Here is a 72,089-nt window from a genome sequence, read left to right as displayed (position 1 = left end):
GGCCCTAACCCGAATTTGATTAGGGCCCCCTCTCTAATGTTATCGTGGCCAAATTATTGACTATTGTTAAATGTCATTCACACACCCAGTTCATTGCTAGTGCCTCCAATGTCCAGTTTAGTGAAAATAGTAGCCAGCCGAGATCCTGACTCTCCTAGGGGGGTCCGGGGGTATGCCCCCCCGGGAGATTTTTTTTACCTTTTTAAAGTGAAATGCATGAATCTGGTGCACTTTGAGAGGAAAATTAAGAGGCTAAATCTGAGAATTTTTTTGGGAACAAATAATTTGGAGATACTGGCTCGAATGAAGTAGAATTAAAAGCTATTGAAGAAAGACATGGATTTTCCATAAAAATATTAATATAGAAAAAATATAATTCAGTGTCCTCTGGGATGGGCTCGGAGCTCTTTTTCTTTTACGTGACATATTTCTCTGTATTATAATGAATGCATTTAAATGCAGTGAGAGGAACGAAGCAGAAGAACTCCGTTGTCCAGCTATCTTTTTTTCCACAGATGAGGCTGAAATAGGCTATAGACTGTACACAGTGCATGGGAAACTGAGGGCAGCCCCATTTCCAATGTTTTAAAATAAACTCAATACCGAGTGATAAGTTAACCTCGGATGAACTGATTCAATTATTAGGCTATTAACTATCCAGACCAAAACATTGTATTCCTTTTTTTGTATGATAACTTACATTTGCATAATATGATGTTAATATAAAAAAAACAAAAAAAAAAAAACATTTTTTTTTTTAAATCCTTCTCACTGGGCCCCCTAGTGGAAATGGGCCCTAGGCACGTGCCTAGAATGCCTATGCCTAGATCCGGCCCTGTACATGATAACAACAAACATTGCTTCCCTTTATCATTAAAACTAAATAATCCTAGTTAAACTATCATTGTACCGCACGTGAAGACGTGAAGGCTTTTAAATGCAGCAAACCTTTCATCCAGCCGTGCGATCGGCCCCTCCCTCACCTGATAGTTTAGCTTTCAGTTTAACAGTGCAGAGTAGGATGGAGACGGTGCGTGTTGCCAGGGCTGCTGTACATGCTTCAGTGAGCCTCTCGCGGTGCACAGCGTTTAGTATATCGTCCCTCTCCAACATAAGAGGGTTGTGTCTTTAACATGGTTCTGCTTGTGTGTTAGTTAACTCCATGCTTTGGCTGATTACTCTGTGTTTTCTCCACCTCAGAGACAATAGTTAGTTTAAGTTTGAATTTCGCTGCGCTAGCATTAGCATTAGCAATATCAGTAAACGTCATTATACTAGTCTGTGATTGGCTGATTCCTCTGCCGCTAAGGCTTTGATTGGCTGGTTGTTCTGACTCAAAGACTTCTGATTGGCTGTCTGCGGAGCCTTCTCTTTTCTAAGAATGACAGTCAGCAGACCGCAGAACATTGGAGAGAATAGTTAAAAAGAGGTCGAGGGGTTAGAAACATGAAAAGTTAAAATAGGCTGTTTATTTCAGGTAACCTATTTTTGCAGTCAAAAGATTTATAAGATTTTTAAGAAAAAAAAAAAAAAAAAGCTCTCGTGTCCCAGCCTGGTCCCAGCGCCCCCCTAGGTTGTACGAACGCCCCCGTTGAGAAACCCTGCTCTACATGATACCCACTGTGGATCAGCGTTGGGTCACTCTGGGTTGAGCGTGTGCGTAAAAGCCATCGTCAATGGATCGCTAATAACATGATTCACCATCGAAACAGGAGAAACAAGTGCTTGATCCTCCCAAAAAAAAAAAAAAAAAAAAAAAAAAACTTCTCCGTTCCTCCCACTAGAGTTAGGAATATTAACAAATGAGTTTATGGTATGATGAAGAATTAACAGGGATAGTATCTCATAACTCTAATCTAATCACCTGTGCAATTCAGAAAAAAACAGGGCAAACATTTTTTTCAAGAGAATCATTACGCTTCTGTATGAGAAGCAATAGTCTATTTAAAAAAGTTACGCATATCAGCAGCAGCAAAAGTCTTTGGAGAACCGCCTATCCAACTCTGCAATGATGGTGCCCATGGTGGGGTAGAAGAGTCTCCTCCTAAACTCATTGTAGATGACTGTTAACAAATGATTCACTTCTGTACTCCTTGAAGTGCATTAACTAAATCTACTGCCATAGCTAGGTCTTGGGAAAGAGATTGGAGGGTGTCGGATAGCAGTTTTGCATCCCCAAGCCCTTTCTGAAGGTTGCAAGAAGACTTACAAAGCTCAGGTCTAACCAACCTAGCAAACCTCGAGCATCCACAGATCTTTCGCCACGATTCTCAGTGTCAATGTCATGTAGAACACGGAGTGCAGCAGGTAATCTGTCCACCAAATTCCTGCATGCCAGGTATCTGCATGCCCAATGCCCATCTTGTGTCACTGAGCTTCTGTAACTCCCTTGGCTGACCTCCGTACATTTCCTTTTGGACATCCAGCCACTTTTGGTGAACATAGGACCCAGACATAAGCACATAGAGCTTCTGCAGAATGGACAAGAAGCAATCAGCCTCTGTGACTGTCTTCACTGTATCCACCAGCACTAAGTTGAGGCAATGTGCATTACAGTGCACATAAAAAGCTTGTTTGGCCTCAGCCTTGATTCTGGCTGCCACTCCAGAGTGTTTCCCACTCATCACAGCTGCTCAATCGTAACCTTGTCCGACAAGATTGGATTTGTACACAAGTCTATACTTTTCCAAACAGTGGATGATTTGTCCTGAAAATCCAGAAAGCCTTTGTGCACTGCCGCATTGTAGTAATACCTTAAGGTGCGAACACACTAGGCACTTTACACGCGTACAGACGCGTATGAAATCGTCCGTTTTTCCATAGGGGACCATTGGTTTACGCGCGTACATGGCGCGTAAATGCGTCACTCGCGCTAAAGCAACATTTTTACGCGCGTATATATTACGCAGCTACGCGAGGAGTTAAAAAAATTGAACTTTTGTTGCTCCTACGCGAGACGATTAGCCGCGTTGGCCAATCAGCGTTGAGCTTGACCCGACGTCACATACATTGGCAGGGTCGGAGAACAGTGTACTGTACACAGAGGCTGATGAGAGACACCGAGGAGAAAAATGTATTGCGGGCGGCCGGTGCTGTATGAAGCCGCTCGGGGTTAGAAGACGTGGGGAAAGTAAACCAGGAGAATGGACTTCCTGGTTAATTCAGTGAATATGTGCGGCTGTGCTTTAGCCGATAAACAAAGTTAGCGCCGTATAGCATTAGTTAACTCACCCTGTTGTGTGCGGGCGGCTAGCGCCTCATATTATGAACCCAAACATGACGACTGTCCGCAGGACTTTCACGACAAGTAGAGCGAAGCACCGGTGTTGATCTACGCCAGCGACGGTCCAGCTGTCACAGCCAGGTAGGGTAATTTTGGCTACTTGCCTTTATGTTGTGCCGCCGTGCACCGATGCTGCTGTAACTGTGTTTGTTATGTAGCTGCCGTGAATATGCAATGCTGTTTTAATGGTAGGCTATTTGTGCTGTTCAGTTTGTCTTTTGGCACAGTTGTTGGCCGTGTTGTTGTTGTTTTTGTGCGGACATGCACGCTGTTGTGTCGGGTCTGATCAGCCATGGTTGATAAGGGAAATACAATATGGGAGACTAGGCACGTTACGCGCGTATAACCATTTTTGACACAAAATGCAACATTTTACCTGCGTTATGCACGTAAATCTTACGCATGTAAAATGCCTAGTGTGTTCACACCTTTAGTACCAGTGATAGCTGTTGCTTCTTTTTTTAGGTCTTTTGTTTCGTCAGCAAGGACAGAGCAACTGCAAAACATTGGCCATAGCTTTGAAAACAATGAATTGCCAAAGTGAGGGCAATACATATTGTTTGAGCTCCTTCATTAAGATAAGTTTATCTTGTAGTAAATTTCCAATTCACTGCCAATGGAAAAACTGTGAAGGTTAACTTGAGCATTGTAAATAACAGACAGTGCATCCAATCAAGACGAGGGTCAGTGACTAATACATACCTCCCTTTCAGTTTCAGTGTCACCAATGCTGTTGTGTAGTGACAAATACCGTAGCTGTCCTGTTGCGGCAAATTGCTGTTGTGTTTTGCATTTCAGGGCCACTTTACGTATAGCTGTTTTGCAGCAGAGGGGATGGATAGGTGCAGCCATGTTACTGATGACTTTGTCTCTGCTCTGATAAATTCTTCTTTGACTTGAACATTTGAAAAACTAAAGACATAGCAATAGAATGTCAAACATTAGTGCCCACTGTCATCAAAGGCAATACAATCAAGATGGTGGAAAGCTATAAATATATGCTGTTATTGGCAAACTAAGCCTCAAGAAACATACAGACGCAATCTATACTGTTTTTACACCTGGACTCGTATTTCTTGATGGGAAATGATCTCTGTTAATGTGTGTGATAAAAGATGACCTCGCTTCGCCAGATTTATGTTCAATATGTTTTGACAGTTTGTATCGTAAGTTGAATTGACATGCTGCGTCTATATCACCCTAAGGATAAACACACACGGCCAGGAAAGGTTAACTGTGAGAGATGGATGAGGTAATGACATGTTGTCATGTTCACTTTAAAGAATTTCTGTCTTCAGTTGAAACAGCATTTTGTATACTAGTAGACAAACAATATTAGTATTATGCTCTACAAAATGTTTTGCCATTGGACTGCTTCATGCTCATAGTTTGTCTGGTACATAATGTATGCACTGTAAACCCAAACTTGTAGTTTCAACTTCAAAATGTGATTTCCCATGCTGCTTGGAAATTGTATGGCAAGACAACTAAGACAATAAGTTAACTTGTATAAAGGTTGTTGTGGCAAGTGATACAGTGGTCAGATGACAGATTTTCAAGGGAACTGTATGTTGCTCTTTCTACTTCCAATGCTGGCTTGAGCAGGCACCGCATGTCAAAAAAGTATGCCAACATAAGTTGGTGTCGGTTGGCCAAGGAGAAAACAATGTTCTTAAAGTTATTTAGATCACAAACAGCTTCTTGAAGAAGCTATGTTTAGCTTCAAAGCGAAATGTCCAGAAGTCCACCACAGGTCCAAAGCAGCAAATAAGACAGGGTTAATGTTCAAGGAAATTATGTTTTGAGTTTCGCATCAGGAAACACTTTACGTTCAAAAATATTTGCTTCCCAGTAAGAGAGGCTTTCTTCTGTAAAAGTTGACGATACCAATATTTCAACAATGTTATTCAGTTTGAGAATCACATACCAAGTGTTATAAATTTTAAGGAACAACATCACCAATAATTAATGGCAACAACCTTAACAGAGTCCAAGGCTGTGTCTGAAATCGCGCACTTACGTAAGTGCACTTACATTGAGTGCACTTTATTATCCCTACAGTACACTTACTTATAGACGCAGTGCTCTCATTTCTACAGAGCACTGTCCAAACTGCCGTCGCGCACCTACCGGAAATGACTTTGCATTTTGACGGTTCTTCTTCGGTGGTATTTTTTTCTGCTTGCGTTACCGATAGCCAAAACAGGCACATTAGTCGCGGAAAAACTAAAACAATATATAATTTAACTTTTGTGGAGCGCGTCCGTCTCCACAGTTGCTTCAAGCTCCTCTATTTTGATTAGAATGTCCCGTCCTCTCCGTTACGTAGGCAAGATGGCGACCGTTGAGTGTGGAAAGTGTCCATCGCTCCACACTCAACTTTTAGACCGTTTTGAGTGCACGACAGAGGAACTTACAGTGCACTTCATTTTGGCACACTCTCCGGTTTTGCGCAAAGTGCACTCAAAAAAGTAAGTGTAAGTACAGAAGAGCGCGATTTCAGACACAGCCCAATTCTCATTGCCATTCCCTAAAATGTACTGGAATTTTCTAAAGACAATTGGTTTTGTCTGAGAACTTATAAGGGAAGTGTTGTATGGCAGTATTTAATTGATCAGACCGAACATGTGACTGTATCAGTCACAGTAATTGGTTCATTGTTTACTGTATGTATGACGACAACACGTTAGGGCGAGCACCCCCGGAACCCATAGAGATTGCATTGCGAAGCCTGCAGTTAAAAAAAAAAAGTTTGACATTGAAGTCTATGAGAGCGCTCAGGGCGATTTTCAACCAGCCCGAAATCGCCCCAGAGTGACGGTACAGAGCACAGACGCTAATTGTACAATGATATTCAGACTTAGATGCAGGTAAAAACTGTATTGAAATAATAAATTATGATTATAAATACAAAGAAATATAGATTTTTCATCATTATTATTATCATTATTATATTTTAGTTTTTTGCTGGTATGGCTCAAGGAGGGCGTCGCCCTATCGCCCTCTATGGGCGAGCCGCCGCTGCTCTGTTTACTTTTCCCTTTATCCGTTTAAATTGATGGCAAAACTCTGCCAGCAGTGATAAGGGCTGAACTAAACTATATTAGGGGCAGACTCCTGTGTGTAGCAACACCATCTATCTGTCTCTATCGCTCTCACACACATTTCTTGCTCTCCTCCTCTCCAATGCACAGAGGAGCATGCTATCTCCTTCTCTTTTCACCAACTTCCCCTTCGCTGAAAGGCAGACGCCCCAAAATCAATTGCACTCACTCAATTTATATCAGCTATCAAGTCAACATGGCTGATGGAAAATAGGACGCGCAAGGCTCTCGCGGCCGCTCTAAACAGATGCAATGCTCTACTCGTCAATAACACGGATGATAGACATCAAGTACAATGAAAGGGCACACAGAAAATAAACATGACTGTTGAATCAGAGATAGCAGAAGCATTCTTCATTCTCCTGAACAACACCAAATTATACCATTATGTACACTATCACCTCTGCTATAACGGCATTTACCATCCTATAAGTGAAAAAGCCGCCTTAAAGGACATAATCATGTCAACCCATTGGCAAGGAACTCGAATTGCATGCGACACATTATAGTCACTGTATTACTATATTAATAAACTAAACTATTTTTTCGTCTTTTTGTGGTGAGTTGAAATTGCTATTCTTGGAGTAAGAAAAACGATAATGAAAGAGAGGGATAGATGTATGAAAACTTAGCTGCTCATGCTATATAATCTGACTATTGAGTAAAATATCCTCATCACCCCATCGTATAGTTATTATGCCATGTGTGTAGGTGGGTTTCAGATATGTCATAATGATGACGCAGGATGACGCGCAAATTTCAAGTGGAGGGCAGGAAGTAAAAATTATACACACATAACGATTGGAGATGGAGGACACGGAGTACATCAAACACCTTGACGAACCTGCCCGCAGCAGGTATCGTGAAAAAAATCGCTGTACATATTGGGTATGATCCCTATGAACTGAGGAGGGGTGAATTTTCTCTGAATTTATCTCACTTGCACGCTGTCGAAGCGATGGACATTACCAACTTCCTCTTCCTACAGACATTATACTACACGGCGAGCCAAATGAAGGCTTACAAGTGTCTGGAGGCTTTCAATTACTTTGTTTGTGGATGGGTCCATGACCTCGGCACCAAAGAGGCATATAATAAATGCTGACTTGTTTTTGCCCAGGTGAGTAAATGTGTTTTTTTTACACATATATGTATATTTTAGGGGTGTGAATGGTTACAAAAATGTCTAAACGGTTACACGGCTGTGGGGGCCGTTGGGCTCGCGAGCCGAACAGCTGATCGGACCAGCTGTTTGAGACGGAGATGAAAACAAAAGTGAAACTGAAGGCGGAGCAGTTAAATAGTTAAATTAATAAATATTGTAACCAAACACAATAATGTGTTGTGTTATCTTCTTTAGTAGACTACAGTAGCACATGTCGATCCCACTCCTGGAAATAAATTAAGTAATTTTCCAAACTTACCACTGTGATCTAGCCAGGTAAAAAGAGAGCCACCTTTTGTGTTACTGAAAACTCTGGCTTTAAACTCAACAGACCTCACTCAGCCCTTAATCTCGCTTCGTAGTACACCCCTCTGATGAGTCTGCATGCCTGATGTAGGCCTATGCCTCGATGTTGTTAAATGTATGTTGCTAGCAAGTTGTTAACTAGTTACTATTTTGTAGGTCAACCATTCCCAGAGTTCTGGAGAAACCTCCCTGAAAACTTGCGGGTTTTAGCTAAAGAAGAGGGAGAGGTGGTTACTAGGGCTGGGTATCGTCAAGGACTTCGCGATACGATACGTATCACGATACACTGGTCACGATACGATATATCACGATATATCGCGGATCGTGATATATCACGATATTCAACACACAAATTGAGTCAAAAACTATGTTATTCAAAACTTCCTTTCAAATTTATTTTGGTTTTGGCAAATTATCAAACACTGCTGCAGCTGCCATAACATCAAGATAACAAATGCAATTCAATATTGCACTAACTGGACACAACACACTGACAATGAAAACATTAAAAAATGTATGTGCTATTTTGTGTAAATGAACCAATGTAAATAAAGTGCAGCACAACAAGTATGCCTTGTCTTGTCACTCAACACATAATGAAAAAACATGTATGAGGACACAGTGCATATTAAAACCAATGAATACATCAAAGTCAATATGATGTTGTTAATAACATCTGTAAACTGAACATGGATACCCTTTAAGCATCACTTAAACTTAGATGTGTGTACGAGGACACAGTGCATATTATAAAAACAATGAATACAACAAAGTCAGTACGGTAACATCTGTAAACAAACGTGTTTTTTTTAAAGTGTCAACTATTCTTACACACACACACACACACTTACTTAGCGCAGCAGGGTTGCTTTATCTTATTTCCATGGCGTGCGCAGCATAGAAAGCACTGTCATTGGGTTGAATGGCCTACTTGAACTTTATATTTTTGTTGAGGAAGAGGATCTGATCAACGTGTTCTGGGGCAAGTGCACTCCTCTGCGCTGTGATAATATCCCCTGCAGTTGAAAAAAACTCTCTCCGAGGAGACGCTTGTCCCCGGAATAGCCAGGTACCTTTTTGCTACCCGTGACAAGAGAGTATACTCGCTCTCATGCTCTTTCCACCAGTCAAGTGGATTCACACCTAGGGGCAGGGGAGCTTCCTCCTTGAATCTGGTCATCTCCTACTCTGCAGTTTTAATTTTCTTTGCAGCACCTGCAGTGGGGATGGTAAACAATACATCAATATTAATATCACAATTAAGTATCATCATTTTTAAAAATATAAAAAATATATTTTAATACACTATTTATTTACAGTCAGTAACTGAGTGACTTGGTGCAGCACCCTTTCATTACAGGTTGCAGGTTGAGACTGGAATTTGTTCAAGCAGAATACAATAGAGTTGGCACATTTGTTTCTTTAATATGTTTGTAGGACAAGATATTGTGGGTATTGTTTTTTTATTTTATTTTGTTTAGATCACATATTTAATTCCCAATATTGCATATGTTAAAAACACCAAAGAAATTTTAAACAATTTAAACTTAATTAATGTGCATTGACATTGTTTAAAGAACTGACCGAAAAGGTGTAGGTTGAAGCGCTCTGCTTATTGCAACTACCACAAAAAATAGGTCCCTCAGGATTTTATCATAATTTTCGTATTATTTTATTTACAATGATAGATAGATAGATAGATCATTTTTATTACAGACTCTAAGTCCAGATACAAAAGAACATAAAACAATACAAACAGCGAAGACGACGACAACAACAACATACAAGGTTGTCTAGCAACCCCCTATTAAAAGACACTTATACCAGTGTTTCCAGAGCAGTGATGTGTAACGTGTGGCACTAAATGCAATGTTCGTCAGTTCCAAAACAATCAGATTTTCTGAGTTATTCAAACGGCAGATGAACTTAAACATGATTTTTCTTAAGACAGATTGGAGAGTGTTAACTCGAGCAGTCACAAACATTTCGGTGGCGCTGGTCCATCTGGGCCGTTTTAACAAAATTCTCAGAGAGTCATTGTATGCCACTTGCAACCTCCGAAAGCTCGCTTTTTTATAATTTGACCACAGATGTGCAGTGTATAACGGCGTGCAATAAGCTTTAAATAGAGTCAGCTTCACATCATCAGAGCAGCAGCCAAACTTACGTATCAGTACATTTGCTTGCACATATAACATGCGAGACTGACGCAGAATGTCCTCATCGTCACTCAGTGTGTCAGTGATCACATGACCAAGATATTTCACCTGACTGCAGGTTTTTAAAACATGACCCGACAGCTTAAAGTCAGGGAAAACCATATGTTTATCCTCATTTGTTCTGGAGATCATAATAACACTCTTTACATCATTATATTTGATGTCATGTTGCTCTCCATACAAGGAACATACATCAAGGAGCTGCTGCAGACCAGCTGAACTTGGACTAAGTAGCACACAGTCATCCGCGTACATGAGATGGTTCACCACTGTACTGCCAAACATACAGCCGGTTTTACACATGTTTAACTCTTTTGACAGACTATTCATATAAAAATTAAATAAAATAGGAGATAAAATGCTCCCCTGTCTGACTCCATTACCGACCTGAAAGGGAGCAGATACACAATTATCCCATTTCACCTGCATAGTTTGGTGAGCATACCAATAAGACAGGATTCTCACTATGTATTTTGGGACGCTCGCTTCGCTCAATTTTTTAAATAACTTCCCATGGTTCATGCGGTCAAATGCCTTGGAAGCGTCTAAAAAACACATGAACATGGAAGAGTTTTTTCTTTTGTAGTCACTCAACAATTCTTTTAAAACATAGATACACATATCCGTACTATGCTTAGGTTTAAAGCCAAATTGATTTTCTGCAGAAATAATTAATGCTTGGACTCTTTCAAGAAGAATTTGTTCAACAACTTTAGATAATACACTAGCCAGTGCAATGGGTCTATAATTGTCTGAGCTGCATACCTTTCCTGATTTATCCTTGACAACAGGGACCAGCAGTACCGTCATCATAGAGTGTGGAAGATAGCCATGGACCATGAAGGCAGTGAAGCATAGGGCAAGCAGAGGAGCTAACCTTGAGCTGGCAAATTTGAGATGTTCAGCAGAGATGGAATCCATACCTGTCGATTTATTGACTGATAGGTTTCTGACCACTTCATACACCTCATGGGTCTTGATTGTACTCACACTGTTTCGTCAAAACCTGCTTCACTGTGGTAAGAGCCACAACACTGACACTCCAAACCTGCAGGGGGCAAACAACCCCAGGCAAGAGGAAGGAAGTGCCTGAGGGAGCACAATCACCGGTGCACCCATGCAGGAAGCATGGTGATAAATGTTTGGCGCTGGCTCAGTCAGCCCCAGGGCCCCAGGACACTGCCTTTTCCGAGCTGCGAGCATGGACTAGTGGCCAACCCATTAGTACTGCATGCTGTGAATGGGAGCTTATTTTCCCATGAGCCTATAGGCAGATTTCCGCCGTCCACACCAATACAAGCGGCGAACAAGATTGTGTCTCCGCAAATTTTTTCTGGATATCAATCATAGGCTCAAACTTATCTTTAGACCATTTACTAATAAAACTGAAGTTTTTTCATTTCAAAACGCCACCTCAAGCGTTTTATTAGCCCAACGGCTTTTAACGGCTTTCAGTTGGTTTTCGAGGGAGGAGGAGGGAGTGGGCAGCCGTGGGCAGCTGAACAGAGTCGTAGTGAAACAAATGTTTCGGTTTTCGGCCCGGTCTCCGAAAACCACTATATTACTTTCCAAAAACGGAGTGTAATATAAATATCACATATAGCGAATCATCGGGGGGGCGGGGGGAGGTTAGTGACTTATAGAAACTGCCCGCTAAAGGCTAAATCCTTTAGCTTACAATGCTACAGAACGAGAATGATTCTACATCCGCTACATCCGCTACCAGTCCGCCCGGTTGCCGCACCCTCTTCCATGATAGGTCCATGGTGCCGCTACGTCATACGAAAAGGCGTGCCTGGCTCACATGAGAGCAGTATGGCCGCTTCCTTGTTGCTTCTTTGCGCCAATGAGCAGCTTTCATACGCTTTCACAGGAATGAATGGGCGCCATGTTTCAATACGGTGTCAATTTCTTTATATGTCCATGGTCAGCCCTCTTGCCTGCTCCTGTAGACACCTCACAGCCACAGCTCATGAACAATGACTGAAGACACCACTGGTAAAGTACAAGTTTCCACCTTCTCATGGACTTGCCAGTAAAAAGAAGCCATGCTTCTCAAATGTTTGATTATGTATATTTGGGGATGCAATGTTTTAATTCAGTATATTTGTACTTTGGTACTCATGTTTTGTTAATGTTACTCTTATCATGATGATGATGAGAGTGATGATAATGATTGTAACCTTTTGGTGTAACTTTGTTACTTAAATTATTAACCCTTTTGGGTTGATTTGAGTTACATTAATCTGAATAAGTTTATTTATGAAGTAAAATTAACAGTATTATTATAATTTATTCTTTACAATAAGACATGTGTGCTGGAATGATTTACAATTAACTATCAAGTAAAATTAACAGTATTATTATCATTTATTCTTTGCATTAAGACATGTGTACTGGACTTATGTGCAATTAATACCTTTGTTTTCTGTGTACCCTAGGTTAATAACCTATTCGGTCACTATTGGGTCACCTATTCGGTCAGACCCCATTCATCTCCATTTGCCTAAAATAAAATAAACTGAAGATGAAGAGAATTGAGTTGTCCATCGTGTCCTTCAAGAGTTGTTCAGCCCGTTTCAAGTTTGGGCACAGCTGTGGTCTACACTAAAACAGCGCATAACTTGACACACACCTTCAACATTATCTACTTGATAGCATTCAGTCGGGACACAATTAAATAGTTTAGCATAATGCTGTTGCCAGAGTGCAGCAATCGCATTTGCACCAGAGACTCCATCTACTGTCGATGGTAAGGATGGTTTACAATTATTAACACGCTTTACCTCTTTCCAGAAAGCTTTGCTGTTTTTATCTAAAAGTTTCTTGGCTATGGAGTCAGCTCTCAGAGTTTGCTCGTTTTTACTGATGAAACGTATAGCATATTTATATTTAGCGTTTGTATGCTTCTTGTATTCAAAGATAGGTCCCTGTCTTGGTTTACCAGCCATTGCCCATGATTTAGTAGCTTCACAAGCTTCTGTATAGAATTCAGCCACATACGTGTTCCAGCCAGGTCTAGCTACCCCCTTCTTTTTTGTTTTAAGAAGAGGCACACTGGCTTTAAGTAGAGCTGTTACAATCTCAATGTACATTGCAGAGATATCTGTTTTATGATTAATGTTAGAACAGTTAGTATCTTTACAGATGAGTGCCGCTCTTGGCAGATATATGTTGCTCAACAGTTGATCAGTGTGAGTAAAATAGGAAGCAATGTCTTCCTCTGAAAGAGAGGGCCAGTCCACATGATCTGGAATAAAACTGTTTGCACATTTTACAGTGTCAGGTATATTATCCCATCTAATAACCATCTTCACAGGAATGTGATCTGAGGTAGATGTGTTATATAAAACTTCCATATCTGCCAAAGAAGTGTGAGCATCAGCTGTTGAGAGACAATGATCTAACCAGGATGTGGTGTGCCATGCCTCACTTATATATGTGTAGCTATTAGATGGCAACAGCTCCCTGCTGGACAGTATTAGATTATTATCTCTACAGAGATGATTCAGGTGGTTAGCGAATACTGATCTACTGTCTGAAATATCTGCATTCATATCCCCGATAATAAAGACACTAGTAAATTGCTCATTTAGTAAGAAAGAACTAATAAACGCCATCTTATTCATATAGTCTTCTTCATTATTCTGGCATTCATATGGGGTATAAACATTTAAAATTACAAATTCCTTATCAAGCTGTTTCAAGTGTATAGCAATACACCAGTCCACACCAAGCCTAATGACATTCACCACCGAGTCCAGTTTCTTATGCCACAGAATTGCCACACCTCCTGGTATTCTGCCCCTTTTTATACCCACACTGAGGTCAGTGGTGGACTCACCAGCACCATGGACATTGGCATTAATAGAGTTTAGCCCTTTAAGATCCTGCTTAGCTAGAAAAGTTTCCTGTAAGCACAGAATGTCACAGTGCTCTAACAACTGATCCACAACAATGCGGCGCGCTTTATCCTCTGCGCTCTGAGCCAAGCGCAGACCACGGCAGTTGTAAGACAGGACGTTTATCTCCATAGCAACATCAGACTTGGGCGGGCACGTTTAAAACCCCAGCTGATAAACCGTCAGCGTTAGCTCCGATGAATCCGGTTTTACGAGGTTCATAAAAGCGACGCACATATGCTCCCTCCGGCCAGAGCTCCGGGTTATACATGTCACCTACATCCTTGCATTCAGCGGATATTTTGAATGAAGCGTATCTGCTATTCATGGTGACAATTCTTTGACATGACACCTCATGACAGAGTTTCTCCTCAAGATGAGCACGGAGAGTTTCAGCGTCTATTTCTGGAGAGAACTTAGTGGCAAAAACACTCACCTGTTTCGTTGTTACCACTTTGATCCCTCCAGCCGCTCCAGTGCCCACAATAGTTTTACCAGCTTTCTTCTGCCCCGTTGTCGATTTACCGGTGCGTAATCCCTGTTTAGCATCGGCCGTCTCTGTGCGCTTCCGTTGCCCTTGTTTCACTACTTGGCTCCATTTTGGGGACCCAGGTGAAGGCAACGTTACACCCGAGGCAGCTGCAGGTGTAGCCCTCTCCACAGTTAGAAGCGGCAGTCCCTGTGAATCTCCTTCTCGGTGTTCAACTCTTGGCGCTTCGGTCCCCCCCGCCGAGCCGTCAGCCTCGCTGGCAGCCGCTGCGCTAGTGGGTCCCGTGGTGCTAGCATTCCGCGCGTCCAGACGCCTCACCGATGCAATGTGGCCGGCATAGCCGTGGTCAGCGTAGTTCTCCAGGGCACCGACCCGGCGGCTCACTTCCGCCGTGCCAGCGCGCAGCCCTTCGCTGATTTCAGTCTGCAGATGTAGTGCGTGTTTCACGGATGAGACCTCGGTGTGTAGCTGCCCCACTTTTCGAAGTAGGCCGCACACATCCATGTTTGTGAAAGTCACTGGTGGCAACTCATCCAAATAGTGAGATACAAATCTTGGAACATTGTCCCCACACTCGTTCAGCACCTTGAGGCAGCTCTTTATGTTAATGACATCTTTCTGTGCACCATCATGCCAGCGTTCTGTCCATAGAGCAATGACTATGCTTATTATTATTATTGTAATTAATTACTGTTTATTTTAACCATATTACATGCAAAATTATGACACACTTTTTCCCCCCCATGTGGCCTTTAAATTGTTATCACACTAACCTGGAGCATATGTTTGTTACTCCAATTATTGGCATTAATAATTTTTCACTGTTTTTTTTGTTACAATAGCCCCTAGGTGGCACTCGGCTCCAAAATGCATAACAGAAGCAATACATTATTGGTGCAGAGAATAAGCTAAAGCTTCACTTAGGAAGATATTACATACTTGTGTCTTCACATGTATACTCTACTTGGCATGCAGTAAAAAAGCAAATAAATTGATAGACCTGATTGGACATTCCCTAATTAAACGGTTATATATGAAAAAGTGAATGGATATTTTTACATTCTGTATTGCAAATTGATGACAGCACAGCAGTATATTATGTAATGGCATTGTTTACCTGATGTTCAGCTTCTGCAATGATCCTAGCATACAGGTCCTTCTCATATAATTAGCATATTGTGATAAAGTTGATTATTTTCCATAATGTAATGATACTAATTGAACTTTCATATATTTTAGATTCATTGAATTGAATTGAAAATGTTTTTATTTCGAACAAGTAAACAATAAAAGACAAAAAAGCAATAATAAACAATAAAATAAATTAAACAAGTGGACAGTTACAATAAAGTAATATTTACACACAATGAAAACCACAAATGAAAATAAACTGTCTTACACTTGCTTTACCTGTTCGAAAAGGGGTGAGAAGAAAACTTATTTAATCTCACCCCTTCTCCCTGATCTATAATGACTATTGGCTTCCTTATTAGTGATATAATAATATTTCAAAAATAATAATACATATTAATATATATTAGTTTTCAATATGATACAATTTGTTACCAATTGCATATTTATCTAATAATATTGTCAAGTAATCTTAAAATAATAATAATATCTGATTAAACATTCAATATTATATAAATACCGTCAAATATATACAAATATATATACATGTAAACATATACACTATGTTAATCTTCATCCCTGTACCTTGTGAAAATCTATTCTTTGTATTTTATTTTAAACTGGTTAATGTTTGGACATTCCTTGATCTCCCCACTCAAACTGTTCCATAGTCTCACCCCACATATTGAAATGCAAAACGTTTTCCTGGTCGTACGGACGCTGTTCACTTTGAAATTAAATTTTCCCCTTAAATTATAGCCCCCCTCACGGTCACTGAATAATTTTTGTATGTTTAAGGGTAATATGTTGATTTTAGCCTTAAACATTATCTGTGCAGTTTTAAATTCCACCAGATCTGTGAATTTTAATAATTTTGACCGTATGAATAATGGGTTAGTATGATCCAGATCTCACATTGTGAATAATGCGGATTGCTTTTTTTTTGGAGAATAGTAAGTGAATGTAATGACGTTTTGTACGTGTTGCCCCAGACTTCTGTACAGTAACTGAGGTATGGTAAGACTAGTGAACAGTAGAGAATACGGAGTGATTTTTGATCTAGAACCTGTTTTACTTTGTTTAATACATAAATGCTTCTTGATAGTTTTGATTGTACGTGTGTAATGTGTGATTTCCAACTGAATCTATCATCTATTATAACCCCAAGAAATTTATTTTCGTAAACTCTTTCAATTTCAACTCCATTTATATTGATACTTATTTGCATGTTCATTCTATAGTTACCAAATAACATTATTTTTGTTTTGCTTAAGTTTAATGATAGTTTGTTTTTATCAAACCATGTTTTTATTTTGCTCATTTCCCTATTGATGATTTCTTCTAGTTGTTTTAAATTCTCCCCAGAACAGAAAATATTAGTGTCATCAGCAAATAGAACCAACCTCAAGACATTGGAAACATTACAGATATCATTAATATACAGGATAAACAGTTTCGGACCCAGCACTGACCCCTGGGGTACGCCACAAGAAATGTCCAAACATGACGACGAACAGTTGCCCAACTTCACAAACTGCTTCCTTTTGCTCAAATAGCTTTTTATCCACTCCAATACTATCCCCCTTATTCCATATCTTTCCAGTTTATTGAATAAAATGTTATGATTGATTGTGTCGAAAGCTTTTCTGATATCAATAAATACTCCTACTGCATATTTTTTCTGTTCAATGGCATTTGTAATGTCTTCAACTGACTCTATTAATGCAAGTGATGTTGATCTGTTGGTTCTGAATCCATATTGACTGTCATTAATTAATTTGTGCTTTTCTAAGAATGTGTCCAGTCTAGAATTGTGGAAGTAGAGAGACAGGTCTGTAGTTGGTGAAGTGAGGCTGAAATATTTCAGTTGGTTGCAAACCAACTGAAATATTTCAGGTCTTTTGTTGTTTTAATACTGATGATTTTGGCATACAGCTCATGAAAACCCCAAATTCCTATCTCAAAAATATCAGCCCTCTCTTAGCATATCATGAAAAGGTACTCTAAAAGAGGTCTTAACCTAATCATCTGAATCAACTAATTAACTCTAAACACCTGCAAAAGATTCCTGAGGCTTTTAAAAACTCCCAGCCTGGTTCATTACTCAAAACCGCAATCTTGGGTAAGACTGCCGACCTGACTGCTGTCCAGAAGGCCATCATTGACACCCTCAAGCAAGAGGGTAAGACACAGAAAGAAATTTCTGAGCGAATATGCTGTTCCCAGAGTGCTGTATCAAGGCACCTCAGTGGGAAGTCTGTGGGAAGAAAAAGTGTGGCAGAAAACGCTGCACAACCAGAACAGGTGACCGGACCCTGAGGAGGATTGTGGAGAAGGGCCAATTCCAGACCTTGGGGGACCTGCGGAAGCAGTGGACTGAGTCTGGAGTAGAAACATCCAGAGCCACCGTGCACAGGCGTGTGCAGGAAATGGGCTACAGGTGCCGCATTCCCCAGGTCAAGCCACTTTTTAACCAGAAACAGCGGCAGAAGCGCCTGACCTGGGCTACAGAGAAGCAGCACTGGACTGTTGCTCAGTGGTCCAAAAGTACTTTTTTCGGATGAAAGCAAATTTTGCATGTCATTCGGAAATCAAGGTGCCAGAGTCTGGAGGAAGACTGGGGAGAAGGAAATGCCAAAATGCCTGAAGTCCAGTGTCAAGTACCCACAGTCAGTGATGGTCTGGGGTGCCATGTCAGCTGCTGGTGTTGGTCCACTGTGTTTTATCAAAGGCAGGGTCAATGCAGCTTGCTATCAGGAGATTTTGGAGCACTTCATGCTTCCATCTGCTTTATGGAGATGAAGATTTCATTTTTCAACAAGACCTGGCACCTGCTCACAGTGCCAAAACCACTGGTAAATGGTTTACTGACCATGGTATTACTGTGCTCAATTGGCCTGCCAACTCTCCTGACCTGAACCCCATAGAGAATCTGTGGGATATTGTGAAGAGGAAGTTGAGAGACACCAGACCCAACACTGTGGATAAGCTTAAGGCCGCTATCGAAGCATCCTGGGCCTCCATAACACCTCAGCAGTGCCACAGGCTGATTGCCTCCATGCCACGCCGCATTGAAGCAGTAATTTCTGCGAAAGGATTCCCGACCAAGTATTGAGTGCATAACTGAACATAATTATTTGAAGGTTAACTTTTTTGTATTAAAAACACTTTTCTTTTATTGGTCGGATGAAATATGCTAATTTTTTGAGATAGGGATTTTTGTTTTTTCTTTACTTTTTTGCCAAAATCATCAATATTAAAACAATAAAAGGCTTTAACTACTTCAGTTGTGTGTAATGAATCTAAAATATATGAAAGTCTAATGTTTATCAGTACATTACAGAACATATTGAACTTTATCACAATATGCTAATTATATGAGAAGGACCTGTATATGTCCTGGCGCTGGTCTTCTCGAATGAAGGGCAGGGCCTTAAACCGCGGATCCATAGCTGAGGCCACATACATAGTCTCTTGAATCTGATCGTTCAAGTACCTCTTTTTAAGATCCTGGCGTATGGCAGATTTGATTTCCTTTGCCATGTTGGAATCACTTGGGCTGTCTGCTAGATCATGCATCAGCTGGGCATGGAGTGGTGCTACAACTGATAGGGTCGGACTGGTCTCCTCGGACATAACCAGCGTAGCTACCTTCATGGGCTTCATAGTGTTGACAACTTCTTCAGCAGCTGTTATATCTGACTCGCTGAGGGTGCAGATCTCCTTCTCTGTCTTCCTCACCTCTGCAGAGAGAAGGGCAGCATGGATGGCTGGCTGCTGTTCTAGGAAGCGCTGCAACATGTAGTGGGCACTATTCCACCTGGGGCCGTATTCACAAAACATTTTATCTTAGCACTAAGAGTACTCCTAAGGAGCACTAAAAGTTCTTAGTAAGGAGTAATTTCTTAAAACCTATTCACAAAGCTGATAAGACCACTATAAGGAATGGGAGGGACTCCTAAGCTAAGTCTAGAGGGCGGTGTTGACCCTGTTGCTATGGATGATGTCATGTTCATACCTTCTATGCCCACAGTGATTGGCTGAGAGGGAATGAGAGCTAAAGAGTGAATTTATAATAGAAACACTGTGGGAGATATCCATATTGTGTCGCTGTATTAAAGTAAAAAGTTTTTATATACAATTAATGACAAGTGACACTGATTTAACATGAAACCAAGATACTGCAGGGTTTCCCACACATTATTTCACAATTAGCCTACAATAGCGCCACATAGGTCTATTCATTTAAAATTTTACAATTATTTGAATCGGAAAAAATATCCTCATTGAAGAGCTGCACGCCATGCACTCTCACTGTATTTCTCTCAACGGCGGACTATGCAGCAATAGTCAGACAACGACAAACCGGGAAATTCACCATTTAGAAACAACAGCCGGCGAAATCATAAAGTGCATGCGGAAGGAAAAAGACGAGACGCGCAACTATACAGTAGCGGACCTCTGGAACGGAGGAGATGCTGCGAAGCGCCACATGTAGGCCTCTAGTAGGAAATTAAACCCAAACGTGACACCAACAGTAGGGCTGCAACTAACGATTATTTCAATAATCGATGAATCGGTCGATTATTTTTTCGATTAATCGACGAATCGGATAAAAAAAGAAACATTTGTAATTGCCGCATCTTTATTCAAAAACTGAACATTAGTTCAAATTCACAGTGCAGACTGAAGTGTAAAAACAACAGGTTATTGCTCCAATGTCCCTGAGCTATTAAAAGTAATATTAAATGATAAAATATTAAAACACTTGAATAACACAAAAAAACATACAATGTATGTTATACATTTATATATGTATATACTGTGTATATATATATATAAATATATATACAAAAATTAAAATGGTCCTTTCTTTTATAAAGTGCACAAAATCAGGGTTTTAGTTTTCAGTCAAGTGCCTGATCTTTCAGAATAAATGATAAATAAAGCAAAATGCAAATTACCAATCAGCCAGTGTCCACACTGTATTAAACACTTGAATAACACAAAAAAACATACAATGTATGTTATACATTTATATACTGTGTATATATACAAAAATGAAAATGGTCCTTTCTTTTATAAAGTGCACAAAATTAGGGTTTCAGTTTTCAGTCAAGTACCTGATCTTTTAGAAAAATAAATAAATGATAAATAAAGCAAAATGCAAATTACCAATCTGTCCACACTGTATTCGTTTCAACATTAACATTAAAGCGGTCTTGCTTGGTGCTCAAACACACACACACACAAACTCACTGTTCACTTAACCGTTTGTCAGGAACTTTGCATTGCAATGCAAAAATGTAAGCATGTCTACATGCTCCTGGCTAAGGCTGGCTCTTTTCTTGGAGGCTATGTTGCCTGCTGCAGAGAACAGCCGCTCTGATGGTGTCGAGGTGCCAGGAATGCACAAGTAGGACTTGGCTAGCCTGGCCAATATCGGATATTTGTCCTCGTTATCCTTCCACCACTGCAATGGGTTTTCTTCCTTAGCAAGTTTCTTTTCTCCAAAGTATCTATGGACTTCTTCCCCTACTTTGGTGTTGACATCATCATCATCTCCGCTTGCTCCATCCCCTTCTTCACTGCTGGAACCAAGGAGTGAATCGAGTAGAGTGACAGGAGGTGTTGATGCAGAAGCTGGTTCGGTGGAAGTGACGGGCTGCTGCACATCCATCTCCATCTCTCCAAGCGCCAGTCTTTGCACTCTGGTTTGAACACGGAGGATTTCTTCAGGGCAAAGAAACTTCAGTTTCTTAAACCTTGGGTCAAGTGCTGACGCAATAATCACTGTGTTTGCTGCTGTGTCTGAAAAGGAAGTCTCTCTTTTCCATCGCTCCTGTAGCTGCTTGGTAGCAGTGATTTGAAAAGCCTGCAACGGGCCAGACTCGTAGGCAGCACTCTCGGTGGACTTCAATAGCCCCTTCACAAGTGGAGGTATTGCAGATATCGTTGTGTATTTCTCTGCACTCATGAACACAGTGGCACATTCAAAAGGCTTGAGGGCTGTTAAAAGTTCTTCCAGCAGGATCCACTGTTCTGGTTTCAAGTCAAGGTACCTTTTTCCTTTCTGTGTGACAGAGATGTCAGACAGTGTTGCTGTTACAGGCCATCGTTGCTCAATCAGTCGACTGACCATATAAAAGGTGCTGTTCCACCTTGTGCTTACATCTTAAACAAGGCTGTGCTCAGGTGTGGCCATCTGTTGCTGTTTTGCTCGTAGCTTACCGCTGGCTAACTCACTTTTTTTTAAATGCTCCACAAGACATCTTGCAGCCCTGACAGCCTTTTCAATGCTTGGATGCTTTAACGCAGCATTGATCACAAGTTGCAAGGTATGACCAGTGCAACGCACAGAGGACCACCCATTCTTCTCCTCCAGGATGCGTGCCGCAGCCACAACATTGGCACCATTATCATGGACTATGGCAATGATGTTGCTAAGAGGGATTTCAAACCTGGCTACAACTTCTTCCAACCATTCTGCGATGTTGGATGCAGTATGTCTGTCCTGCAGTGGCATGGTTGTGAGGCAGATTGACTTCATGTCCCAATCGTCTGTGATGTAGTGACAAGTAACCCCGAGGTAGGCCTCAATGGCTACACTTGTCCAAACATCAGTGGTGAGCGCAAGTTTGCTGTTGTTGCCGTTGTTTAAAGCAGTCTTCACTTCATTGAATGTCTCTTCATATTTTCTCTCCATAAGCTTAGTGAAATGGGTCCTTGAGGGAAGAGTGTAACCAGGATTCAAGGTGTGAATCATCTTCCTGAAGCCGTCATCTTTGACCATTGACAGAGGCCTCATGTCAGTCACTAGCATGTTAAGGATGCTATCTGTCAGGATAGATGCTTGCTGTGGTGTACATGATTTTGTTCCAATCAGGAAGCCACTCATAGTTGGTTGTTTTTTCCTGCAATGACAAATTTAATATTAGTATGTAAAACAGCACAATTTACATAAACTTAATATGCCTCATTGTTTTAGTTATCATTTACTGTTATGTTAAGGCCAGTAAGTAACCCAAAGATCAATTACAGACAATACACATTTTTATAATAATTATTTATTTATTATTTATTCATATTCATGCAGGTTTAAGTAAAATAGTACTTATTTACACTCATTTAAGTAGATGTAGAAGTAGTGTAATATGTTGATTTTTGACCCTGTCTGACTACAAAATGTCCTACCCTCACTAGCATGTAGTGCAGTGTTTTTTTTAATCTAACCTGGTTTACTACAGAAAATTTACACTTGAAGCTTAATCATTAAATTATTAGCCTACATCATTGTAAGTAAGATAGTTTTTAATAAATTACAGCTTAAGTTGTAATTGCTTTTAAAAAATAAAAATAAGGTAACAGACAGACTCTCTCTCTCTCTCTCTCACTCACTCACACACACACACACACACACACACAGTCATTAACCAGCTAACGCTTACGTTAGTTTAATAAACGTTTCATGCTTGTAAAGCTGGATAACAAATACATTAACACACCAAACAAGAGAGGAGAGACTCATGTTGCATGTTCTTACTTGAAAACGGAATAAATGTGCGATTTTGCATTGACTTACCCTGCTGTCGAGCCCCCTTCCTCGTCACGGATGGCTCCGACATGTTTTCTTTTTAAGTGCTGCATCATTACCGTGGTGCTGCCGTGCCACGCCATTTCGCTTTTGCAAAGATTGCAACAAACACAGTTTTTAGCTTTATGCATTGTAAAGTGCTCCCACACTTTGGAAGATTTCGGCCGAACCGTTTTCTCCGCCTCCGCCATGTTTCGCTGTGGGCATGCATGGACCATGGACCTGTCGGCGTCAGTAATCAGTCCCGCGCATACCAGTGACGTATTAATCGCGCGACTCAACGAATCGATGACCAAATTCGTTGCCAACGCTTTTAGTCATCGATTTTTATCGATTCGTTGTTAAGTTAAGTTAAGTTATCTTTATTTGTCAGTTGTACACAAGGCACATTGAAATTTGTCTTTTCGCATATCCCCTCTCAAGTTACCACACTTCGGAGGGGGTCAGAGCGCAGGGTCAGCCGCAGTACAGCGCCCCTGGAGCAGTTTTGGGGTTAAGTGTCTTGCTCAAGGACACAATGGTAGAGATGGTGGGCACCGTAGACGCAATACCAGCCTCTGCTAGTTTTACAACTAACACCCTCCTGTCCGGTGCCGGGGATCGAACCAGCGACCTCATGGTTACTGGTCGGCCACCTTTTCCTCTAGGCCATCCTACCACCCCACTTGCAGCCCTAACCAACAGTAACTTTCAGTGCATCGTAAACCCAAAGCACCTGCAGGACAAGGAACTTAATAAATATTTTATTATATACATTTAATAAATATAAATGTGTCTATACTTTCTAAATATAGCTTTACTAAAATCATTAACCCCTTACAGCTATCCAAAACACCATCAAATGATTGTCTGTGATTTACTCTTCGTGACTTAGGAGTCCTCTAGCTTTTCATAGATTTAGGAGCTAGTTTTAGCGCTAAAATGCTTTGTGAATTACACTTATTAAAAAAAGTTAGGAGTCCTAAAATTAGGAGTGAAATGCCCCTTATTTTTGAGAGTTACTCCTAAATCAGTCCGTTAGGACCTACTCTTAGCCTTAAAAAATGTTGTGAATACGGCCCCTGGTCACCACATCAGTGAGCATTTTGTGCTGAGGCAGGTTCAGCAGCTTCTGTTTTTCCCAGGCCCCCAGGATGCTGCCTTCTCCGAGCAACCAGCATGGACTAGTGGCCAACCCATTAGTACTGCATGCTGTGAATGGGGAGCTTATTTTCCATGGAGCCCAGAGGCAGATTTTCCCGTCCACTCCAATACAACGGCGAACAAGATTGTGTCTCCGCAAATTTTTTCTGGATATCAATCATAGGCTCATACTTATTTTTAGACCATGTACTAATAAAACTGAAGTTTTCTCATCTAAAAACGCCACCTCAAGCGTTTTATTAGCCCAACGGCTTTCAACGTCTTTCAGTTTGTTTTCGCGGGAGGAGGAGGGGTGGGCAGCCGTGGCCAGCTGAATAGAGTCGTAGTGAAACAAATGTTTCGGTTTTCTGCTCCGGCCTCCGAGAGGGCTCAGTGTTTCTTTATAGGTCAATGGGCCGGTTTCACAGACATGGATTAAGCCTAGTCCTGGACTAAATGGAATTTTGAATGGAGATTGTCCATTGAAAGTACAATTTAGTCCAGAACTAGGCTTAATCCATGTCTGTGAAACCGGCCCCATGACTCTTTCAGTGCGAGGCTCCATTAACTTCTCGTGTCTGAGGTTTTTCCTTTTACTTAACATGAAGGACGTTGATGATTTTAGGCATGTGACTTTTTAACATTACTCGCCGAGGGATTTGTAGACTGGTTCAGCTGTTAGTCGCGTGAGCTCAACTCTCACGTTCCTCTGCTTGCGATCATTGCGATTCACCATATATTGATCCATTTATTCAAAAGATCCATAGGCAAAGGATGGGTGCATTACGGGATCATGTACAAAAACTAGTTGCTCATCCAGCGGCAGCCTCACTATCACCTCCAGCTGTGCTGATGAGCTCTAATAATCTCTAAGGGTACTATGCCATTTGCGCTACCCATGGTGTGGAAAACACCAAAACACATCAAATGCCTGTAACAGGCACGGATGTATTGATTAATTGAATGATTATGGGAGTCCTACGTAATTTTTATAACATTGTTAGTGTAATATAACCATTTCAGTTACGTTGGTTTTTAATTTGCAGTTGCTTGTTACGTATGACAGTTAACAATGTTGTGTATTGTAATTAATTATGTTGGTATAGGCTACTCCAACTTCGTTGCTGTTCCCATTCTGATTAGGCAATTGCTTTGACAACCACACATTTGGTCTTATAATTAAACTTTAAAAAGCTCACTTTGGCATTTGAACATTTGTTTGCTTTATTTCAATAGAGCACTAAGAACTTTGCTCACTACCTAACAGCACACGCTACGAAAACAGCGCTAACCCACTAGCTGGTTTAGCTTACATTAGCTAATAGTGCTGCCCTGATGGCAGGAGGAGTCTTCGTTTAGAACTTGTGAATCACTATATTACTTAACAACAACGGGATGTTATTTTACGATTACATACAGAGAATCATCGGGGATATGTAATGTATACTTCCATGGTAGATAAACAATACAACTGTGCTCGTCTCCGCTTAGCTTCAGCTTAGTTTACGGCATGGACATATTAGACTGTTACACTGCTTTCTTCATCCAAGAACGTCAGTGAAACGTGCACTGCGCGTCACGCTTTAGGGGCGTGTTGGCACCGTGTACCGCGGAAGGAATACTTCCTGTATGGTTGCCCTGCGCCAATGAGCAGCTTTCAGAGGAATGAATGGCTTCAACGTTCCAACGGTTTTCAGTCCGCTGTCCATTTCTTTATAGGTCCATGGTTTTTCCCGCAATGCATGGCTGGCAGTGGTGCTGCGCCTGAAAAAGCTTGTAATTCTGCGCACTCGTCCCAGCAACCAGGCGACTAACGGTAGTTTGAGTGCGCGCTGGGAGGCTAAATTTAAAGTGTGTGCAAAACACTTGAAATGGAGCATACCGGTTAGTGCGATGGCCATGTTTGACGCATTGTCTGTGACAATGGCGGGATCCTTGTCTGTAATGTCCCATTCATCCAGCGCGATTTTCAACAGCTCAGCGATGTTATTGCCAGTATGGCTTTCGTGCATTGCCCTCGTCTGCAAAACGTGTGAGATCGGCTTCCAGTCCTCACTGATGTGGTGTGACGTGATCGTAACGAACGACTCAGTGGCTCTTGACGTCCAGCCATCACACGTCATGGCTACTCTTTCGGCTGAGCCAAGAGATGTTTTTACTGCTTGCTTCACCTCTTCGTACATCCTGGGCACAGCTACCTCCGTAATGTGTTTGCGAGTTGGAACTATATAGCGGGGTTCCATTGTGCTCACCATATGCTTGAAGCCAGTGTTCTCAACCATGCTATACGGGCGCAAATCTTTACATATAAAATACACGACCGACTCCGTTATCTTCTGAGCTCTTGATGAGGTGGATGTAAGTTTATTACTTGCAGAATTAAACAATGTAGTTTGAATCGCAGTCTGTTGGGGCTGCTGTGACGACGTTGCTGTGCCTTCCTTGTGGTGTCTTGAGAGGTGAGATCGCAAGTTCGTTGTGTTGCCTGAGAACTTAACTGCGGCGTTACAAAGCTTGCAAACTGCATTCGATTTATCTAGATCCCAACTCCCGGGTTGGGTTTTAAAGCCAAAGTGTAACCACACATCTGATTTGTATTGGGAAGGGGCAGCTCTTATGCTATCCCGTGTATTCTCACTGTTAGCCATTTTGTTTGTTGTTAAGCCTGAACATGAGAAGAAGAAGGATTTCAGTTCTCACTCACACACATGCGACCACCTACTGGAGCGGAGTTTGTAGTTCACGTTTCAACCCTTTGAAAAAATGTTTTGTCTCCGTCTCGTCCCTGCATCTGTGCTGTCTTAAATGTGAACACACAAATTGTCTCCCCCCCCCCCCTACTGTCATGTATTTCACATGTATTATTTTGTCATCACTTAAGAAAAAAAAACAAAAAAAAATAATAATAAAAAAAAATATATATAATATATATCTATTTTTTAATTCAAAATATCGATATTTTGATCTGGAAATCGATACTGATATCGGCAAACTAGATATCGCGATATATCGATTTTTTGACACAGCCCTAGTGGTTACAGCACACTGTAACTGTATGGCTGGGTAAGTACTTAAATAAAGATCACAACCCAAGGTTTGTTTAACACAACACTTTAGCTCAAACAAAATAATGCTTGGTATAATATTCAGAAATATCAATTATAGCTAATCCAATCAACCTGTATGTCTCTGTCTATACAGATTGTCAGAATCCTGCTCACATGTTGGAGCGGTTGTTTGTGATTGATGCAGGTGTGAAGACGAGAGAGACTGCATCCTGCACCACTGAGAAGTGCAAGTGGCTAATGCCATCGCATGTCAAAAAGGTATTCAGATGTTTTTCTGAGCTGAATTAAAAATATGACAGTTGAGGACCCATACATTCACTTATCACGCAAACGACACATGTTGGATTGTTTTGGGATGCAGTTTAGTTTCCATTTTGGCAGTTTGCACCTACATGTATGTTCACACACATGCTCTCTGTCTCTCACACAGATTCCTGCTGCTCCAGTTGCAATGATAGACTTTTCATCTGCAAAATCCAAAAAGCAAACACTAGATGATGCGATTGCTGGGAGGACAGGTGAGCAACTCACCCTTCCTAGTCCCACAGTCCAGTGTCCAAGGGTGAGGCAAGGATCAGAGTCCTATATTCAGTTTTTCATTTTATTTATTTGTTTTGCCCCAAGAAGTGCTGCACTGATGTCCAGGGCACCATATTACAGATAGTGTCCCAAAGTCTGTGAGCAAGCTACCCAAAACACTTATTCAGTATAGGAAACCAGAGATGCTACAGCTATCCCCAACAGAGTTGCAAAAAGCATGACAGGACTTCAGACAGGAAGAGCTGACACAGTTACAGGTCCAAGGAGTAGAGGAGGAGACCAGAAACCAGAGTTCATCAACTATATGGTTTAGCCAAAGAGCAGGAAGGATAACAGCATCGAAATTGAAGCAGGTTTTACATACTAGTCTTCTACAGCCGTCAAAGTCACTGATCAAGTTGATATGCTACCCAGAGGCCCACAAGTTTTCTACAGCAGCAACAAGGTATTTATTAGGCAAAGAGGTTTAGGTAAGGACAACAACTCAGGTGTGAAAATCTAAAATGTGTGCATTATACCACACACTGGATAAGGCTGTATGAGGTATGTTTAAGATTGCCATTTTGTATATCAGTTACTAATTATTATTGTACAATGTTCTTTTTCTATTCCTATTTGTATACATTACAGGTATGGATGCAAATATGAACCAACTGCCAGAAAGCAGTATGAAGCACTGCAAAGTCGGCACCACCTGAGCTTCTCCTGTAGCGGGCTGTGGCTGAATCATAAATGGCCATACATGGGAGCATCACCAGATGGATGTCACCTGCACCTGTCATGGAACTGGCATCTGTGAGATAAAAGTAAGTTCTTTGTTGTGGTCTACAAATATCATCCGCACAATAATATTGTATATTATTACTTTGTAATTTCTTCTCCACACATGAAAGTACTGTTCTGTGTCTTATATTGAAAATCTTATAAATAAATCATAAATAGAGAAAAGTTAAGTTATTTGTTCAGTATTGTGCTACAGTACAGTATGTAGGTATTGTGACATCTGATTCTGGGTCTGGGGATCCTCCCCTCAGAAATGTTTAGCTTATTTACAGTAGAATGTGACTTTTTTTTCATTGTGAACTTTTAGTGCCCACACAGCAAAGAAGAGGAGGCCAATCTACGCCTGTGTGCTGGGGACCAGGGCTTCTGCCTCATCAATGATTGTGAAGCTGGACAGGAGCCATGCTTACTTTTATCAAGTACAGGCTCAGCTCCACATCGCTGACGTCAATTACTGTGACTTCGTTGTGTGGAGTAAAAAGGACCTCTTTGTAGAGAGAATTGTGCGCGATGTGGACCTGTGGGACCACATCCTTCCCAGAGTAGAACGTATCTTTCAACTGTGTGTTCTTCCTGAAGTGTTTGGACAGCAACTTACAAAGTGAAAGGTACTCGTCATAAGTATTTTGTGTTCTCAGTTTTTCCACAAGAACATGGAATTTCTGTTTAGTGTATCATGTGACTAAATGCCCTGTCTGCTGTTCCATGTTTGTGTTTCAGTTGCAAGTTGATCAGGTGGAGTGGAAGTCCAGTGTTTCCCCCAGCGTTTTATGGCAAAGGCGGCAACGTACTTAATGTACTAGAAAGTGCGATGTGTGCTTGCGCATCGTGATATCATCACTGCGCGAAAGGGCACAATTTGCGGTAAATAAATGCATTTAGTGATTTTAAGGGGAAAACACATTATTCCAACTATTGAGTTATTTGTAAAACAGCATACTAGTGTAGGCCAACAAGATTTATTTTTGTGAATTTTCAATGCTGCTTTATTTTTATGTTTTAAATTGGGGAATGTGTTCCAAAACCAATAACCTCTGCAGGGCTCAACAATAAGGATTGCCCGACGTCCCGGGGCAAGTAAAATGCCATGTCGGGCCAGTAACTATGCCAACTGGCATGCCCGACCGGGCAACTGGGAGGTTTCGCTGAAATTCTTGAATAATAAAATCATATTTCTTATTTTATTTTTTTGAATCGCCAAATACAAGTAATCTATCTATGGTTTATTTTCATATTTAACTGGTGCTAATTATTACATTAACGCTCATTTGTGTGCGCATAGTGTCTGCTACGTTGCATCTCTCCTCTCTGCTCCGTTTGGTGAAGGGGGGGGCGGGGCTCCACCGCCGATACACACACATACCTAGGTTGCGTTCCGAATCGCATACTCTTTCTTTTTTCTATTCTACATACTACATCTGACGATAAAAAGAATCTAGTTAGGATGCAGTAGGCATACTATTGGGACATACTTTTCTCTCTTATTTCATCATAACATTGCGCCTTGATCTTGCCTCTTGATTTTATATCCGTCGCATCCCCGTTTGTTTTCATAACATGGACCTATAGGCTTCGTCGATGTTACGTCACTTCACGTGCGCACTGGATTGTGGGTCAGAATCGCCCAAATAGGATGCACTTTTCAACACTAACAATATTGGCCGCATGAAGTAGACCATCCGGGTACTTCTAACCATCCTAAATCTGGCCACAAGAATCGGGACATCCTAAATCTTTTTTCTACATACTATATAGGAGAAAGTATGCGATTCGGAACGCAACCATAGACTCGGCACAACACCGGTGAGCACACACACCCAGTTAGAGAGCTAGAGAAGAGAACTACACGCAGTATGTGACAGAAAGTCCAAAAGCCAACGAGTGAATTATAAATTGAGTGAAGTCGACCCCGACCGTCTGAAAAGCAGCGAAAATATCCGCGTTTTTTAAATGCATTATACACCCAACGTGAATCTAGTAGTAGCGAGGATGCTAACGTTAGCTCTGCTGCTAGTAGCCTACTCCCAGTTAATGTGCAGGTCAACACAAACATCAGCAACAGTTATCAGAGGAGCATCTTTACAGCCTGCATAGATCTCAATAAATGCACCAGAGGTGTCTGACTTCACATACCATATATGAGGCAGTGGAAGCTTAAAAGTGTTCAAAACAGCCTGTCTTGAGACAAATTTTGAGATTTTGAATCAAATCAAAATCACTCATTCACACATTAAAATAATAGCCTATAGTAAAAAAATTAAAAACTTGATTGAACAGATTGTTGTAGGCCTAAAAAAATGTTTTGCAGAAAGAAGTTTTAAAGAATTGCTGTTGTAAAAGGAATAAGGTAAAACAAATAAAAATAAGTGCTATTAGAGTTCTTTACATGATTTTTGTTTGCATAAAACAAGTCTCGTTTGCAGTTATTGTCGGTTTAGAAACAAAAAAATTACAAATGTTCCAACTCAAATAATATTTGAATAATAGCCTCCACTTTCAGTATGACCCTTAACTTATCTATAATACTGTCCATGATTTGTTTATACATTGTCAATAAAGAGCAAATATAACAATTATTTGAACACGACTGATAGAAAAAAAAATTGTATAGGGGCCAGTAAAAATTTACTTCGGGCAAGTAGAATTCAGACCCACTCGCCCGACTGGGCAAGTGAAAAAAAACCTTAGCGTTGAGCCCTGCTCTGTATTTAAAAAGAAATCAAGCAATAGGCTTATAATAACAATTAATGAATTATAGGCTATCACATCACAGTAGGCCTATTGTCCACAATAAATTAATCGCACAACAGCCCCCCATCCAAAAGGGTAACTTTAAAAAGTTGAATTTGCACTTTGATGTGCATACACATGTTAAGTGTATGGTCCATTATTTGTATTTAGTGTGCCTGCATGGTATTGCACCAAAACAGTATAATTGTTCTTTAATTGTATTTTGTACTGTCTGCATGTTTGCACAAAATGTGTACCTGCACATGGCAAACAAAATTGCACAACTGTAAGGTAGGGCTGGGCGATATGGACCAAATCTTATATCACGATATAGGTAATTTTATATCACAATATGGATATATATATCACGGTATAGTATTTGTCCTTAAAATTCAATGGATTACAATAACCGTACTGAACTTTAATCACATTAGATTATTTTCATCTTTTGCTTGTCACTTAAATTTCCATACAAAAGAAAAACTGGTGCAAAATACCACACCAGTCTGGCTTTAGTCAGTCAGCGCAAAATAAAAATGATCAACCAAAGAGCCTACATTTTCCAATTGATAGTAGCCTTTATCAACATAATGAAAGACTTGAATTTTCCTGCAGTATTTGCTCATCTTCATTTAAAAAAGCTGTCAAAATTAACTAATGAGCAAATGTCTGGTAATACTTTAACTCCAGCTTCAACACAAATAATAATTTCAAGTTTGACATGTTTTAAAGTTACATAAAACCAGCCTTGCTGGCTGTCTCCAACAATAACAGCACGGGGGTAAAGCCCCGAGTAGGCTAAAGATGTCATTATTAGCCAGCTAGCTCACGAGAGCTAACCCATGTAGTTTGCGGCTTAAAACAAGCCAACTCTGCGTCACGGCAACAGCACGCTGAAGCAGCAAGCAAGTTTCCTTTGCCCGATCTGTCCGGATCGTTTTTATCAGTTTGATATTTAATACAGTCATCGCTGTGTCCCTTTGATATGAAATACAGTCAGATTTATAAGTTTAATGACACAAGTGAAAGTCCCTGCGATCGCTATGGCATCGCCAGAGATACAGACCGATATATATCCTTCCGTTAAAGCACCATGCTTAAAACGGACACAAGTGACATCCCTGTTGCGCATGGAACTGCCACACATTCATGAATAAAATAATTGCTGGGAACAATCTTAATCTCCTCCGCTATTTCTATAATTTCTATATCTTTTTTAAAATCAGTATAGGCTATGGTAGTATGTTCGACCATGGTTAACACTAGAACCTCCCCACTGTGTTCCACACGGCTCAGCTGACACCAGCCGGGCAGACTGCATCGGATCCTCCGCCTCAAAACATGTAAACGTGTGAAAAAATGTATTAATAATCAATTAAAGCTTACCTTAAAATAAGTGTGCCATGTTACTGTTTATTGTTTTTAGGATTTTAGCTCATTTGGACGCTGTTTTGGCCGTCTGTTTTTATTGATGTAGGCTATTGGCGATATTATATCTACTTTCATTTTCCTTACTGACCCACCACGAAATGTGATTAGTGTTCTTAAAGATACTTAGATTATAAAACAAGAGGTCCAAAACACAGATGATGATTAAACAAACTAATGTATGACTTTATATCACACTAGAAATGCACAGGTAGATTTGATTACGCAGCATATGAGAACGCTGGCGCTTCTAGTGTTAAATAAATGTTTCGGCCTAGAAGGATTTCTAGCTATCTTTTATTTGCATAGACTGCAATACGTTTTATAATATAGCCTAGTGCTGTCATGCAGCTGCGCATGAAAATCGAACTCTGAGCAATCGATTTCAGCAGTGTACGAACGACGTAAGGAGTGTTTCTCCTAAGAGACCGTTCGGGAACCACGACTACAGAGGTAAACAACTTTGGTAAGTCATAACGTAGGAGTCTTCGTAGCTCGCTAAGAGAGGACGTTATCGGGAAACCGGCCCCTGAGCAAGAGCTGCCAGGTGACGTTTGTAAACAGGTGAATAGTTTTATAGGTCCACATTCAGTAGGCTATTGCATATCTATAAAAAAAAGGCTAACCTAGTCCAGGCAAAATAGCGTTTTTCATAGAATAAATTGTAAAATAATTTTTTTCAGCTCAGATAATTTCTACGAGGTGTCCAGAACAACATACTAAAAGTCCTAAGAAATCCTAGTTGGGGAAATATGTTTAATTCTCATGAATCCGAGGTGTGTGCTAATAAGGCGAGACACCAATAAATCCCAATAGGGCAATTTCTTTCCTTTAGTCCTTTCAAAATGAAACTTTACACAATGAAAGTATCCATGAAAATTAACATTTTTTGTATTACAATTGCTATTACATTGTTTGAAAATGAATTTTAACATGCAAATGAGCTATACACTAATTGTACATGCCCAAAATAAACCCAAATAGGCTTATTTTTTTCCTTTACTCCAACCACAATAAAACTTTACATAGTAAAAGTATACTTGAAAAGTAACTTTTTTTGTATTACAAGTTTCTTTTTAAATTAATTTGAATATGCACATGAGCTCCACACTTATTGAATATCCAATCATCGTACTGCCAATGGCTGATGGCAATGCTGCTTTTAGACTGGCCTCTAACCTGAAAAACTGCCTGGCTTACCTGTGAGGGGTATAACAGGTGCCTCTCATGAATTAGATTTGTCTCTTCAAATGCCACTGCACGCAATTTGATAGCACTACATCCAATCAGAGCAATGAACAATGTGACGTATTAAGCCCTGTTCGTTTAGTGAACAGCGGGGTTAACTGTTAAATTTAACTTTTGCCGTGGTCGGTCGGCAAAACAGAACATTCCTCTTACTTGCTAATGAAATATTTGAGTGCCGTCTTCTATATGAAATAACAGATTTTTGTTAATCAATTCAACATTTTTATTTTCCGTAAATCAATTGTTAAAACAGATAAAAAAAAATATTTGCCAATTTTGTATGTGCAAAAGTTTGTGAACCCTGAGCTGCATTGGTTAAATTGAGCAGGTAAACATAATCAGGTGGGCCAAATTGAGTGATGAAATGGACCAATGTAATGAGAGATCTTTAGGGAAGAAATTGCGCGGCACTAGATTAAAACACAGATAAAACCAGGTCAGTTCGGGCCCACCAAAGTGACCCATACAGGTCAGACTTGCCAAAAGAGAAAGACAATCTCAGAGGATCTAAGGAAGAGAGTTGTGATGTTGCACATTTGTCTGGGGACAGCTATAAATTAATTTATTTGGTTCTTGTGCCATAAACAGCTAGCCTGGTGCTACCAGACCATCGTACTTCATTTAATTTGTACAGAAGGTCTGGAAGTGCTGTAATTGGCAAACGTTCACACACTTGGAGGCGGGTGTCTGTTGAAGTTTAAAACTATTGGATCTGCCCAGTGCCACTCTGGATTAGCCAACCAATCGCATAACGTTTGGTCGTCACGTGTGTCATGAGCCGGTGTTCTGACATTTTCTGCTACCTTGTCAGATTTTGCTACCGTAGCGCGACTTGATAGCGGACTCTATCAGATTATGCTACCCTATCAGAAAATGCTACCTTACGTCATTGGTAGTGTATTTGAGCTGTAGACCAATAACCTCTATGAAACGATGCTCCCACAACATAATCACGTTATTTACACCACTACTCACCCTATGTACACTGTAAGAATATGGGGAGCATATTTTGATGCCGTTTAATATTATATGCTACCCTATCAGAAAATGCTACCTTACGTCATTGGTAGTGTATCTGATCTGTAGACCAATAACCTCTATCAAACACTGCTCCCAGTACAGAATCACGTTAGTTTAGACCACTATACTATTCCACAATACACTGTAAGAATATGGGTAGCATGTTTTGATGCTTTTTAATATGCAACCCTATCAGAGAATGCTACCTTACGTCATCGGTAGTGTATCTGATCTGTAGACCAATAACCAATCAAACCCCAGTACCGAATCACGTTAGTTTTGACCAGTACTCACCCTGTACACTGTAAGAATATGGCTAGCATATTTTGATGCTTTTTAATGTATATGCTACCCTATCAGAAAATGCTACCTTACGTTATCGGTAGTGTAGCCTATCTGATCTGTAGACCAATAACATATGAAACGCTGCTTCCAGTAGGCTACAGAATCACGTTAGTTTAGACCACTACTCATCCAATGTACACTGTAGGAATATGGGTAGCATATTGATGCTTTTTAATATTCTTCCCTATCAGAAAATGCTACCTTACGTCATTGGTAGTGTATCTGATCTGTAGACCAATAACCAATCAAACCCCAGTACAGAATCACGTTAGTTTTGACCAGTACTCACCCTGTACACTGTAAGAATATGGCTAGCATATTTTGATGCTTTTTAATATATGTGCTACCCTATCAGAAAATGCTACCTTACGTTATCGGTAGTGTAGCCTATCTGGGGCCGGTTTCCCGATAACGTCATCTCTTAGCGAGCTACGAAGACTCCTACGTTATGATTTACCAAAGTTGTTTACCTCTGTAGTCGTGGTTCCCGAACGGTCTTTTAGGAGAAACACTCCATATACGTCGTACGTACACTGCTGAAATCGATTGCTCAGAGTTCAATTTTCCATTTCCTGCTTATTTCATGCGAAGTTGCATGACAAGTCTTTGCGAATAAAAGATTACTAGAAATCCTTCTAAGCCGAAACATTTATTTAACACCTCTTGCTTTATAATCTAAGTATCTTTAAGAACAATAATCACGTTTCGTGGTGGGTCAGTAAGGAAACTGAAAGTAGAATATCGCCAATGGCCTGTATCAATAAAAACAGACGGCCCAAACAGCGTCCAAATGAGCTAAAATCCTAAATACAATAAACAGTAACATGGCACACTTATTTTAAGGTAAGCTTTCATTGATTATTCATTAATTTTTTTCACACGTTTACATGTTTTGAGGCGGAGAATCCGACGCACACTGCGGAGCTCAGCTGACAGCTCTGCAGTGTGTGGAATGTTAGAAAAATAAACTCTGATTTTAATTATATTATGCCCCCCCCTCTTTAATTGGCATTTACCAATATATAATCATTTAAACAAGTGTATGTTCTTCACATTTTACTCTAATAATGCTCTCCTTCAATAGTAAGACACTAAGCCATAAAACTGGAGCTGATCTCTCATGAGATAAGATACATTCCTAAGTAGAACAAAGTCTTGGTAACTTCTCAGGGCCGGGGGAGGAAAGCTCCATGATCTCTGGTTTCGGTCAAGAAGAAGAAAGAGAGGAAGACTCTGAAATCTGCCTGACAACAAGCTTCAACCAATCAGTAGACATGCTCATGATGTTAGAGATAATAAAACCCTTTGCTGATGAGAGGGGGCTCACTTCTTTTTTGGCTGCTCCTTGCTTTTCTGTCCTGTCAACCTGCCTTGTCAATCTACTCAAATAAATACTGAGGCTTAGATCCTGGATTTTTACACCTGTCTCCATAGTCTTTTTTCCTTCATAAATAAGGCATTTTTACACGTACCTTTCAGGAACACAGTGCGAGCTTCTATGTGCGGCTCGCATGGCAGTAAAAAAATACTGTGATATGTTCATGCAGTTAATAGAGATATTTCATAAAACCATTAAAAACAAGCAGATATATAACATTAAACCTGTTAAACTAACGTGGCTGCTCTCATACAAATAAGTAATAAAAGAATAAGTCAACAACGGCATTACAAGGTGGAAATACAGACTAGAACATATATTTAAACTTGCTCAGCCGTACGCTGACTGACAGCTGGGTTGCCATATTTGCGGTTTTCATGCATTACAAGGGAGAATGTGCTCTTGGATAGATTGGGCTACTGTGGGGGGAAAAAATAACTCACGGTCAATAAAAATATGTTATGCATGCCGTCTATCACAAGCATGCTCACGAACATGGAATATATTAAATAATTTGCAAAAAAATAGATCTCGTTTTATATCGCTAAATTGGAGGACACTAACAACCTGGCAACCATACGCACGGTACCGCAACAACGCCAGCTTGGATGCGATTTCAACATTTCATGCTGGTTACTGGTGTTATAAGGACTGAAGGTGAGTGAACAATGAACATGTGCTGAAAATTGATAGATGTCTATTCATAACCAGTTGGGCATCAGGACAGATAAAAAGCTCCACAAACGAGGAAAATTAAGTGTTTTGGCTAACCTGCAGTTTGTACGTTCACTTTGATCAGACAGGGTTCCCAATTATTATTCTGAATTATTCCAGAAAAATAATTGGCTGCTAAACAGCTCACATAGGACACAGTTGAATTAGCCTCTTAATGTTCCTCTCATAGTACACCAGATTGATGCATTTACCTTTGAAAGGTAAAACAAAATTTATTCCAGGGGGGGTATTATATGAACACACCCATGTTTATTGAATATGTCATTCATAATTTTTTTTTTTTTACAAATATTTGAATAAAAAGTAGGATACTAATTTATTCTTCAATAGCTTTGATGTTATGTGACCCAGTGTCTCCAAATTATTCCAGATAATAGTACACAGTCAAACAACTCTTAATTTTCCTCCAAAAGTGCACCAGATTGATGCATTCTGGGTTAAAAGGTACCAAATTTTCTTCCGGGGGAGCATGCCCCCGGACCCCCCTAAGGACTGAGTTCCCTCAGTTTCACAAAATTCTGTGGGAAACACTGGTTCAAGAATGACATATTAATAAGCAGGCATGCTTATGTATGACTGGATTTATAGATTTTGATACTTTGCGGTAAAAATGGCTCTCCTGCTGACTTTGTCCTGTCAGTGCGGCTCTCCTGAAAAAAATAGTGAATACCACTGCCATAGCCTATAGGCCTACTGATTTTAAAAAAAGTAGCCTGGGCTATAGAAAAATATAGAAACAGCGGAGGAGATTAAGATTGTTTCCAGCAATTATTTTCTTCATGAATGACTTGTGGCAGTTCCATGCGCAACAGGGATGTCACTCGTGTCCGTTTTACGCATGGTGCTTACGGAAGGAAATGTGGGGGTCTGTAGTAGCCAAGCCTATCTCTGGCGATGCCACAGCGATCGCAGGGACTTCACTTGTCATTACACTTATAGCCTACATCTGACTGTATTTCATATCAAAGGGACACAGCGATGACTGTATTAAATATCAAACTGATAAAAACGATCCGACTGTAGGCTGTAGTGTATCACGTATAAAGTAGCCTATTTTCATATTGACGGACATCGCATCCAATCAGTTAATGCTGATTGTCAAGTCAGTTAGATGACTATGTAGGCTACTTATAGTTTGAACACTTTGTGAATCAGAGTGAATGGTATTCTGCTAAAATATATGGGCCATTCTACAGAATTGGTGCAAAGTCGCAGTTGGAAACATCTTAAAATAAATGTGTCTTTTCCCCCTAACTTTTCAGGTATGTTAGTTGTATAATATCCAAGGTACACATTTCTAGTACCGTACTTTTCGGCCTACAAGCCGCGACTTTTTCCCCGTTTTTCGACCCTGTTATTACACAGCACAGTATATATTCTGTAGCTACTGGGGATGGGCGTTAGTAATCGAGTACTCGAGTACTCCTCGTTTCAAATGATCTCGATTGGTGGATGAGGAAAATCGTTTTTTGTTTTTTTTAGTGTTTGTAGCCTTTAGGCCGGCCGGCGGGCCGCCCCTATTTTAACATGTTATATTACGTGTACAAAACGGCACAAAACGGATGTAAAGTTTAACAAAATTAAATATTTTGATCCAAGTTAAATAAACTAAGCGTTGTGTCAAACAGAAACCGCAAATAACTGCCACCTCCATGCAGCGCAGTCAGTGTGTGGTCTCCACAGCACCGCGGAGCTGAATGCGGTGCTGGAAAACTTGGAAAGGCACGTAAAGAAGCCAGGCTGACTTCGGGCACATTCGAGCAAACGATAAGAAGCCTTTATTATGGAATATAGGATTGAGATTCAAAAGCCGACGGTGTAACGTTCCGTTAACGAGGAATTAGTCGCGGTAATTAGTCACGGACAGGAGTGAGCATACGCGATTGGATATACTAGCCTACTACTTCTACTGCTTTGGTGAGTTATTTAGCCTATCTATGTGTTTAAATTGTAGGACAATAATTGTATTGTATTTGCTGCCCTTCTTATTTAAAATGTCTATTTTGAATGTTAGCCAACTACAGCCCATGCTTTTTTTCTCTCTCTTTTTTCTCTCTCCACCGCAGACCTACTCGATCGGTTTAAATTGTGGCCCGCTTATTTAATTACTTTCAGTTAGGAAAATGTGTTTTAAACTTGTGGAAAATAAATCCTTAATATCATATGGCAACTGTGACTGTTTGACATAAGCATTGAGCGCTTTATTGCGGTCAACCGTTGTTCTGTAGACAGATGCGTTGCGTCCTAAAAATAGAAAAAAGTTTAACGGGGAATCGATTGATCCTCGAGGAATGCAAGCGATCACACAAGTAGCGAAAACACTCGTGCCCATCCCTAATAGCTACTATTGCACAAAATGGTAACACTTACTTACGTTATGCAAATATGCAACTTGTTTGTTGAAATGTGGGAGCTTCCTCAAGCAGCCATCTCTTTCCCGACAATCCCCTCTGTGCACGAACTCTTACATATGGTAATTAAACATTATAACACCTGCGGCTTATTGTCCAGTGCGGCATATAGTACGGAAAGTACGGTAGTTGTACAATTAATTCTCATTTTGTATTTTCAGACAGTTTTGGAAATGTTTTCCTCTTCCAAAATGTGTCACTACCGAAACACAATGAAATATCACATAAAATTAAGAGTTTTATTGATTTGTTTATTTTTTTTTACATCCACCTTGTAAATATATTTTTCTTAAATAGTATTTTTCAAAATTCATAGGTAAATTAAAAAGTATATAATTTTAACAAAGCGTTTAAGCGTGATTTATCAGAATCGATGGATTTTGAATCCAAATTTACTTTGTAAAGGGCACAAAGTTTATCATAATGATTACAAACTTAAGGATTCATTAGTTTTAATACACACTGAACCAAACACCATCACAATATCTAAGTTGATAATTCAATATACTTTATTTTTGACAAAACATTCATGTTTCGGTAGTGACGGCACAGTTTCGGTAGTGACAATACTGTTTCGGTAGTGACGACAATACCTTGTTTGTCACGGCTGAATAAGACTGTGATCATTTTATGTTAGGCAACAAAAATAAATAAGCAACACCAAAAGGGGAGAAATGCGAGGTCATTATACCTCGCTGCACTCTGACACAGAATGCTGAGGAATTCCTGAAGAAGATATCCTCACTCTATTTAAACATTTTTCAAGGTGAGTACCTTTGGTGAGTGTGAGATGCATGCATGTATCATTTTTAATGTAACAGGTCACAACTAGTGTTGAATAAACATAAGACTTTGTCAATGCAAGGGGAAAGGGGAAGGTTCAGCAGTCCTACTCAAATTCAGTCATCAATTCCTTTCATCCTTGACAGGAGAAAGTAATGATGGTTTCCTTTTTGATATATAATCAATACTGTGTTTTAAAACACAGCACTGAATTATCTTTTTCAAAATAATTTAAGTTACACTTACTGCTTCTTTCTACCCAAAGTTTGCATGATAGCAACTTGCATTTATTTGGTCCTATAAACAGCCATAATCTTAAAAATTATATATAATGAACATAATCTAAGAGGACATAGAAGCTCCACGATTTCTTCTTCATCTCCAATTTTCTGTTTGTACTATGCTTTGATTTCAGAGTACATTAAGAAATAAAACTGGTAAAAAAGGAACCAAATTACTTGTATTATGCTGCTGAATGCTGCATGATCCTAGTGAAAATACAGGCATATTCTTTGTGATCTTTACCAACACAGTGATTTAGGGAATTGATAAGTTTTGCTTTATGACTTCAACTTGAACAGGTTGGAGCCAGGATTCTCCTGGTTCGGAACTAGCCACTACGGAGGTGGTGCAGGAAGCGACCAGGGAAGTGTCTCCTGTTATTACAAGTGACAGTGGCCATTGCATTCCCTCCCCTGCAGTTACACCTTTCCACTCAACAGCTATCCCATCACTCAGCAGGTATGGAATGGTTTTTACAAATTGTTATATTGTGCATTCATTTTTCACTTCCTATTAATTTATTAAATTTTGTTTGGAGATAATGATGTTTACAAGCACATATCTATCTATCTATCTATCTATCTATCTATCTATCTATCTATCTATCTATCTATCTATCTATCTATCTATCTATCTATCGATATATATATATATTAGGGCTGTCAAACGATTATAATTTTTAATCAGATTAATCACAGGATTCTGTGGATTAATCACGATTAATTTTACCATTCGAAATACGCCCAAAAAATTCGAATTTTCTCTGTATATTGTTGTAAAGATAAAGGACAGAAGGTGGATGTACATTTAAATTTAGAATTTTTATTAATTGAAAATCCAAATGATGGTTTTAATACTAAAAATAAATTTAAATCAAACTAAAATATATACCTAACACACCTTAATTCAATTGGTCTGTCTCTTTACTATGTCTTTGGGCAAATATAGGCTATATACTGGCATTTATTTGGTGAATCTATAGGTTGTGCATTCTTGAATAGTTAGTTAGTTAGTTAGTTAAATCTTTATTGTCCACGGTGAGGAGATTCGTCTACGGTCTCATACAAAAAACAACAAGCAGGACAACACAACAACAACAAAAGCAACAACAACAACATTTACACACAGACATCTTCAGGGCAAGAAGCAGGACAGCAGTGGCAGTATACACATCAGCGGGACATGGTGTTCAGTACCCCAATCGCTTTAGGAGTGAAGGAATTTTTAAAAATGTTACGATTTGCCCTTGGCACTCTGTAACGTCTACCCGAGGGAAGAAGTTCAAACTCCCTATGGAGTGGATGGGACGGATCGTTTGCTATTTTAACAGCTTTTTTCCTCAGCACTTCGTCGTACATACAACTTAAATGTTTCTGTTTTGTCCCTATGATTTTTGAGGCAAGGTTTATTATTCTCTGTAGCTTGCTTCTTCCTTTTACGTTTAGGTTACCATACCACATTGCCATATTAAAGGTTAAAATGCCCTCAATAAGGTTCTTATAAACTGTTTCCATAATGTGCTTGCTCACTCTGAATGAGTTGAGTTTGCGCAGTAGATGGAGACGTTGGTTACAGGTTTTAAAAATATAGTCTGTGTTTTCACTAAAATTTAGATTGCAATCAATAAATGTACCTAAATATTTGAAACTGTCTACTACCTCTACAACTTGTCCCCTAATTGTAAGGGGCTGCACATGGTCCTTTTCATGAAAAACAAGTTCCTGTGTTTTTGTGACATTCATCTCTAAGGAACTTACATCACACCACTTCTGAAGAGATGCCACATATGCTCTATATGCTCCCTCTCCGACTGTGTCCCCCTTCTTTAATAAGGCAACCAGGGCCATATCGTCAGCATATTTAAACAAACGAAAGTTTTCCAGATCTAATTGGAATTCGTTTGTATATATGGAAAAAAGTAGTGGGGATAAAATGGTCCCTTGCGGGGCGCCAGTATTAAGTACAGTGATGTCGGACCGAGTATTATTAACCAGAACCTGTTGAGGACGGTCAGAGAGGAAGTCCCTAACAAGGTGGATAATACCACCGTTTACTCCTATCTCGATAAGTCTTTGCAGCAAGATGTGAATCTGCATGCTGTTAAAGGCGGAAGTAAAATCGATAAACAAGGCCCTAGCAAAGTGGGAGGGGGCTTGAAGGTGCTTTGAGAGAGTGTGGACCATACTGATGGTTGCGTCATCGGTTCCCCTATGGCTTTTGTAAGCAAACTGAAGATGATCTAAGCTGTTAGAAACCGATGCTGTGATTTGTCTGCTTATAACTCTCTCAAAACATTTTCCTAAGATAGAAGTAAGTGCAATGGGCCAGTAATCGTTTAATTCAGTAGTTCCAGGTTTTTTAGGGATAGGCACAATATGAGACATTTTCCATAATTTGGGCATTGTTAAAGAATTAAGCAAGCACTGAAATAACTCCAGCACAATACCTTTAAGTTCATAAACATTTTCTTTTAAAACTCTCCCTCTCAGGCCATCCGGCCCCGGGGCCGAGTTGGGCTTAACACTAGACAGGCTGGCTACAATCTCATGTTCATTCAGTGTAATAGGGACATATCCAGGAATGGATCTACACACACTATCACGTTCAGCACTGAAATCATTCTTGTCAAAACGACTGAAGAAGACATTTAAATCATTTGCAAAAGATGGAGAGGGGTGTGACAAGGGGGTACACTTTTTCTTAGTCTCCCTGCCCATCATCACATTTAAACCTTCCCATGCTTTCTTGGCATTTCCTGAGAAATAATGACATTCAACTTTATCCTTATATTCTATTTTTGCTTTACTCAGTTTAGATCTTAGTTCACATTTTTTTTCCTTAAGTAATTCAGTATTACCATTACTAAAAGCGTGTTTTTTCTCACGAATGCATTCCTTAAGATCACTAGACATCCATACATTGTTATTAGGAAATATTCTAACAGTTTTAGTTCGAGTGATTTTACTTTCATTAAACAACAGATAAGACGTGAAAGTGTCAATTAGTTCATGAGGGGAATACAACTTACAGTCCGTGGTGTGTGTGTGTGTGTACGCGCGAACACGTCCTAGGGGACTGTTCATTTGTGCCAGGAAGCCAACGTTATGTTGATGTCTACTCACACCTCTGAAAACTGCAGACGTTTGTGTCATCGCGGGCTCTGAACAGAGCGGACAATGTTTCTCCTCCTGTTGCTCCCGACATCAATTGTCACCCGCGGCAGTTGATTTTATATACTATCTATGCCCCCGACACAGACGTGACCATTAGCAGTTTAAAACACGGCATGGGCTAGCGTGCTGTGATGTTTGGCTGCGCGCAGCTACTGATCCTGGGTCAGCTGCAACGTTTGAGTGGCTGTAGTACAGAGCCGGTGGGATGTACGGGGCGGATCAATCTGCACATGCGTTAATTGCGATAAAAAAAAATAACGCATTAATTCCAGAAATTAATCACCTTGCGTTAACGCGATAATTTTGACAGCCCTAATATATATATATATCATGCTTCCTATGCACATTTATTTATTTTTTTGCTTACTGAGATTTAAGCCAGCTGACCTAATCATTTTATCTTCCAGTCATGTGACCAGTACACACTCATCTGCAACACACTCATCTGGTAGTGGTCCAAGCATCAGTGATCCGCTCACACTTTGGGGATTAGAGTCAGTGATTTGATTATCATTCAATCTAACAGTTTGAAAACAATTGTTCCCCTGTCCTTAGTTATTGAAACATTGACAAAGTTATTAATTGAGAAAAAAAATGTAAATGGATATTAGATTCCATAATACAGACCTACAGGCTAATACATTAAACAAAACACATTTTGTGAATAGCCTACATGAACGATGCATGGAGGAATGCATTTATTTATATGAATGCATTTATTTAACTAGGCAGTAATTACCATTGGCTACACTGTTTATTGAGTTTTTTAGAAGTTATTAGGACTACCTGGCTATTTAACCCTCTTTGACCAGCAGGAGAGTTGTAGACACTTTAGGCCTGATGAAGCCGCAAACAATGCACTGTTTAAGTAACCATTTGGCTGGAAAGCTTCTACTGAAGGATGGGGACACTTTAGTCAGGGAAACATAGTTTTATCTATGAAGACATCTGTGCGTTGTCCTATGAAACAACTGCTGGTTCCCCTCTCATACTCTTTCTCTGCTCTTGCCTGTTTCAGATGAGTGGTGAAGAGAGCGTTAGTGGAAACCTCCTTGCCCATTCCTCGTCGTCTAGCCAAGCTATTAATCCTATTGGCTCAAACACCATGATGGGGGATGGCGACCACACAGCACCACTGCTCACTGCCACATCTAGTAGGCTCATGAATCACTAATTGATTACATAAACATGGGGATTTGGACTTGTCAGCAAGGATTTTTAAAGAAATTGGCAAAGGTTTTTTGTTTTTTGTTCCATTGTTGTCTATCCAGGTGAAGCGACTAAGTTTGACAGGAAGGACTCTTCATCTCCAGCTCCCCCAATGAGCCTGTCTACAGCCAGAGTTCAGTCGCAGCCTCAGCAGACGGTCACACAGGGTCGGGGCCAGGAACAAAGTCAGGGTATTTTTCATTTTCTGCAATATTTTTAGTTGCACTATGCAGTTTCAGCCAGGGGGAATTTTGTTACTTTTGCAGAGCATGCAGTTTAACTAACACACTTTGCCTACAAAATCAAAACAAAATCAGCTTGAGGAACCTGGAACATAGGTCTAATATACACATGTTTGTCAACAAAGCTGTGGGCACTGCATTTACTGTAACTTGTCCTAACCAATAAGCACATTTTATGCCAACTCCAAGATTGTTCTGTCAGTCCCGCCTGCTAACCCATTTTCCCATTGCTTCGCTTCCTTATGGATACTTTGATCAAGGATCAACAGTTGTTCAAACAATAAGAATGCTCACATAGCTCACAATGTTAATCAATTGGATCAACCTCAATTCAACTACTAGGTGAGTCAATCTAGGGAGAAAAAGGGCTTAACCTCTTCCGCCCGAGAGCCCCCGGTACCGGGGGCAGCTGCGCTTTTCACAACATACACTAATACGGGAATGCTAACCATGTAGCAACATGTCATAAAGCACACCCACTTAACGGAAAGAAGCTCGGCTAAAAGCTTATGATATCCATTTTGACCTAATCGAAACACAAGTCTGACACCAAGCAACTAAATGAGTAGGTAGAAAAAAAGACGCTAACGGCTCATGTCCGAAAAATCGGCGCTAGCGATTATGCTACTTCATAATCATGCTAACGATACAAACATAGATAGTAGCCTATACAAACAGCAATCATATGAACACAGTGTTGCCTCCTTGTGATTGGCGGATAAGTGTTGTTGTGGTGTTTCTGGGGGACTGTACCTCGATCCTATTGGCTCTGACGGATCCACATTGACCAATGGATTGAATGAAGACGTCGCGAGTGACCGCCCCGCGAAAATTGACAGCTCCACAACAAAACACTAACAGCGGTTTTTGACTTTTGAGATAGTAGACACTTTTTTGGGTTTTCTTGACATTTTGCCACCACACAAATAATGGCAGACAGGAATAGAAACAAATGGTTTTCAGTTTCGGAGGTACTTGTAATACTTGAAAATGATAGCGGCGCCCGGCTTATTCCTGTGGACTCACCGTCGGAGGAGGAGGACCCACTGCGGCGAGAACTGGATCCGGACCACAGCAGCGATTCAGATTACCAAATTCCATCACCGCAAAGGTATGTAATCTCTGTTTTTTTATTGATTACTTATTGATTTGGTGTCAAATTACATCTACATTTATAAAACTGGATATGGATGGATGGATGGATGGATGGATGGATGGATGGATGGATGGATGGATGGATGGATGGATGGATGGATGGATGGATGGATGGATGGATGGATAGATAGATAGATAGATACATAGATAGATAGATAGATAGATAGATAGATAGATAGATAGATAGATAGATTATTAGTAGACCTATCCTTAAATTAATTTAGTAAATAAATAGGCTACACACTCAAACTCGTTCAGACTTGTTTGTTGAATTCCAAATTACAGGGCTTGTTGACCTCAACATAGTGTTTTATGTTTGGAGTCACATTTTAGATGAGTGAATTAATATATTTGTTTTTCTTCCACAGTGATGATGATGATGATGATGAGCAAAGAGGTGCTTTTGCAACGGCATCTGCCCCACCCCCTCAGCCACAGCCAGGGCCATCATCAGCATGTAGGCCTACTCCCATCTCTCAGCCACTGCGAGGCCGCTCCACTCGACGTGCTTCAGCTCCCCTTCCTCAGCCATTGCCATCCTCATCCGACTCAGATTCACCTGAAGTAACACAACCTAAAAAAAAGGAAATCGGCAAATCCAAAGCGTGCTCGAGTTGGGTCTGCTACTTCCAGAGGGAAGGAGGAAGAAATGAGCTGGCACAACAGAGCGGAGAAAGACAAAAGACCGGACCCACTCAGATTCATGCCAGCCAGGATCCCTGGCCCCACATTTGACACCAAGGCCTCATGGTCCCCCCTTTCACTCTTCCAGCTTTTTTTTAGCGCCACTGTAGTCCGTAGCATCATTGACAACACCAATGCCAACGCTGTCAAGAGATTACAGGCTGGAAAAAAGTTTATTTGGAGAGCTCTGACGGTGAGCGATTTTTATGTTTTCATGGCCATTATTATTTTCTCTGGCCTTGTGAATGTGCACCACCGAGCGGATTACTGGAGAAAGCAGTGGCCATATAACTTTGCCTTCCCCAGTGAAAAGATGCCCCGGGACTGCTTTGAAGCCATCTTGTGGTCGCTGCACCTGAGCAACCCAAGAGAGGATGAAGAGAATGAGCGCAAGAGGAACACGGCTGAATATGACAGACTCTTCAAAATCAAGCCCCTGTACACTGACATCGTGACTGCCTGCCAAGCAAATTTCCAGCCAAATAAGAACATCTCCATTGATGAAAGAATGGTGGCATCCAAGGCCCACATCAGCATGAAGCAGTACATGAAAGACAAGCCGACAAAGTGGGGGTACAAACTGTTTGTACTTGCAGACTCCGCAATAGCGTATACCTGGAACTTTTTTGTGTACTGTGGTAAAAGTGCGTTCACAACAGGCCAGGGTCTGAGCTACTCTTCAGTGATGGACCTTCTGCCATTTCCTCTGCTCGGTGGGGGCTACACACTGTATGTAGATAATTTCTACACAAGCCCTGCCCTATTTCTGGATTTGTTAAAAAAAAAACATTGGCTGTTGTGGGACCATAAGGAAGAATCGAATTGGTTTTCCACAGGCTGAGGGTAATGACTTACCCAAAAAGGCTGAGAGGGGAGATCTGCGGTGGATAAGGAACGAAAAACTCCTGTTCGTGAAGTGGATGGACACCCGGGAAGTGAACATGTGCTCTACAGTGCATGAAGCCTTCAGTGGACGGACGGTGAAACGGCAAGTGAAAGAGGCTGGTGTGTGGCAGACCAAGGCCATACCTGTTCCAGACGCTGTAGCTGACTACAATCAGAACATGGGTGGTGTGGATCTGTCAGATGCTCTGATCGGGTACTACAGTGTCAGCCACAAGACCATGAAATGGTACAAAACGTTCTTTTATCACTTTGTGGACATTGCTGTGGTGAACAGTTTCCTTCTCCACAAGGAGCTGTTCAAGATAAGGAATGAGCCCACCATGACAACGCCACACACCCAAAAGACCTTCAGGGAGCAGCCTGCTGCAGAGATGGTGGAGTTTGCTGAAGGCTCAGCACCACCACCACCACCACCACCACCACCACCACCACCACAACTCACCTGCATGCCAATGTATTATGGGAGCAATGCCACACAGTCCAGGAGGTACTGCAGGTTGTGCCAGGATGCTGGCTTGCCGAGGGTGAAGACACCGGTTTACTGCAGGCAATGCCAGGTCCCTCTTTGCTTCACATCTAAAAAGAACTGCTTCCAGCAATGGCATGACTTACATTAGTGTAAATATATTTGATGTTTGGAGTTCTTGCCAGTTTGTTTTAGTAGTGTAAATATAGCTGACATTCAGAGTTTTTTGCAGCGTGTTTTTACTTGTGTAGTTTAGTTTCATTGTTACTGTTATAACAATTGTATTGTTCTTTTTGTTCTAATTTGTATATATAAAGATGTATATTTATATATGTATTATTAGTATTACTATTATTATTGTATTATAAATGTAATAATATGTGTATTATTAGTATTACTGTTATTATTTTATTGTATATTATTATTATTATTATTATTATTATTATTATTATTATTATTATTATTATTATTAAATCTGCTCCAGTTGGAGATAAACCTTAGTTACTTTGTATGGTGTTCTTTGAATGGGAAAATGTATATTAGGTGTGGTTTATTTTTCAAAACAAAGCCAAAACTGTTTTTAGAACAGTATTTAAATGGGTGTGCCCAAATGGCTAATTTTTTCCGCCTGAAAGATTTCTCTACTAAAACCTCTCTAACTTTGCTTTACTTTATTAGCATCAATCTTGGCACAGGTAATGATCAGATTGCATGCTATTATTTACTGGAGGATTTGGGCTGCAACTGCATGATTCAAAGGGGGTATTCACTCACTAAAGTGTACAGTTCTGTTACGCGGAAATGAAATATTTCATTTATGCTGTGTTCCATCTTCATTTACTCTGACCCAGTAACATCTAGACTAATGCTTACACCTTTTCAGCAATCTCACAAGTGTTACCTTTATTATGATACCAAGATTATTCATATAGACCTTGTAGTTGCAGAGATATACTCTATTCATTATGGGCATGTCATTTTCGAACGGAATCCTGAGCCAGAGGCCTAGGGCTTAAGAGGTTAACCCCAAAAAAATTGATACAAAAGGTTTTTCAATGGATTCCAGTAGTATTTGGTGTGCTGAATAACATACTAAAAGTCTACCAAAATCTACCCCCCAGAAAGCCCTCATTTCCAAGATGGCGGCGGAGAGCTTGAAATGGCTATATCTCAAATTGAAAAAATGTTGCAAAGGAATTTTCAACTGATTTTGGTACCTCTGGACATGCTTACAAACATACTAAAAATCTAGGAAAATACACCTTCCGGAAAGGCTTCATTTTCAAGATGGCGTCCAAAATGGTGGCCGGCCAAGCTTAAAATGGCTATATATCTCAATAGAAAAATATTATTCAAATGATTTTTCACTTGATTCTGGTACCTGCAAATATTCTTATGAACATACTAACAATCTAGGAAAATATACCTCCCAGAAAGGCTTCATTTTCATAATGGCGTCCAAAATGGCGGCCGGGAGCGTAGAATGGCTATATCTCAAATGGAAAATGTTACAAAAGAATGTTTCAACTGATTCTGGTACTTCTATACATTAAGAAAGTGCGACAAATCTAGGTAGATATAACTGCTAGAAAGGCGTCATTTTCAAAATGACTGCCTGATGGAATAGGGGAGGGCTGGGCGATTAATTGAAATTCAATTTCGATTACGATTTCTGCGTCCCTCGATCATGAAAACAAGATAATCGTAATAAATTGATTATTGTGTTGCACGCCGTGTCTTGTGTGGTAAATGCAGCGACCCCTTCTGTGCCCCCGCCCAAACACTTTCGCTTTCAGCGATTGCAATGCAATGGTTTATTCAGCATAAAGTTAAAGTACTCGCCCAAGACTGATGTTAAATCGAAACACAAAAGCCTTGCGTGAGCGAAATAGCGAGTTGCCAGTTGAAACTCCGTGACGGTGGGTAACGGTGTCATTCACAGTGACACCTCGCCAGTGTGAGCCGCCGCACAGAAAAGCCCTGTGGCTTTACGGCTAAAATTAACCGGGGATATCCTGCCCGTTAACGTTGTTGATGTGGAAGGCAGCTCAGATCTTGTCATCGAGACGACATTGATGAGGTCATTGAAGACTACCGGTGGTATGACGCATGGAAGTGGAATGACTGACAATCAGAGAGCCCTTTGGACCATGTCAAAGTGCATACCATCACAGTACAACACCGCAATGCAGGAGTTCACAAACCAGACATATACAACATCAGAACAGCACAAGGACTCAACAGAGGCAAGGATGAAAAGGGATGCTGCTGACCTGGAGAAGATCACTTAAAAACTTGCTATATGGTCACCTTTCTCTCCAGACTCTTCTTTAAGGAATGTTGTTACAGGTGTTGTTGCTGAGGACGGAGTGAACGTGCATGATTATGACTCTGTTGGACGCAATATCATGCACAAAATGATTGGACAGCCTGCATTCACGTTCTCATTTAGTAGAAAGGATAAAGCCATAACCCTTGGACAAAAATCGTCTATCAAGGTTGCTCCTGATCAAACAATTGATTCTGAACTTCTTTTTCAACGTTTCCTGATTGTCTCCCAAACTGGAGAGCTATCATTGGAGGAGGTTATGCGTTACGAACTCAGTCCTTTCCCTCCTGCCCTCTTTGAAGCTGGAAACATCTTCCGCAAGGCTGATAAACCACAACTTGCGCACGCAATCTGTGATCATGCAAGTGATGCAATCCTAGATTCTGTACCAGAAACAGATCATTATGTTCTTGATGGAGGTTCACTCCTTCACCGAATACCATGGAAGCACGGACAAAGCTATAGTAAAATTGCGCAGTCATATGCAGACTTCACCATCCGCTACAACCATTGTGTTCGATGGCTATGGGGATGGGCCATCCATTAAAGACAACACACATCAAAGAAGAGGAAACAATATTCATCCCATTGTCAACTTCACTGCTGAGACAGAGTTCTCAGGTAAGAAGGAGGAGTTCATGTCAAGAGATCTGAATAAACAAAGGCTGATCCAAATGATAAGCGATGAACTGAAAGAAAGGGGTTGCACTGTGGTCAATTCAATTGGAGATGCTGATGTAGACATCGTAAGGACCGCAGTGGAATCATCTCTTCTTCACACCACTATGCTGATTGGAGAAGATACAGATCTCCTTGTCTTACTACTTCACTATGCACAGAGAGATAGTAAGGGCGTATATTTCAGATCAGACAAGTCAAAAGCTGATGGCAGTTTTAAAGTGTATGCCGTAAACCATTTAAAAGAAGTACTTGGACATGATGTGTGTTCTCAGTTGATGTTCATCCATGCTCTCACTGGCTGTGACACAACTTCTCGGATCTTCGGGGTTGGCAAAAAGACTGCTTTCCAGAAGCTTGTAAAAGGGGATCCCGTCCTTCGATCTTGTGCAAATGCATTCATTGTCCCAAACCAGACCACAGAGGTGATTGATGACCTTGGGTGCCAAGTAATGGCTGTCCTCTTTGGTGGAAAGTGCACAGATTCCCTTGCAGCAATGCGATATAACATTTTCAGCAAGAAGGTTGTCTCAGCTTCAACTGTAACGCCTGAACGTCTGCCACCAACTGAATCTGCGACCAAATTTCACTGTCGTAGAGCGTACTACCAGGTCATGGTCTGGATGGGAACAGAAGATGGTATGGATGCCCTGAACTGGGGGTGGAGCCTGCAGGACAATAGATTTGTCCCACTCATGTCAACAACGAATGTTGCTCCAGACAGTCTCTTGAAGGTCATTCATTGTAACTGTACCACTGCCTGCAAGACACTCCGCTGCTCTTGCAGAAAATATGGACTACCTTGTACTACTGTCTGTGGACCATGTCAACTTAAGGAATGTGACAATCCACTTAACAAGTTTCTTCCAGAAGAGCCCGAAGATGATGATGAATAAAGACCACAATAAGTGTGGCATTTATGTTATTCAACACCAACACCACCTTTCTAGTTTGAATAGTAACCAATTTGAACCATTTAACCAATGTAAGCTTACAGGCAGTCATTTTGAAAATGATGCCTTTCTAGCAGTTATATTTACCTAGATTTGTCGCACTTTCTTAATGTATAGAGGTACCAGAATCAGTTGACATTCTTTTGTAACATTTTCCATTTGAGATATAGCCATTCTACGCTCCCGGCCGCCATTTTGGACGCCATTATGAAAATGAAGCCTTTCTGGGAGGTATATTTTCCTAGATTGTTAGTATGGTGATAAGCATATTTGCAGGTACCAGAATCAAGTGAAAAATCATTCGAATAATCTTTTTCTATTGAGATATATAGCCATTTTAAGCTTGGCCGGCCACCATTTTGGACGCCATCTTGAAAATGAAGCCTTTCCGGAAGGTGTATTTTCCTAGATTTTTAGTATGTTTGTAAGCATGTCCAGAGGTACCAAAATCAGTTGAAAATTCCTTTGCAACATTTTTTCAATTTGAAATATAGCCATTTCAAGCTCCCTGCCGCCATTTCGGCCGCCATCTTGGAAATGAGGGCTTTCTGGGGGGTAGATTTTGGTAGACTTTTAGTATGTTATTCAGCACACCAAATACTACTGGAATCCATTGAAAAACCTTTTGTATCAATTTTTTTGGGGTTAAGCCCTTTTTTTCCTAGATTGACTCACCTATACAATAGGAAAGATGCTGCAAATGTTATTATTTCTATTTTTGATCCAAGTTTTAATCCCACAGGATTTGAGGTAATAAGTCGAAACCTAATTAGTTGTAAAAGTAATATTCTTTCTTCAAACCCACAGCTGTCACCACAGGATCAGCCACTGGAAAGTTTTGAAACCGTGGCAAAAAGAGAGCATCAGGCATGTGAATATATTTTGTACGAAAGTTAAATACCTGTTATTAATTGAATTTGTATTCTGAAGTCATATTACCATATTTCTTTCTTTATAAGGTTGTGTTCACAACATGCTCTGAGTGCAATTTTGTTGCATGTCTTAACTGTCAATTGTTGTCGACACTTGTCCCAGTATACAGTCATGGAAAAAATTATTAGACCACCCTTGTTTTCTTAATTTCTTGTTCATTTTAATGCCTGGTACCACTAAAGGTATATTACCTGACTAACAGAGACAGAAAAGAAAACATGGAAAGCCTAAAAGCACTGTTTTTGGCAGTACAGTGCCATAGCTATTGATGTAAGAACTTAAGTGATTTTGGTTATTATAAAGAAAACCATGGAAAATGTCTAGATATCAGCTCTTCAATTAAACTCTTATGAGCTATTTTTGTTGTTATCATTATATTTGTCCAAACAAATGTATTTTAGTGGTGCCAGGCATTAAAATGAACAAGAAATTAAAGAGAAAACAAGGGTGGTCTAATAATTTTTTCCATGACTGTACATGGCAGTCAGAGGTCTGGATAAATGGCCTGAGCATAGCTGCTCCACCACGCTAGGTGGCACTGTAGCCCTTTCATATAGATCTACGTCCGGTTTACCACTATGTGACAGCACAACTACAAAGATGGCGTAATGGGAGGTTGACAATGCTACAGTACATTTTGTGCATATTTACTTTAAGTCCCAACGTGGAGGAATTAATTATTTTTAAAACAGTCTAATTTTTCCTCATCATAAATGACCTGTAACTGTTAACAAGACCATCAGTGCAAAGAGTGCTGTTTTTATCTTATTTTTATTAATTCGTTTGCCCGGGTCGCGCATGGTCATGTACCCGTTTCCGATTTACGGCATGCACATGCACGTACACCTACATATATTACGTCCATGGCCGGCACGCACTTGGAAAGGATCCCTACGACAACTGGCATGTTAAAAATACTACAGCAAAGTAGAAAGTTCCACGGAACATCTTTAAGCAATATCCCACAGAGGGAGTTCTGTTCTACTGAATATCAGCACGGCTTTGATTATCTTCGGCGATTGCCCTGCGGCCTCGTACCTACGGCTGAATAACAGCCATCAGTGATATTCAGTACAACAGCACGACCTCCAGTGTGATATCGCTTCTATGTAACAGTTCTACAAGCACCATTTATTAGTTAACAGTGATATGCGACAACAGATTATAACTTCTTTGTTTATTAGAGGATTTATTTGGCTCTGTGACTGGGACAGAACTGTTGCCAAGCAACACAAACACACTAGCTTGCTACACGTTACTGCGAGCCAGCTTTATATCTTGAACATTTATCTGTATGTTTCCATTTATTAAACCAGTTAAATACAAGTCTGTTGACAGTCTGTGGTGGCATGTGTGATTCAGCTTGATCAGACAGTTATTAGGAGTGTAGCCTACCAGAGCGCAGTGATACGAGTGCTGTTATAGCCTACTCCAGGGCTATTCAATTAGTTTTGAATGGGGGCCGGTTGGTGGAAATGATCCGAAATGAGGGGCCAGAAAAAAATGCCTAAAATTGATGAGCATCACATCAATAGCTACATATACTGTAAAACACTACAACGACATAGGAGTGCATATATTGTCTTTATTTTATCAAATAGAGTTCACCAGCTTATCAAAAAAAATCCCTATTTGATTAACATAGGCTGCCTGTTGTTTAAGTGTTTAACAATCTTATGAGTTCAGGAAAACACAATAGGTTAACTCTTCAACAGTGCCCCCCCCCCCCCGCCCCCCACAATGTGTTTGTCAAGGGGTCACTGTCCAGGGTCATGGGAGACGTGGCGCAGCACACCGCGGCGAAAATTTTGGATGTATTTTGCTCAAAGTTGCCAATGCACAGTACAGAAATACACAACTGCTTATTTGAATACAAAAAAACTACAGACACTGACTTTACAGTTGTGCAATTTTGTTTGCTATGTGAAGGTACAAATGTTGTGCAAACATGCAGACAATACCATGCAAAGTTCTACTGGTGCAATATTATGCAGACACACTAAATACAAATAATGGACCATGCACTTACACTGCTGTACAATCGCGCGCGCAAAGCCTCATACACAGAGCAGCTGATAGAAAAACGCTTGGAGACACATGTGCATATTTATTTACTGCAGATCGCGGTCTTTCGCGCAGTTATGACCATGCAAAAGCACACATCGCGCGTGCTAGTACATTAATTGTGCACCACTTAAAAAAAAAAAAAAACATAATTTTTTTTTTTTTTTTTGGGGTCGGTCGGTAGTCAAGGCGGGGGCCAGTACATAGTCCTTCTCGGACCGGATCTGGCCCGCGGGCCGCCTATTGAATAGCCCTGGCCTACTCTATATATCAACACTCATGGAATGCTTCTTGACCAAATCAGATCGGTCGGAGCTAACTGTTGTATAATTTATACTAATACATATCAGGAAACAAGTGGATCTTTTTGCTGGGGTGATACTAGAAGAAAGGCACCGTTGGCGTTTGGTTTGTAATGAAAAGAGGCCGTAGATGGCACAACCATGTCATCTCCTTCCACTACCATTGAAATCCCCGACAAGGATTCTAGAGAATGCGCAGAACGAGAAGTTCGATCCATGTCAGAATCGCTAGAAGTGGCTTATCTAGGCCTGGACTTGGTTTGTCCTGATTTTTGTCCGAAGTAGATAAAATAAAGGTGCTACATGCATTTTTAAAAGTCCTGTTGAAGTCTAATTTGTTTAGTTACCTGACTAGGATACTGCATGTAAACGCACTAATAGTTTAATTGTTACAAAAAGAAATATTTCTTTGATGTTCACAGATTGCTCCTACCACACCAGCATGCAGACTTTTCCCATCAAGCGTGTGATAAGATAAGAGTGAGAAAGGTCAGATAAGACATAAGATCATTTAACATGTACAGTACTGTATACTGTAGGATTCATAAGCGTGCAGCATGTATTGGCAAGGCAGACCATGATTATAGGCAGGGGTGCACATAACTGGTACGCAAGTACGCATGCGCACCTATAATCAGGGATGCGTAACGTCACTTGGGTCACTACCACGCTTTTGCGTAACTAACCATAAGGTCATCAAAACAAAATTACACGTGTATCTTGTCACCACTCAATGGAGTAGACTGCTATGGAAGATGTCGAAAAAAATAAATACATTGAGCAGCTTCTTTGGCGTTACGCCACTTGCAAAGAAAAGGCAAACGGAGCCGGAGCAGAAGAAAATAGTTTTTTCCGAAAGGTGGCTCCAATTGATGTGCCGTGGCTCGAAACGAATGATGAGCGCACTGAAACCACAGTGCGTTTTATATAGTGTCAAGCCCTTTGCAATGTTTTTCTCCTGGCCTTTCTTAAAGCTAAACATGCACGTCCCATGTCTTCTTATCCCAAGGATATTCCTTTACTGAAGTGGGTAGGAGTAAATGTCGGGTGCGCATATCACTCACGTGAAGGGGGGACACGGATAATGGAGGCCATCGCGCGAACCATAATCTTGAGTTGAGACTCAAGTTGAAGTCGGCTGAATTTTGGGGGCTGCTTTTTGATGGATCGGAGGACACCACAAAAACCGAGCAGGAGATCGTTTACATTGTGTCCGTGTCCAGCAACGGAGAGTTTACGTCTGACTTTCTAGGGCTGACTGATTGAACTGGATGCCGACCGAATCGCGCAGGCAATAACAGACGGGCTTGTGAAGCTTTTTCAGGATGCAGGCTTGGATGACTGGATGACAAAGTTGGTCGCTGTGTGCACGGACTGGGCTGCTGTCAACGTCGGTGTGTACAACGGAATTGTGCCAAAACTACGCCGGCTGGCTGCGGTTGGAGACTCCCTTGTCCACATTCTGTGCACTGCGCACACACTGGAGAACTGCGCAAAATCAGCTGATCGCAACGTTCCTTACTGTGAGACATTCAATCGCTGCGTGGTCAAGCTTCTACAGTTTTATTTACAAAAAGGTTGAGCAAAGAACACTGCTGTGCTTAAGAAGTTGTGTATTGAAAATGGGATCTCCTTTGTGAAACTGGGTAAGTTTCATAACATCAGATGATCTGCATGTAGGCATGAAATACTGTTAAAAATATCAAGACTATTGCCAGCCATTAAAATGCAGCTGGCTACAAGTGATAACAGTGACTGCAGCAAGTTCATCTACAACACAAGCAGCTGAAGCCGAGGACAGTGAAGGAGACACTGAGGAGGACAGTGAGGAAGACTGCATTTATTAAAACAATGCTACATATGGGGTGAGTACCAAACCCCATCTCCTGGTACTCACCTGAGTAACTCACTAAAAAAGTTATGTGCACCCCTGATTATAGGTGTTTACTTTTCATCTGTTGTGACTGTGATTTACATATAGAGGCAAGTTATAAAAAAATTTTTTTTAAATACTGTAAAGAACAATGTTAATGTATTCATGACACTCAAAAGTGAAAGGTTAAAACAAGATAATTACTTTTCATTGTTTGTATCTCTTCATAGGGCAAAGCTGAAATATTGATTCACTGGGAGCCATGTCCAGAATGGTATGTATTCTGCTGTTTTTTCTGCTTCATCTCATACCTTGTAGTCACAACCAAGTAGGGGTGTAACAATCCATCGATGTAGATCGATCCATCGATTGATTTGCGAACGATCCAACTGAATCGATACAACGTCCAAACATCGATACAGATCGATGTTGTATATGCTTTTATTTTGACAATGTCCTTGCCCGGATGTTTGTGACACCATTTCCGCCCGACCGCAGCAGGCTTTTCACGCTTGTTATGATTATCAAAGTTAATTTCGGACACTGAAACCATCGGTAACAGACCTGTCGGTGTTTGCACCATGGGCAGAGGATCATATATCCCCGCTGACAGAGCAGTCGAGCCGGCGCTTAACGGGGCAGCGCGCCGCTCGACAGGCTCGCGGGGTTAGCTAGCGGGGCATTCGGCTGTTATCCCCGCGGGCTGTCCAGCACAGCGCTGCCCGGCTCACAGTGTAAAGTTACAAGAATGCGCGGCTTGGCTGCTCTCTCAGTGGTGAGAAGCTCCTGCACTCCCCGGGGTGGTCACCCTCTCCCCGGGGTGAATTTACAAGCCACCGCAGCCTCAGCTAAAGAGGATAGCTCTATTAGGCTAATGAGCTAAGCTAGCGAGGAATCCACCAATTCAGTCCTGTGCCCTGAAACCCTACACGGCCCATAACTACTCAAATGTCACTCCAAGCATTGTTTACTGCCACTACACCTTAAGATATGAATAATAGTAAGAGATTGAAATATATTAATCTTATGAAAGATATTAATCTTATGAATGATAGTAAGCTTATGAAAGATATTAATCTTTCAATCAAATAATTCAAGCTAATATTTTTTAGCTGTATTTTACATCTAGTATTTTATAAGGAAGTCCCCTTGACATTAAATAAAATGTCATCCAAAAGAGGGAAATAGCCGAGGTAGCAGCTTTCAAGATCTTTAGTGTTCAGAATGCATACAATGGATTAAAATTATACAAACAATTAAGAAGGCTATTCTATTATCAACATGTATTGTTAGATAACGAGATAGGCCATCTTGTGTTAAATGGGCATATAATATCGTCTCATATCGATCGCAGGCCCCTGAATCGAATCGAATCGAAATCGTATCGCAGCGGATTTTAGATATCGGCAAATATATCGTTGTCTAATGAATCGATTTAATATTGTATCGTGATGAAAGCAGCGATTTACACCCCTACAACCAAGCGCCTACACCTACATGCGATCCTACCACCAGTAGTATTATTTATTAAATTATCACTATAGCTTGCTATGCATTACATGTGCACTTTTACAGTATTTAACTCTGTTAATGTTAGTTATTATTATTGTTACTTACTATTTACTTTTAACTACTTAGTTGCCTTTTTGCTTTTAAAACTCAGCTTCTGTATTGATACGTGCTTGACATTAAAGGGTTTAATGTGATTTGAAAGACTCAACAAGTAACAGTTATATAACACGTTTTCTTTCTGTTTTCAGTGGTCAAGAGTGGGCCCATTCCTGGCAGCCAAAGGATTCAGTTGAATAAAATATCATCTCTACTAAATTTGTTTCTGCTTATTTATTATAATTTTCTTTTGTTGCTATGCTGTAGAGATGACAACCTCTATTTGCAACATCAAATATAAAAACAGACTATAGGCCTACTGACAACAGGTGGTTATTGTTTTTTTTAGCCTCTGTTGTTGAATTGTAAGCCAATGTCAAGGTTAAAAGGTCAGCATAGCAAAGCAGTATTGTTCATCAACAGCAACGTGCCTGAACCCCTGCAATGAGTTTGTGTCTGTCTGACCAGGCCTGGTTCCAGAACAAAATGACTTGGGGTGCATCTGAGATTACAGGGGGTGTATCAGTAGGCATCCAGCCATACATAAATTACGTTAGAATGCTCACTTACTTTTGGCGAGCTTAGAAGTAAAATACAGACAGAAGCAGACATGGTTTAGTAAAATAAACATAAAACATTAATTTCAGAACTTAGAAGTTTTTTTCACAGTAGAGACACAATTTAACTGGGGGTGCAATGCATGCTTATGCACCCCCATAGAACCAGGCCTGTGTCTACCACTGAGCATCCATCACATTGGATAACGGAGGACCTGACACCGTGAAGTATCCTCATGCCACTACACTACCCACAATCCCCAGCCATTGTTGCTATTTGAAAAATAAATTAACATAGGCTAATCAAGTATTGTGTTCATGGACATCAAAGAACACCCTTAAGCGATGACCCAATCAGGTGTAGGTATGCCAATAGCAATGCAATCAAATCTGTTTGATATAATCACAGTGGATTATGATAGGCTTTCGATATGCATGCTGTTCATTCAAAAAACACATCAGATTTGAAATATGCAAATATGTTACATGTTTCACCCACCTATCAATCTAACCTTTCTGCCTTAGAGATTTTTTGCATCATGTTCCCTGTATGGCAATGGATTAACATTAGTAGGCTCGAACAAGATAAAACTGAAAAGTGAAGTGACATAATTTGTAAAATTTTATCAAATGAGTAACTTTTCCAACCATTCAATTCCATTTGATATTGTCCACCACTGGCATTTTCCTATACATGCGCTGCCCATCTGGTTAAGGCAGAGGATAAATCTTTACAATCTATGAACTTAACTGCACACAATACCAATCGCATAGGCTATTTGTTGTGCTAGCTAACGACCCTTCCGTGCAATCACAATGTTTTATTGTGGTTTGATTGTTTGAAAATTGTATCTTCAATTTATTTTTCAAAACTACGGTAGCACTAACTTGTGAAAAAAACTGATCAAAAGCCATAATGGATTCTTATCCATCCTTGGTTATACAGTTGTTTCTGTGACAATGCAGAAGTGAATTTCCATGTCATTAGTACAGATAGCAACAAAAGTAGATTCTGGAGTGTATTTAAATTGCCTCATTGTGTAATGTTTGTGTCTGTCTTGTTGAAAATAAAAAGGGAAATTTTTCATTTTGCCTTTGTTTAAAAACTTAAATCATATTAGCCTAAACCTCTTATAGGCCCTATATAAGGTTCTCAGCCATCAGATTTATTTTTTGATGATAGGAACTTAATAGGATATCCAAAATTCAAAGGCCTACATACGTATGTATATGTAATTGAGACAAATTTGACCTTCAAACACACAATAAGCCTTCTTAGTCGGCTGCATTTATGCAAAAAAAAAGGCTAAACCCCAAAAAATTCTAACAAAAGGTTTATCAGCTGTTTCCTGTAGCACCAGGTGTCCTTAACAACATCCTGAAAGTTTACCACAAATGGGTCCACTAGAAAGGTGTCATTTTCAAGATGCCGTTTAAGATGGGCAGGAAGCCCATAGAAGCCCTCAGAACTCTGGGGCTGTTCTGGACGTTTCTGCATACTTTTGGTTCTGCCTTGCTGAGCCACACTAACAAATATGCAAAACTAAATGTTTTGAAAACTGGAAATATATAGACGTAATGTCATTATGGTAATCCGAAAAGTTGGATTGAGGTAGCATCAACCTAAATACATTAATTATGAATGTATTCATAGGTGTTTGTGTCAGGCCTAGATTAACATTGCAGTCTATGGAACCCTTTGTTCGACAAACATTTGCTCAGAGGCTCCCAGCTCTTATTGTGAAGGGCCGACTGTTTCAGAAGTCACATGACTGCGACCGGGAGAATATTTCCTTTCTACTGATCTAAAAATTATTCATGATTAACTTTGTGGGAGTGACAGCCAGTTGAAAATGATGTTTTTCACCAGGTCTGCACTATGTGTAATAGTCCCCCACTCTCAGATGGAATGCTCCTTCGTCCCATTGACTCCCATTATAAAACTGACAGCGGCACTGGCCGCCGGCATGTTGAAAATGGGGCCTTTCTTGGTATCAAACTTTGGTAAACTTCATGTTGTTAAGAACATCTGATACTACTGGAATCCACTGAAAACCCTTTTGTTAGAATTAGTTTGGGCTAAAATCATAAATGCAGCCGACTATCTGTCAAGCTACTCTTTACCATATACGTCTTAATCTGATCAGGATGGACCACACAGGCTTTGTTATACAACAATAATTACTCGGGAGGAAAGAAAGATTATCAATATGTTATGATGGACTGGTTAGATATAAACCTTTCCGTGTCCAGTGAAGTAGGCCTGTATCTCCTCGCACAGCATCTTATATGGCACAGGCATTTCTTTCAAAAGCTCATAACTTGGTCAATTAAAAACAACTGTGTGTAGAAATATAAATGCACAGAAATGCATCAGCATTACTATGTGATAAATTATCGGTTCATCCAGCGTAATCCAGTCAGCTCTGGGAAAGGGGACGCATGGCTATAAATGGTCATATCAAGTATAGGGGAAATATTTATGTGAAACATCAAGTAGTTTAAGGGGTAATTGCGGTCTAAACTGGTCCAAATTGAAAAGCATGACTAAAGGTGCGAACACACTAGGCACTTTACACGCGTACAGACGCGTATGAAATCCGCCCCTTTTCCATAGGGAACCATACATGGCGCGTACATGGCGCGTAAATGCGTCACTCGCGCTAAAGCAACATTTTCACTCGCGCTAAAGCAACATGTTTACGCGCGTATATATTACGTGCGTATATATTATGCGCATATAGCTACGCGAGGAGTTCAAAAAATTGAACTTTTGTTGCTCCTACGCGAGACGATTAGCCGCGTTGGCCAATCAGCGTTGAGCTTGACCCGCGACGTCACATACATTGGCAGGGTCGGAGAACAGTGTACTGTACACAGAGGCTGATAATGAGAGACACCGAGGAGAAAAATGTATTGCGGGCGGCCGGTGCTGTATGAAGCCGCTCGGGGTTAGAACACGTGGGGAAAGTAAACCAGGAGAATGGACTTCCTGGTTAATTCAATGTGCAGCTGTGCTTTAGCCGAAAAACAAAGTTAGCGCCGTATAGCATTAGTTAACTCACCCTGTTGTGTGCGGGCGGCTAGCGCCTCATATTATGAACCCAAACATGACGACTGTCCGCGGGACTTTCACGACAAGTAGAGCGAAGCACCAGTGTTGATCTACGCCAGCCACGGTCCCTTGTCACAGCCAGGTAGGGTAATTTTGGCTACTTGCCTTTATGTTGTGCCGCCGTGCACCGATGCTGCTGTAACTGTGTTTGTTATGTAGCTGCCGTGAATATGCAATGCTGTTTTAATGCTAGGCCATTTGTGCTGTTCAGTTTGTCTTTTGGCACCGTTGTTGGCCGTGTTGTTGTTGTTTTTGTGCAGACATGCACGCTGTTGTGTCGGGTCTGATCAGCCATGGTTGATAAGGGAAATACAATATCGGGAGGGAGACTAGGCACGTTACGCGCGTATAACCATTTTTGACACAAAATGATCAAGCAACATTTTAGCTGCGTTACGCACGTAAATCTTACGCGTGTAAAATGCCTAGTGTGTTCGCACCTTAAGGATAGGGTCACCATCAATATACTGCACAGATTTTGCTATTATATAGTCCTTAAAATGTGGTTTAGTGATTACACCAAGCTTGGACCTAATAGAAAAGTACACATGATCGTGCCTTGGCAGAGAGCAACATGAAAATGAAACTTCATCGTAGGATGGCAATTAAGACACCGTTGGAAAGGCCTTCTTCTGCAGAGTACAAATATGCCACTGCAAACATTCTGGATGGTTCCTGCTCCTCAGGAATACCCTTTGAACCTTGAACCTGAGGCACTTTTTGAAGGCTTACATAAAAGCAACACAATGTGATACATACTTGGGGAAAACATTTTTGGAAAGATCTTGACCTCTTCTATCATGACCTTTGTCAAACCAACAGGGGGCGCTACTGAGTAGGGTCAAAGACTGGAAAAAACATGATTTCACCCAATTAACAAGAGTAAAAATTAAATCTGACCAAATAAATGTGCTCCCTACTCCCTATAACATATGGTACACTTGCAAAAGTCCCTTGACACATTTTAAATAATGATGAAAACTCTTTAGAACTACAAATAACATGGCGTCGCACACTTAAGTCTATTGCATTTTCCGAACGTTTGTAGTTCTTTTGATTGATTTCCGGGTTATGGTTACGGCCGCCATCTTAGTGACGTCACATGCGCAGTGGCGGGGGAACCTCACACACGCCCAAAGCAATCTGTGAGGATTTGGTAGACCATAGATAATATATAAAAGGTAGTGACTCTGACAGCGTATAACCATGACAACAGACATAAATATGTGACAACAGATATAATTGTCCAAGTGGACTCGCCGTATGTAAATTGTACGTACATCAACGAGATAAGTCGTTACGTCACTAAGACGGCGGCCGCACACTGCGCATGTGCGTGCGGATTCGGTCGCCGGGGGGATTCGGTAGTGACAGTCTGAAAGAACGGGGTGCGTTCAATGACAAAATGGATTTTGTTTATGAGTTTATGGATTTCGCCAACCGATTTATTTATTTTCTATAAAGTTTCAGTGCAGAGGTTAGTTTGATTACATATAATGTCCTTCCAAAATGAACCTGTATAGCAGAGTGCAACTGCAATTGATTGGAAAAATGTAATTGGTTAAAGAAAGCTGGCAGTGGCCTAGTTGGCTTGTGAACACTCACAGCATGTTCAAAGTCCTGAAATGTCATGCACTTTTATATCTTAGAATGACTGATGAAAGCAGTACAATTATGATTTCATGATTAAAAGTCCTGTTATGCATGGCCATACGTCTGCAGTTGTTGATTTCTGTTGTATTCTCAAAAGATTTGTGTGCTTCAATCTATAAATAAGTAGCCATTTGTATTACAATATCACACCTAGTTAAGATTATATTGACCAACATATAGTTAACACAATTAACTTGAATAATTTTCAAATTTTATTGTTAATTTCTAATTAACAGTTTCTCTTAATGACATTCAACCATTAATGTGTCTATCAAGATGAGTTAAGTCAGTGCACTGCAGTGATATAAATTCATTGCTAGTGACTTACCTTCATCTATTATGTCCATAAATTAGCAGTATTCAACAACTGAATTTCAAAGTATCAGATGCAAGTGATACAACAGAAACAATTAGGACGAGCATTAAAAAGCATAGCTGCATAAATAACACGATAAACAGTTTATTTTATATGTTTTTTAAACTAAACAATCAATATGATTAGAAGAATAAACAGATGAAAGCTTAATACAAATCTTTATTTTTTAGTCTCCTATAAGCACCAATTCACCAGCTGCCCTCTTCCCCAGGAAGAACTTCACAGCCTGCCTCAAAAAGGCCAAATCCATCCTGCAGGACTCCTCACACCCTGGTCAAATATTGTTTGAACTAATGCCATCAGACAGTAGATCCATGAAAACAATCACAGACTACAAAACATTTTTTACCCAAGAGCCACAACCTGTCTGAATAGTGCTACTAAAGTACAGTTGTTATCACTTTTACATTCAGGAATGTTTGTGTGGGTGTCATGTGCTTTTAAATGCCTATAGTAGCACTATATTTTTTTGCACTTAATCTCATTGTACCAGTTACAAAGACAAATAAAGATATTCTTTTAATATTTAGATATTCTATTAACAAAGTGATCGCAATATATATCAAGATTTGTGTATGGACCCTTCTGATAATTGACATTTAACTGAGACTTTGAAATCGGGGACAGCCTTAGTGCACAGTTGACAATTTTGTATTTCTTAAAGGCCTACTTCACCGGTTTGAATATGAAGGTGTATTGAATTCTGAGATCCTATGTAGTATAAATGTGCAAAAAAAATTAAAATCGGTTCATCCTAGCCTGAGAAAAGGCAGAAAGTGTTTTTTTTAACCCTATATTTCTCTTTCTCGTGACATCACAGAAAGAGAAGTATAGGGTTAAAAAAAAGTACTTTGTAAATATTACTGTGATGTCACAGTAAAAGACATTACAGTAATATTTACAAAGTAAGTTTTTTTTAACCCTATATTTCTCTTTCTGTGATGTCACGAGAAAGAGAAATATAGGGTTAAAAAAACACTCTTTCTGCCTTTTCTCAGGCTAGGATGAACCGATTTCAATTTTTTTCGCACATTTATATTACATAGGATCTCAGTATTCAATACACCTTCATATTCAAACCGGTGAAGTAGGCCTTTAAATGTGTCCAAAAATGCAGCATTAAAAATCACTGCAGATAGTGTAATGAAGCCACAGATGATCACTACAAGTGTCTAAGAAAGAAGCCTGAAGCGTGGAGATGTTTTGAGATGCTGAATGGTGGATTTGGTGATGCAGTTGATAGGCGACTGTACTCCAGAATGGAGTTCCAAGGCTCCACCACAGTCCTTTCAATCTTGGGAAGTAGACAAAAACATGACATAGGATTACAACCTGAAGTTAAACTGTAGATTTCCTAGATGTGTAACACTAATAAAAACATAAATAAGTAATCATGCAAAGGTAAATTCAATACATACTGTTTTCTATGTTAGTGGAACAAATATAAAAACAAACAAACATCAATAAATATATGGGGCGACGCCTGCAAGCTAGTTCTGGTACATAACTTGAGTCACATGCTTCGTATACACGTGATATGCCATACCCATCTAGACTACCAATCACACACATTCTCCTAAATAGGGCGGTCCATTTAAGGTGCAGGATATCCTCCCTCTCTCTCTGCTTGCATCGCTGCTGCTCCTGTATGTTTAATTGGTGCAGCTGGTTTGCTGCTGTTTTTAGCCCCACCTCCACCCCAGCATCCACCTGTAGGCTCCAAGGGGGATTGATATGTGTTCATCACTCCGCAATTACATGCTGATATACAGTATGGTTCAATAAACATTTGTTGTGAACGTGAGTTGTCTGACTGAAATAACTTAAATTGTGTTACCTTCTTCATCCTCACTGGTGTCTGGACTGCTAAAGCCACTCTCCTCTTCCTCCCTGGCCTCTAGAAGACAGGCGTCAGGACCTAAAGCTGTCTTGTAGAGAGCGAGGGTCTCCTCTAAGCTCCCAGACACCTCAGAATGTGTTCTTCTGAGAAGACAAACTAGCCCCTCGTTTCCCTGGTCTCCATCTCCAAATACAAAAGGAATTACATTACAGACACACAACATAATAACATTACTTCATGAGGGCCCAAAACATCAGTGGAGTAGAAAGGTTTCTCCAATTCAAATTTACAAACTACGATTTAATTTGAAACACATTCCTCAATGTTAAATGTTTATGTTTAACTTACCCTGCACAGCCAACTTGTTTTTCAGAACAACTGCCTGGTTCTGCAACCATGCGCAGTGTTGTGCCATCTCCGCAACCAAGATGCCCTTCTCCTCTTGCAGTCTTGTGGTTAGCATTGCCTGGTCATGGATGGTCTTCTTCATGACAATGTTTGCTAAGCAAATCAATAACAATTATATTTCTACGATAGACAATAACGCATAAAAAAACATTACAAAATAGTAGCAGCTACAAACATACACTTAATAAACAAATAATTAAACACAAACATAATAAGAAAAACTGAAAACACAGATAAAACGCATGGATGATAAAAAATATCCATATACCCTAAACTGTTATGAAGGATCTGAAAACTTGACGTACCACTGCTATGGACCTCCCAAGGCCAAATTGTGACGGTGCTCTGCCCTGCCAATGAATGCTCCACCACAGCGACGTCAATGCTGGCTGTGGTGGAGTCCAGACTGTTAAACAGCTGGATCTCCTGAAGGAGCAGCTTCTTGTTTGCGGCCAGCTTCTTGCGGAGGCGCTGACGAACTTTGTTGCTGTCTAGAAAGACATGAAGTACAGGGGTAGATGTTAGTGACAGAACTGTTTGTATAGCACTTTAAAATTGAAAGTTAAACTGCAGTAATTTAAGAAATATACTGTTGGCCTACCATTCTGACGGTACAGGGTTTGCTTCCCCTGCCTTACAGTCATATAATGGCCCTCAATGGACCGCTGAAGTCCAGTTCCAACTCTACTGCCAGAAGATGCTTCCGAGATCTCTGTAGAAATAATAGTGACAGCAGAAAGCTCAGCCTACTATATAATGACTGCTACTTTATATCAAACCTCACTCAAATTGTGGTTGAGGAGCATATGTTGCTTCTGGTGTCTGGTCAAACTCACCAGTTGCTGCCCATTCCTTAAAGAGGACCTATGATGCTTTTTGACTTTTATGACCTATAAACGTTGTTATGATGATTCATAGTCATGCTTAACCATACTAAATTATCAAATAATGACTTACATGCATTTCGACGTATTCCCTGCTGACCGTCTGGGGTGTCTGTGCAGAGCACTAAACACTATTCTAGCCAGTCGAGAAGTCACGTCTTCAAAGCGGTCTACCCTTTCATAATTGGTGACGTCGCATAAAAATTGGTGATGTGACCACGCGGATGTTTCCATGTATGGTAATGCTGTCACTTCCCTGTTCGCGTCTGCCTCGCGCCCTTATAGGTCCATGCTCGCGCTTCCCGCCACTGAAAGTGTTTCGGAAGGAAGGTAACCAATCACAACGGAGTGGGGTTTGCAGGAGGGGGGGGGAGGGTAGCGGAGATGGCCGATGCACAGGCGGAGGGAGCGGAGATTGCCGAAGCACACACACTCAAGTGTTGACAGGATGTGCTGGATCGCCAAAATAAGAGAAAGAGCTTCCCGAAAATCTACATAGTTTTTTGTGATGTGATTCGTGTCAGGTTGCTCTATAGCAGTGTAAAACAAGAAATTAAGACCAGAAAAGTAGTATAATAGGTCCTCTTTAACATCCGATATCCACTGTGTCACCATCTCATCCGTGCAAAGGAGCTCCCTCTTCAGCTCCTGCAGCCTTCCAGCCTCTTCTTGGAGTCACTGACATGTCTGATAAACAGTGTAATACCATAATCAGGATTAAAACTTGTACACTTCACAACAGGGCATACAACAAAGGACACAGCAAAATAATTAACAGCAAACTTACCTTCAAGTATCTTGTGGCCAGGGTCTTATGAAGGGACTGTTTTTTTTTTGTTCCACCCCATGACGTGTACAGTCAACATGTCCACCCGTGCTGTTAAGACACATATTGAGTTAATGACGTGTAGTTTTAATAAAATACGCAAGACTACGTGTATGGCACACTTCAATCACGTGCTTTTGTCATGTACTTAGTGGTGAGGGCACAACGAGAGAGGTAGCTGTTGACCTGCTCAACCTCCTCACCAGCAGTTGTCCCTGCCCCTTCTTGGTTCCTGCCGCTCCAAGTAATCTGTTAGTAAAGGTTAGTTGAATTAGTATATCAAAAAAGATTACACAGTATGGTTCATACATTAACTTATATCTTATTTAATGAATGTGTTTGTAACCATCAAAAATGCAAGTGTGATACAAAAATATTAAACATACCTCACACTTGGTGGCATGCCCACGTGCATGCATCACACTGAGAAATGGCCTCATGTTTGTGAGCTCCTGGAGAGCAGGAAGTGCACTGGCAGCTTTGCCCAGGTAAGGCCAGTATTTACATGCCACATCCATGGCGAAGAATTTAGCGTTCAGTGGCATGAGCGCCTTCTGAATGTACAGGGGGTATGCAAAAATCTCCACCCTGTACATATTTAGGGCCTTCAAAAGGACTCTGTGGCGACATACAGCAACCTCCATCCCCTCTTCGTCCAACTTGGAGGCCTTCCTGGACGTCTCCCTCGCCGCTTTCCACTGTGTCCCCACATGTGCCTCTTCCCTGGGTCTATGACACAAATAATAAAAAATTACAAATCCAAAACAGAGAAATGGCGTCATACAATACATAAGAAAAACTTGTTTTAAAGGATCTTTGAGTAGGTATGCATGCATGGTTATTAAATAACTATTGTGTCAAATGATAATTAAGTGATCATTATTATTGAAACTTACATTTTTCACAGCTTTGTGGACAGTGTCAACAAATTCCGACACTTCCTTGTCTTCAGCCACAAAGAGCCCCTCAAAAAATTCCCGGTCATCAGAACTGAGGAAGAAAGTAAAATAGGATATCCATTCATGAAATATGTAAGGAAGTTAATAAATCTATAAAACACTGGATAAAAAGGCACCTTTCATTTTTGCTGAAGCGATAAAGCTTCCTGTTCCCATCTGCTGAAACAGCCAACATTTCTGGTGTGCAGGCTGGGCAGGTGAAAGCAGCACCGCAGCACAACTGTTCTTCCTCGAATGAGGAGTATGCAAACTCCAGGAAGCTGCGCTGCAGTGCATCGCCGTTGATGAGTCCAGACTGGAATAGAGATATGAACATAAATAATATTAAATAGTTTTTGTGATGTTGTCTGCTTAAGGAAATACATTTTAAAACAAGTTAAAAAAGATTTACACTTACTCTTTCTCCAACCTTAGTGCGGTGATCCAGCAGCTTCGCAAATGCCTGTCTGGACCAGGGTATCTGCAGGTTTCAGCATATCAAATTTAAGACTTTTTAATACCACCTTGAATGAAATTTAAGACCTAAAACACAATATAGGCGATATTTGTGGAGTCCAGCTGTATTACAATCCAAGCATAGCTTGTGTGTCACTCAATGAGACTCATTCAAGTTTACTTTTTGTCTGTTTATTGAACATCAAGTGATACTCGGAAGAAAGTAGCCTCTCTCAGGGTATCTGCACATTTTAAGACCTCTTATGAACACCAATACCTTGGCAACATAAATCTACAAACTACACTACAGTATATGCTCTGTAGAGTTTTATTAAGTTTGAATATCAAATATTCAATGCACTTTAGCTAACAACTGCTGAAAATAAAAAATGTTCAGCAGTCTGAATGAAGACAATGTCCCCCCACATTTACCATCAAATAAATATAAGATCACTATAAAGGCAACGTAAAAACCCATCATTACCACCTTTTCAACCTATTATAGACATTTTCTGATTAATCGAGTCACAAGAACAGTTTAATCAATAAAGAAAATGTGTTAGCTGCAGCATGCAGTATTAGAATGAAATACATAAATCTGGTAATTCATGGGGAAGAATGTCCTTCAAATTTTAATTAGCCTACTTATTCAATAAACAACAAACTTAGTCCATTAACTTTATTTTTCAGAACTTATGGCAGAAACTATTTAAAAATTGGTTCCACAGGTGAATGTTTTTGCACTTTCAAAATCGGGAAATAGGCTACTGTAAAGTAGGCCTAGCATAGGCTACTGTATTCAGGTTTGCATAACTGGGGGATGCCCACGGGACCTGCGGTAATTTGCAAAATGTTTTATTTTCTTCATATTGTTACAGGCAGCCAGGTTAATAAACTGCGGGTATTAGGGTTGTACCGAATGGTGATGGAAATGTAAGCTACTGTCTGCGATTGACGGGACGATCGGCAATAGTTCTTAACTAGCCGTCAGAGAGCGAGGGCAGAGTGGAGAGAGAGAAAGCGACAGACAGAGAGAGAAGAAGAGACTCGCGTCTCACTCTGTGATTTCACGGCAACGCGACCCGAATGACCGTCTGATGAGCAGCTATTAATTAATACATATAGATAAATAAACATTTTTACTAAATACAATAAATCTGTTTGTTTCTGTGTGATTTGCGTTTGGGTCAGTAGCCTACCTACATCGCCAGCGGGCGGGTGGTTGCACATCTACGGAGTAGCGGCAGTGTGTGGTCGCGGGGTGAATAAAGCCAGCCATGATATTTGTTGTCCACCCTCCACCTCTCACTGAATTTATAATAGCAGGGCATGCATTTCGCTGGGTCGTTCTCCCCTTTCTTGCTTTCACGCGACCGACTTCAAATTCGGAGGCA

General features: G+C 40.4%; 1 protein-coding gene across 1 annotated transcript; it reads left to right on the top strand.

Moving 5' to 3' along the window:
• Positions 1 to 47,495: 47,495 nt before the first annotated feature.
• Positions 47,496 to 49,053, top strand: LOC307249723 (piggyBac transposable element-derived protein 4-like; the record flags this gene model as incomplete). Its single annotated transcript, XM_080026574.1, has 2 exons — positions 47,496 to 48,263; positions 48,367 to 49,053. 2 exons carry the CDS (start codon positions 47,496 to 47,498, stop codon positions 49,051 to 49,053), a joined length of 1,455 nt encoding a protein of 484 aa, XP_079882700.1.
• Positions 49,054 to 72,089: the final 23,036 nt, after the last annotated feature.

Source organism: Ammodytes marinus (assembly GCF_949987685.1).
Source record: "Ammodytes marinus genome assembly, chromosome: 4".
Taxonomy (NCBI): domain Eukaryota; kingdom Metazoa; phylum Chordata; class Actinopteri; order Uranoscopiformes; family Ammodytidae; genus Ammodytes; species Ammodytes marinus.
This window is presented reverse-complemented; position numbering and strand designations above follow the sequence as displayed.